This window comes from Cebidichthys violaceus, unplaced genomic scaffold (genome assembly GCF_023349555.1).
Source record: "Cebidichthys violaceus isolate CVI_PGR_0920_01 unplaced genomic scaffold, fCebVio1.0.p SCAF_4, whole genome shotgun sequence".
Classification (NCBI taxonomy): domain Eukaryota; kingdom Metazoa; phylum Chordata; class Actinopteri; order Perciformes; family Stichaeidae; genus Cebidichthys; species Cebidichthys violaceus.
The window spans coordinates 9,209,148-9,281,236 of NW_027176594.1; the positions used below are offsets into that span (position 1 = coordinate 9,209,148).

Sequence of the window (72,089 nt, forward strand, 5' to 3'; positions counted from 1 at the left end):
CCAACGCAGCAGCCTCCCCAAGGTCCTAGTGCCCGGGCTAATAGTACAGTATGATGATGGGCTGTTGGATTGTACTTTGAAGAGAAAACATACAAACCAGAACGCACGCACATATGTAGCATGTTAGAGTTATAAATAACTTGTCCATGTGAGAAACAATAGTTTAATTTAATGACATCACCAAAATATATATATATTTTTATTTATGTATTATTATTATTTTTTTTTAAAGCCAATAATGCCAAATTATTTGGGGGGCTGAAGAACATTTTAGGGGGGCTTCATAAAGAATTATAATACATTATTAGAAAAATGTATTTCTTTTTTTAATTGAATAAATGTAATGTTATATTCAAAATGTTTTATTTGTATTTGTATTAGCTCACATACTAGCTTATATTTATTGTGCATCTCATTTATACTTCGAATCTTATACGTTTACTGTCATGTATTTATGCTTTTATGTCTTATTATGCACACAAAACTGTTTCATTTCTGTAACCCACACAGTTAGGAATATCATCTTTATACATCCACGATTGCACTCGTGAACATACTGTTTTTGAATTCGTTATCAATAAAGTTGAAAAATTAAAAAAAGATAGAAGCCTGCTTCTTCCGCTTACTCATCGCTCGCAGTTGCGTCAAGTTTGCTGTTGCGTCAAGAACACAAAATCGGAAGTATACAAAGAGTAAAATATCTTAAGGACACTTAACACTTCCAATGAGTTGGATGCACTTTTCATTGCACCAGACTCTTTTGGATTGCTTTTCTAAAATAGTTATTTGAGAATCATGTTGAATGTTTCTTATCAGCCTGCTGAAAACATTAGTCACATAGGTGAGGAGCGATCCTCTCTTGGCCTGCGTGAATGTACACAATTAAAATATGATTTTGGAAGAGTGCATCGCTATATACAAAATTATTATCTTAAATTACCACCGAAGACTAAAACCCTTCATTCAAAATAAACGTGAAAATTGTTTTATTTTGAAATGCATGATAGGGAAGTACAGTTCATTCTGTGAAACGTGTCATTTCCTCTTTGTACACTAGCTAACAAACGCGCGCATCCTGTGCGGAACATCTCGTATTGAATTACTGTTATTTGTATCATTCCTATAGTCGTAACTGCTATTTAAAGATGAATACGGTTCTGTCGAGAGCTAACTCTTTGTTCGCCTTCTCCCTGAGCGTCATGGCGGCCTTAACATTTGGATGTTTCGTCACGACAGCTTTCAAAGACAGAGGAGTTCCTGTGGACATCCACGTCTCTAAAGTCATGCTGTAAGATTCGTTGTGGACTTTCATGTGTAACAGCTGTTAGCATTAGCGCTACGTGCTCTGTAGCTATGTAACATGTATTAATGATGCTGACGTTGTAATGCACAGCGACAATGAGCAGTGCAAAGACAGCCGGTGCTCGGTGCTTTTAGACGGTACTAGCGTCTAAAGACACAACGACCACGGCGTCCCGGTGGTGTTTGCTCACACTTCCAGTTTGATATCTAGCGTTACGTTTTCGGTTTGTTGAGTATACGTTGGATAACTGTTACTGACTTCAGCTTGTATCGGTTTGAAACTTCAACCAGACCAGCCAGAAGTGTGTATAGAGTATTGAATTGCTTTATTTATATGACGGACAGGTGGAAATACAGAAATCCAGCAAATATGGAAAACTGTCAAGCACTGATAATTGTCACTGAATGCTTGGTCCCATTCTTATTATTGATCCTGAATTAGATCAATGGATTGTTCATTTTACATAAATGTATGAATGGAAGCTTATATAAAGCGTTACATCGGGATAAATATGAAAAGCAAAGTAATTTAAACAATAGCTTATTTGATAAAAGGAATGAATTGATATTGGTACTAAATGTCACGTATCACCTTGGCATCAAACTTTTTCCAACAACACTCAACCGGATCAAACTATTTAATTAAATGAGCTATTTAATGTGATCAGAAAGATTTAGAAAATGTTTTAACGGAATGGAAACAGATCTATTAAAAAATAGATGTGATTCTTTACTTTTGTAGTAAATACAAGTAACAATACAATAATCTTATTCTAATATAGCTTGTGATTCATGATAATATTTACAAGAAGGTATATCAGACCTCTAGGGTGTAGATGTTAAAATAACAAAAATGCAATTCATGTTAACACCTGAACTGCATGTCTCAAAATACGTATGAACACAAGTTCATAGGACACCTGTAGATGCTAATTATTTATTTAACTCACAGGTTATGATTGGTGTTAATAAAGCATTTTAATTCAATATGTAATAGAGAAATCAAAGCTGCTTTATACCGGGACTCCAGTTAGAACTAATGTCATAAACACTAGTCATTTGCTTTCATTCTAGCATATCCAGAACCCTTCACCCTCAGTCTCATGTATTTTCATGAAGCTTCCAAAGGAGCTTCTTTTCTAAATGTATTCACCAACAGCTCTATAACCTTATTCTTCTTGCTCTTCCTGTTTCCTCCCATAATGTCTTCTCCTCCATCTCCCTTCTCTCTCTCTGTTCAACAGGAAGAACGTGGATGACTTTACAGGACCCAGAGAGCGCAGTGATCTGGGTTTTCTCACCTTTGACCTCTCGGCTGATATCCTTTAGAATACTGCTACTCAAAGTGAGATGTACATGTTTCACTGGTGAATGGGATCTCAGTTATGTAGTGCCGTTTAGTCTCATGACCACTCAAAGTGCTTTACACTACATGTAAACATTCACACGCATTTATTTCCTGATGGTAGAGGCTGCTACACTCACTCACACCGGTTGTACAAGCTTTGGGTTCAATATCATGCCCAAGGACACTTCGACATGCGGACTGAAGCAGTAGGGGATCTCTGTTGTTTGCCAGGTGACATCTCGACATGAAACAATTGGTTGTTGTGGTAGGGTTCAACACTAGGTCTTTGGTTGTGAAAGGTTTTAGGTATTAGGTTCAAGTCACATACTTGGAATAGTATATTTGAATGTCCTGAAATACAGTAAAAGGTATTCTTTTAATAACAGGGTTCTCTTGGGTGGAGAGAATCCTTTGTAATTGGAGTGCTGTCCATTTGAACAGATATGTCGGATATACTCTATGTAGTCCTCCAGCATGACAGAGATGGTGTTGCTTGCGTCGGTGTAGTCATTCAGACGTTTGGATCCTCATTGTTTTTAATACTTATCCTCAAAGTACGTACAAAGAACAATCCGTATCTGTGTTCAACATGTTCAGCAGTGAGCTTCGTTCAGTTCTTGAGTAAGTATTGGTTGATGATTTGGCACGCTTACCAACAAGTTGGATCTTCAGCAGTGGCAGCTCATGGAGAAGATTAAAGCACTTTAAAACACTTAGTGCCTGATGGCCAAATCGGTCAAATCTGACATGGCACATGCATGTATTTTACATGTTTTTTAATAGTCAGTGCGACTTATGCTCTCCCAGGAAATCATAGAAAGAAGACGCTGCAGAACTTGCCAGAGATTCCTTCTTTATCAAAGTAATCCAGTGATGGTTGTCTGTACATTATTTGAGTACACTGCAAACAGGAGCTGATCATAGATCATTCAGCACACTTTTGTTGGACTATTAACATGACAAACAAATATAGGCTAAAATATCAGGGCTCAAGTTGTAGCCCACAGCATAACTCACTGAATCATGACAACAGTAAACGTCCTGTTTACATCACCCAAGGCATTAAGGGAACTGTAGTTTCAAAGCTTCAAGCATACTTATCCCTCAAATAGCAGTAACACAAAGAATAAGAGGAGAGACCAGAAGTATTTTCATGTTGCACTATCCTATATTTTTGACATTACTAATACTGTGGAAAGAGAGACAAAAAGTCAAACAATTGTAAACAGGTTATCAGAGATATTACTGCATCCACCCCAATAGAGTGGAGATGAAGGAAATGTTACTTTTAATGTTTGATCCAAACATTATAATGGCATTTAATAAACTCAACAGCGACATGTTTCTATCAGTGCCCCTGTTAATCCACATATCTCACTGTGAATTTTCCCTTTGTATTTCATTAATATTATTATAATTATACTACAGAAGTCCCTTAGAAATAGACCCATCTATGTGTTCCATAAAAAGTTAAGTTTTTATTCTGTTGGTATGATGTTGACATGGTCCAGTGTAAGATAGAAGTAAACTCCAAGCTCTGGTTGCTGCCGGGTAAATGTCTCTTCTCTTGTTCCTTAACTTGTCCTACATTTGCAGCCAATTTTTGACTGGAACGTTAAACAGCTGTTTCTCTATCTGTCTGCTGAGTACACCACAAAGAGCAACGTGAGTCATAGTCAACACACAAATGTCATAGATACAAAATGATAGACACATATAAGTCTTACATATGAATCCACAATATCCAGTTTAAGATACCTGCATTGTACTGCAGATAAAAAATGCAAACATTCTAAAATGTAAAATCCCTATAGTAATACACTTAATTAGGTATACAATATAATAAACAATAGCTCTACCACATATTGTACCTTACAAAGCTCAAAATGGTAATGTTTCTGTCCATTTAATTTTGTGTGTGTGTGTGTCTGTCAGTCTCTAAACCAGGTGGTGCTGTGGGATAAGATTGTTCTTCGAGGTGAAAACACCAAACTGAACCTCAGAGACATGAAATCCAAATACTTCTTCTTCGATGACGGGAATGGACTTCGGTTAGACACACACACTTTTACTTTAACTTTTACATTTCATAGCAATCTGCCCATTAGGTTTTGATATTTCACATGTACGAGTAGCAATTTGAACTTACTTTCATTAGATGAAACGTCAAGGGTTACCAGAATCATATTGGTTAAATCTTTTGGCACCAACAATTTTGATGCACTTGTATTTGAATATTATTATATAATTTTTTTGCTATTTTATATATTTGTAGTTCACAACATTTTAGAGATAACAATGTTGTACATGATCAGTGTTCCAGTATTAGTATTCAGTAATAATAGAGACAACAAAACTTATAGTACTCTCTGAAAAGATTCATATTTACATCAGACACTTCCTCTTTCCTTTCTCTCTGTCTTCAGGACACAGATGCTAATAAGTGTGACCGTACAGCATTGGACTTCATTAATGCTCTGTTAATCACGGTTTCAGTCTCAGTCCGGTGTTGAATGGATAGATCCACACTATCAGTCCATTTACAGAAAATCAACTTCTTGGTAACAGCAAAAGCTACAGATTGTTGATTAGGCATTGGTCCTTTCATACCACATCAGGCTTTATAGAGACTTTTGTCACAACAACAGAATACATACAACCCATTCACTTAACATATTTTCAGCAGAATGGTCAACCCCACCTTATTTACTGGGATTGCAGTGACAGCGGTGTTAACATTTTGAGTTGCATTAGTCTCTTCTAGACTAGAGTCTAGACTTCCAAATTGTGCAATCTGTGGCATCAGTACGGACTGTGCAGCAGATTCTTTAGTAAAGCTATGTAGCCGCTTCCAAATAAAATAGACACGGGGTGAGGATGACCTGTGCCCTGATGTTTAATAAAAAGGAAATATTTTTACTTGATTGGATAAGACAAATTGGCGTTCAATATTGCAGCAGTATAGGCTGACTAGATCTGACTGACGATACAACCAAGAGGCTATTCCATTCAGACTATAATCATAGTTTGGAGTCATTTTGGACCTAAAAAAAACTGCTAAATGTACTGGACTAATCCAGCAATATAATATTCCATGAATGAAGGACCGAGAGGAGACCGAGAGTAGACTAATTAAAAAGAGAAAGGTCAAAATCAAAGCTACCGAGGCTGACATGTTCGTACTTTTAGCTCAACATGGGACAGTCTTCAAAAATAACGTAACCTACATTTAATATATAGAATCTTTTATTAGAGCTTTCCTGTCTGATAAATGCCCACTTCTCTTGTTTTATCTCAGACAAAAGCTCTTCCAGAGACACAGGACATTATAGCACTGTAAATGTTTTGTTATATGTAAATGTTTACACAAGCTTCTGATGAATACCATTATAAAATCTGAGTTTTAAATTTGAACATCTGTTATGTAATGTGACTGGCTGACTGTCACGTCTGTGTCGTCTCCAGGGCCAATAAGAACATCACTCTGTCGCTGTCATGGAACGTTGTTCCCAATGCTGGAGTCCTGCCTCTGGTGGCTGGAAGTGGACAAGTCAGCCTCCCTTTCCCCGATGCATACGAGACCACAAAGAGCTATTAGTCACACTCAAACACACATAATGATGACTCACACACACTGTATGCTGGTGTTTCTTCATAGATGTAAATTAATTTTTGGTTTGTAATAAAAGATGAGATTGGAACATCTGTGTGTTTGTAAGGATTTTTTAAAGCAAGTACACTGCTGATAAAGGGTCAGTCCACCCAATCACAAACAAATACATGTAGCCACTTATTGTATGTGCAGACATTAATGGTGTTGGTTTCATTTCCGAACATGAAGCGATAACAGCTCCTGAATATTCTCGTGAATGACAAAGAAGCTTTTATACTTTCTCAGTTAGAAAAGGTGACTTATCTAAAATGTGTGCCCATATTGTGTGTGCTGGTTGACTTTGAAATTGCTAATCCAGTTCAGAATTGGGTCTTTTCACTGGTTCTGATCCACTGTTTAACAGCGAATAGATTCAAGGTGTATATGAGACATATTTTTGGTGTGAAATAAGTGTCTCTTATATTTTGAGACAATGAGATACTGCTGAGAAGAAGAAAATGCTCTTAATAGGTGATGTCTGTCAGCTGTGTTGGTGAAGCAGCCCCCTCTGCTGCCCACAAACTAAACTGAAAAAGAGAACAGCACCTGCTTCTGCTTTAAGGTGTCCCCCCCACAGCCTCAAACCCTGAACCCTCAATGACTTACTGACGTCACCTGGTAAGTGGTTGAGTGTGAGAGACTGAGGGCTTGAAATGATAGAATTACGAATGGGACAGCACTTTGCTGCAACATATCACGTTACTATGACGACTATGTATAATTATGGGTATTTAATTTATACTTTGTACTCCCTGATTTGAAAGTCTTCTAGACTTTCCTCACAAGTTGAGATCATTTCATATAATATATTTACTCGTTTTTGTCAAAACCGCTTCAATAACTAAATCAAATATTTGATGAATAGATGAATACATTTTTGGTTCCATCTTTAACCCTTAATGTTTGAGTAAATTTAATATGACAGGCTGAACACACATGAGCCATACTCTTGGTTTACCTTTTATACGTCTCCATGCGTCTACTGGTTACCCTGTGTTTAACGTCACATTGCAATGATTTGTGGGCAATTCCCTTAGGCTAAGTCTGGATCTAATGCGGACTTACGGAAAGGGTTCATAAAGGGCTCATTGACAGTGGGACAGAACTAAACCCTCACGGACTTCGCTGGAGCGCGCCTCAAAGTCTGAGTCCGTAAGGGTGGACATTGGGATTCAGACTGACTCCCTTTCTCACATTCAGTGTGTAGAATACTTCATGTTTGTCTGTGGGAAACACATTGCTTTAGCTCTGGAACAAATGCCTACAAATAGAAAGTTCAAACCTTCACATTTATTAAGTTTTCACTGTTAGAAAAAAAAACCCATTTACAATTTCAATTGAGTAAATCTCAATGAAACATAAAATAAACATATATACACACACATGGAATTCACTGTGCACAATACAGAACACCACTCAGTTACACATGGAATCTGTTCCAGTTCAGTGAGCAAATTAGTTTCTGTATTTTTACTCCCAAAAATAATTGCGAGACCTCTTACAAGCAGTCATATCCTGCGTCAGCCTGTACACAGTAAAGGTGGTTTCATGTTCAGCCAGACTTCTGGTTAGACATTATGTGCATATTCCAGCAATGATAGAAGATATGAAGAGAATATCAACCTTCGAGAGGTCACAGAAATCTGGAGGCAAGACTCTTTAAAGAAGTATTCTGACATTTTGGAAAAAAAATTGTTTGTAGTCTTGCCAGATGAAAAGACTGATATCAATTTAAAGATAGCACCAGGATTTGAGTCAATGAGAAACTTCTGACCAGGCTCCATAAACAGTGAAAAAATACAACTGGAAGAGGGCATTTATATGTTGAATCAAAAGACATTGTGATTTTAGGAGCTTTGGAGTCACAGCTGTCAGTTTGGTCAGGTTTAATGTTTCTGACAGTTTGAAAAACAACCTACACAAAAGGTTGAGCATACACATTATTTTTGTTATTCTCTTCATTAACAGTTGCCCCTTTCACACAGCTTGTTCAAGGCGGGACTGTTGCCCCACTAGTCTGTATAAAAAAGACAGACACGAACTGGGTGGGGGCACAAAGTGTTTTTGTTAATCCAGGCGCTGGATGAGCTTCTCCTCCATCATACAGTAGAGGGCGACGTGGGACAGGTCAGCGATGAAGGCGTCACAGGCACGTCTGCTGATGCTTTTACAGCCTCTGAGGTCCAGCAGAGTCAGAGAGGAGAGACGCTTTAGGTAGGACAGACAGCCGTCTGTCAGCTCATTGCAACCTGGACACACACAGACAGACAGAAATGTTTTTATTGACAATTAAAGCTGCAAGCAGCATTGATCGGGCCCTCGCACCTTCACTCATGTCGAGGGTACTGGCAGGACTCTGGTGGATGCGACCATGCATTTCTTTGACCATCATACACTGCGTGCACAAGTTGAGTTAAACGGTATTTCCTGTGTCGACCAATGGCGTAGCCAGGTCATTTTGCCAGGTCTTAATCCTCGAATGTTTTGAGTGTACCTCCGAAAACAATCATAACTGTAAGCCTGTAAAAACCGACAAAAAAATGAATGTATGTGAATGCGCTTTAGTGTTAGTAACATAACAGTCGGTTTTGAGACCTGCATTTACTTTGACAGTCTGTTTGTTTGTGCAGGTGTCTCTGACAATCACTGCTGAGTGACTCAAAGCTGGAAGAGTCGAGGAGAAATAGGAGAATGTATAGTTCCATGTGGAAAAAAACCCATCTTTTTGTAAAGAATTAAGTTTAAGCCAAAAGGTGAGCCAATGTAGAATAATTTATCATATAAATTAGGCTGGGTGTAGTTTGATTTTATTTTTTTAAACTTTACGTTGCATGAAATTATTATTATTATATATTTTTTTGCAATATGTTGATTGTTTAATGGTTATTGTTATGCACCACCCGCCATGTCAAATTCCTTGTATGTGCAACATACCTTGGCAAATAAACAATTCCGATTCTGAATAACTTTACATTACAGCCTGGCTCTAAAACAAATAAAAACAATTCAATTTACTATTAATGAAAACTCCACGTTCAAGCGTGACTTGAAGCCTTTTGTATCCAATTTCTGCTCTCCAAACATCTTAGTTTGCACATATTTAGATCAGATAAGTCTTTTTCTGGTGGTGTGCCCACCAACGCTTTTAATAAGTTCAGTGTTTGGGCCGCTGTAAATATAGAATCCTGCTTACAGCCATGGTTATCAGTAGGTGGCGCTATGACTATGAGTTAATATTGGCATGCATGTCCTAATGTCATGACAGTCATCAAGCATGTCAAGTTTGGGACAAGTTTTGACAAAGTACAGTTGAATTACAACAGCTTAATGGATGATGGCGAACATGTAAAATGGCTGCCACACCACATCCACGTCGTTCGATGAAACCTCAAGCTTTTAGTAACTTTTAAAATCACTCAGGTCTTTAGATTGTTCTACCGAAATTCTAAGTTGATCAAATGAATTCTCTAGGAGGAGTTCGTTAAAGTACAGCACCTGGAAATGGCAAAAAAAACAACACAAGGAATTCATACAAAATTCAAAATGGCTGACTTTCGGTTGGGTTTAGAGCATGGACCTCGAAGACTTTCTTTTAAGTCTACATGTGATACGTCTGCTTACCAAATTTTAAACATTTAAGTGAAACGTACTGCGAGGGCTGCATTGTCGAAATTTTGTAGAGGGCGCTATCGAGCCGACTTGCCACTCTGAAGCATTAAAACAAAAGTTACAAATGTAACTACGGTTCTATGAATCCTGGATATCCAGTGTTTAACACTGGATATCTTCTGTCTCGCGCATGCGCAGGTCAGGTCTTTATATCAACAAAGTCACCTGTGACCTCGGATGACCCCCGTCGTCTATAAGTTCCGGTGACATCCTGAGATTAGTTACATTCGTAACTTTCGTTCTATTTCATCCTTACTGACCGCCAGAGGCAGTGTTTAACATTGGATGACTTATATCAACAGAGTCACGAGGAATCACAAGTACCTACCTTGTATAGCTCAGGCAGAGGAACTTGGCCAAAGAACCCTCCCCAGTGGGTGAGGGGTGGCAAAGTTGACTCTGTAGTGTTTGGTAAATGTGCTCGGAGATGCCCATGAGGCCGCAGCACATATATCCTCCACAGGCACACCTCTCATGGCTGTCCATGACGTGGAGACACTCCTGGTAGAGTGACCCTCCACTCCGGATGGGAGAGCACGGTTGCTCGCCTTGAATGCATAGGCAATGGCCTCCACTATCCAGTAGGACAGGCGCTGTTTTGAAACAGCCCTTCTTAGGCCCACCATAACAGAAAAAGAGCTGCTCCGACTGGCGTATGCACACGGTGGCTTCCACATAAGCTCTGAGGGCCTGCACTGGGCACAGCAGCCTTGACCTCTCCTCTCCTGATGGGGGGTCAAACTGCGCAAACTGGATAGGCTGGTTGATATGCGAGCGTGTCAGCACCTTTGGGAGAAACGCTGCAATAGGCCACAAAGTAATACCCGAGCCATCCGAGTTCCACTTCAGACAAGATTCACTCACCGACAGGGCATGCAGCTCGCCTACACGTTTAGCTGAAGTGATGGCAAGGAGAAAAAACGTTTTGATTGCCAGCCATCTCAGCTCCGCCTGTGCCAGGGGTTCAAAAGGCGGTGTGAGGAATTGTATGTATATTGAGTGTCTGTTAGGGGGGTTTGAGGAATGTGAGGTGTGAACCTGCCGAGGAAGAAAGTAGTTGACAGAGGTGTCTGCCCAGGACAATGGGTCAGGATCCAAGGGGGAGCTTATCAGATTTCAGCCAATCGTGGAGCTGATCGATAGGCTGAGGAATGTAACTTTGGGGGGACAAAAGGACTGTAAATCTGAGGAAAGATTCAGACCTCCTCCTGACCATGATGCAGATATGTCTCGTGGCAAGCATAGGGTGTCCAAAACCAAATGTAGGTCCCATGCAGGGGCCCTTCGGGCGTTCAGGGGACGCAATCGCAGAGCCCCTTTTAGGAAGAGGGACACCAGTCTGTGGCACCCCACTGTGTCATTGTTGACCATAGCATGTTGCCACGAAACAGCCGCCACGTATACCCTCAGGGTAGAGGGAGACCGGCCCTTATCTAGGAGGGACTGCAGAAAATCAAGTACAGCAGGCACGGGGTACTGTACTGGGTCCTTGTTCCGAACTGCACACCAGTCAGAAAACAGCCTCCACCTGTTTTCGTACAGCAGACGGGTAGATGGTGCCCTGGCATTCAGGATAGTTCTTCTGACTGGTTCAATGCAGCCAGTCAGCAGCCGGTCAGGCCCTCCAGCGGCCAGACCCATAGTTGGAGGCGGCTGGGATCGGGATGCCAAATCCGACCTCCTAGTTGCGACAGGAGGTCCTTCCTGTCGGGGAGGTGCCAGGGTGTCCTGCAGCAGAGTCTGTGCAGTAGGGAGAACCAAGTCCTGGCTGGCCACAGGGGGGCCACTAGCAAGAGTCTGTGGCCCTGTTGAAGAACTCTGAGAAGCGTTGGCAAGATCAGAGGGAATGGTGGAAAGGCATAAAGAAGCCCTTCTGGCCACGTATGAGCCAGGGCATCCTGACCCAGAGGACTGGTCCTCTCCGTCAGGGAGAACCAGTGGGGACAGTGGGTCGACGTCTCTGAGGCAAAGAGATCCACCTCTGCCCTGCCGAAGAGACCCCAGATGTTCTGTACCACGTCTGGATGAAGCCGCCACTCCCCCGGTGGAGGCTTGTGACAGGACAGGAAATCTGCGACCTGGTTCCGCTCTCCTGGCATGTACATTGCCCGAAGACTGGTAAGGCAAGGGGCAGCCCAAGTCAGAAGGGCACGGGATACCCGTAGTAACTCTAGGGATCTAGTACCCCCTTGATGGTTTATGTGGAACACAGCAGAGATGTTGTCCGACCGGACAAGCACATGCTTTCACCTCAAGTTTGGCAGAAAATGTTTGAGCGCTAAGTGCACGTAGCTCTAGAACATTGACATGCTCCATGCGGTCTTGAGCAGATCACTGCCCCCGAACAGTCCTGTTCTGCCACACTGCACCCCATCCTGAGAGGCAGGCATCTGTTGTGACCATGTGTGGTCACAACAGATGCCTGCCTCTCAGGATGGGGTGCATCTGTTGGGACCGAGCATCTGTTGGGACCGAGCCCATGGGGACACCGTTTGCAAGATATGCTCTCTCCCTCCATGGGGATAGAGCGAGTAGGCACTGTTTTGCTACTACTATTGCCCTGTGTCTGTGCCACTTGGCGTCCAAGTGAAGGCTGTTCAACCATCTCTGCAGGGGGCGCAGTGACAGCAAACCTAAGGGAACGACAGCTGAGGCAGCTGTCAGTTTGCCCAATAGGCGGAGAAAAAGAATGTAGGGCAACCGCCTACCCCCTCGGAAGGAGGAGAGACTGTGGAGGATGTCGTCCACATGCTGGGGTGACGGACAGGCACTCATAGTGGCTGCATCCAGGGCCACACCAATGAAGGTTATGCTCTGAAAAGGGGTCAGGGAGCTCTTCTCCATATTCACCCTGAGGCCCCACGGGGCCACGTGAGAGAGGAGGCGAGCAGTGTCCTGTGCTGCCTGAAGACGGGATGGTGCACAGATCAGCCAATCGTCCAAGTACGGCAGTATTTTCATGCCCTGTGATTGCAGGGGGGGAAGGGCAGCAGCAACGCACCTTGTGAACACCCATGACGTCCAAGTTCCCTCGACATGAGCGCAAACGCCTGTAGTGAAGAATCACTGAGGCTAGTAGCGGAAGCGTCGAAAGTAGCCTGCTGCAGAGAAGTTGAGAGGGCAAGCATGAGGTGGGAGAGGGAATTGCCGATACGGCCCATGCGCACTGCTGTGTCATAAGCCCTGGATAGCAGGTCATCTGTGACCCGACATTGGGGTCGAGGGCACCTGGCATCGGGCCTCAGGGTCCCCTCAGGGGAGACTACGAGGGCTGCAATAGTCGGCTCAACGGCTGGCATACGGGCAAGGCCAAATTTTGCCGCGTCCTGCATGGCCGCCAGGGTTCGTCTATCCGATGTAAGACGGGACAGAGTCCCGGTGTCTCTCCAGCATGCATGCAGCTCCTTCAGATATTCTTCGTAGGGAGGAACAGAGAAGGTGGTGGGGGCGGGAACGCCCCTGAAGAAGGCACTTGCAGGCGGAGGTTCCGGCTGCTGTGTATCTAGCGTGCTAGTGCCATGCGAATGACAGACCCCACGGAGCTATCGACTGCCCCTTCTGAAGAACTCTGAGCTGAGGAATGGGAGCCAGCCCCAGAAGCATGGGAGGGCTGCCCTTCACTGTACTCAGTAAAGAGATTGGCTGACGCGGCCAGTGAGATAACGTCCTCTTCTGGACCAAGCTCAGCCGTGGATGGATCTGGTGCTTCAGACCCCCCTGCACTAGGGTGGAGGGTCAGGAGAAGCGACTTCATTTGAGCAAGCTCAGCGGTCAGCAGATCCACTCTAGAAGACAGCATGCTGGGCTTCGCCCTCTTGGAGGGAGCCCCTGCGGCTTCTGTGGCTCAGCGTTTGGAATGGGTAGGTTGGGCTGGATAGGTTGGGCTGGATTCAGCTGCCCTGACAGGGGGAGGTCGCCCTCATCCATCAGGTGTTCCACCTTGGCTAGCCTAGCAGCCCTTACTACTCAAGGCACGATGCCACAGTTCACGCATGAGTTTTCCAAGAGGCCCTCCCTCAGATGCTCGAGGCCAAGGCAAGAGGGGCAGAGGTCATAGCCGTCCTCCGGCTGAAGAGGAGCGATACAGGTCCTACAGCCGGGAGAGTTAAACATGGCCGCAATTCTGGAGGAACCCTTGTCCCACTAGTTGGTGTGGGCTGCTAAGTCAGTTTGAGCGGGAGCGCTCTGCTGACGAGAACAGGCAGGGGACAGTCAGTGAGAGGGGGGTGAGGACACTTTCAACTAGGACAGTCGTCACGGATATTGGTGTCCCACCAGTTAGCCTGAGCGAGAGCACTCTGCTACTGGGAAAAAATAGGCCAAAAAAATAACAGTCCCTACAGTGAGAGGGGAGCAAGGACGCTCTGCTCACTGTGACAGCCGTAATGTGTCAAGTAATCAATGGACACAATGTCAATGCCGATCTAGTCTAACTAGCATCTCACCAAGTTAGCCTGAGGGGGAACACTCCGTTAACTGTGAAGGGCGGCCCGACAGCGTAACTCTACGCTCCCGCTAGCACGCCGCCACTGGATTAGCTAGAGCGGAAGCGCTCTGCCAACCGTGGAAAAAACGAATAATGATTATAGAAAACAATGTTAATCGATCTCACCGATTGTTGTCTTTGCGATTTAGGTGGCCCGTATCAGACTGAGTCCGGGGCTTGATGGTCCGAATACCGAAACGCGCCGCTCCCGGCGTGTTTTCGGTGACAGCTAGTCGCAGCCTTTGGAGGGCGAAGATCTGCAACTCCGACCAGTGGTCACAAGGCTACCGCGACAAACTCTAATACGTCTTGATCATAGACAAATAATTTTCACTTAAGCTTCTACTACCATGGTAGCTAGCCTGCGTAGCGAGATGATGAAAAAGGACTGATCTCAGGATGACACCGGAACTTATAGACGAAGGGGGTCATCCAAGGTCACAGGTGACTTTGTTAATATAAAAACTCGGCCTGCACATGCGCGAGACAGAAGATATCCAGTGTTAAACACTGCCTCTGGCGGTCAGTAAGGATGAAATAGAACAACCTCAGGCAACTACATTCAGGATTTTAAGTCTGTGTGCCAAGTTTGGTTATGTTTTGAGCATTTTTAGCCCCTCAAAAACACCTTTGTTTTTCACGGCAAAGACACCGTTGCCGTGACGAAACATCAAAAGCTTTATGAACTTCTTACATTTGTGTGGAACTAATTTGATGTTGATCTGATTTACCAACTAAGAGAAACAAGCCAAAGTATAGAGACTTTAACTTCCTGTTACCACTAGGTGGCGCTATGACTATGATTCTAAATCATCATATAGATGCGTTTCGGGTCAGGATGTTATGACATGAGAAATTTGGAGTCGATTAGACAATGTACGGCCAAGTTACAACAACTTCCTGTTTTATGGCGAATGGTGGGTTTTTTGCCGCCACGAATACATAGTTCGCTAACTTTTTGATCTTTTGGTAACTTTAGCGTTTTAGCATACTGACCAAATCTGAAGTCAATTAGGTCAAATATCTAGAAGGAGTTCATTAAAGTATGACAGCTTGAAATGGTAAAAAAAACGTCATAAAATTAAAAATGGCCGACTTCCTGTTTGGTTTAGTGAATAACTTCAAGAGGATTTTTTTGTATGTCCATCACGCTACACATACCTACCAAATTTCATACAGCTAGGCGAAACCCAATGTTGGGGCTACTCAATAGGGGGCGCCACTATCAAACCAATATGTCATACCACAGCTGGACACCCCAATCAGACTGCAATTTTCACCATGACTGGCTTGCGTGCCAAATTTCTAAATCTTACCAGTATCCCAAGCACCTCCTTTTGGCGATGAAACCCGTACGACAATAATAATAAACATTAGAAGAACAATAGGTCCTCCGCTCCGACTATGTCGGTGCTCGGGCCCTAATGAAAGGCCATGTATTCAATCAGTGGGAGTGTGCCTTTGCTCAAATACCCACCTGCCAGTGTGAGTTCAGTGAGACTGTTGCGGGTGTGAGTCCCGGCTGCTGCCAGCAGGGCTATAGACGAGTCTGTTATGTCCTTGCAGTGAGCCAGGTCCAGTCTCTCCAGCTGGGGCATGTGGCGCTGAAGCAGCCTCAAAGTGGACTCACTGACGTCCAAACCAGAAAGACGCAGCGTCACCATGTTCCTCAGCCTGCTGCGAGATGACTCTGAACCTGCAGGAACAGACAGAGATGAAGGAAACGTCACTTGAGCTGGATAGATCTATACTGGAGATATGGGATTCATTTTAGTGAACCCAGTGGCACGGTGCAGCTCGCCCTGCCCATTACCACTACAAGTTGCATTTAGTTGTGCAACCTCGTTTTGCAATAAAAGGACATCAAACTTATAACACGTTTGATCGCTGTGGTTAGTTTACAACAGTCTGGTGCTAGTTGTGCAGAACTTAACCAGTGGTTCTGCTGTGTGTAATTGTGGTTTGACAGTGATATCATCACTCCAGTTAGAGACAGCAGGAACAGAGACCAGCTGCCTTCAGACAGATAAACAGAAGGACCAGTAAAGGAAAAGGCCTTCAGTATAGACTACTAACTGTTGTGGATCAGAGAGCTCATGAATCTTTTTTCAGCCTCTCATAATGGGAATATAGTCACTGAGCTTTGATGCCGCTCATTTCTGCTGCTACTGACCAGGCGGGATGATGATCTCTTTAATCTGGGCATCTTTAAGACCTTCACACCAGCGCAGGTCCAGCAGCCGCAGGTAGGGCAGAGTGGGAGAGACCATCGCTGACAGACAGGACCAGGACAGACCAGTTATCCTCAACTCCCTCAGACCTGAAGACAAAGACAGAGATAGGGGGTGTAATGAGACATGCAGGGACAGGAAAATCTGTGTGTGTGCGTGCGTGCGTGTTTCTACCTGGGAGCCTTGTGAGCAGACAGTTAAGCTGTCTCTTGGCCAGGGGGGTCCAAGACAGGTCCAGAGAGGTGGGCTGGCGTTTAATGATGCCAGCCAGAGCCTGGTTACTGAGCGGGCTGCACCGACTCACGTCCACGTGGCTCCACAGACGCTTGTCACAACTCCTGCACATGACATCGAGACACGAATGTTTTTTTCATAAGCTGTGTGGGAGCACTGCTTCCTGTTCACCAGCTAAGCACAAGACTCAAACAAAAACTGTATGTTTAGTGTGGGTATTTTTTGTTGCTTAAAAGAGGGCGACGTACCACTTGTACCAGGCCTTACAGACGGTCATACAGGCCAGCATCTCGGCTCTGTTCAAGTACCTGAACACAGACACCCACACCTCCTTCTCCCCTCCTCTCTCGTTGCCCACGTCCTTAAAGGACGGCAGGGACAGCAGGGAAGGCGGCGACAGGGAGGAGGGAGCAGGAGGAGCAGCGGCTTCCTCTTCCTCAGAAGAAGTCACAGAGTGATCTCTAGGGCCTCTGTCACCATGGTTACCCCGCAGACGTGGCCTATCAGATCAAAAATATCAAATGTTTTTTGTTTTAATGATGTTGCATGCATGAAGTGAACAGGGGAATGTCACAGACATGTAAATTAGTGGTTTTGATTGGTTGCCAGTCTCTAATGTGAGCCTGCCAAAGGGCTCAGGAAAGAGAGCAAGAGTAGAGATAACTAGAAAATTTCGCAAGAAATTTTTGACAGTGTGGCTTCTACTGCCCGAAGACGTCGCAATATATACACACACGCTGATGTTACCGGTAGTATCGTTGAGGTTCGATTGAGATAATGCTTCTCTCTTTTCTGCATTTTAGATTCATGCTCTTGGAAAAGTTAAACCAAGTTAAAGCTGACGCTTTTATTTTGAAAACTTACCGGATGCTCTATCCCTTATCGGTGTCTGACTTCCTGCCTGGGTCGATCTGCTCTGTGTTAATTGACGCAATAAACCCGAGCCTTGGGCTCTCGCACGCCCCCTTCATTGAGGCAGAGTAGTGTTTGCCTCCCCTTAATGTCAGATCAGCAACACTAAATATGTTCTACACAGACGTGAAATACAGTACCTATTATATGGAAAGAAAGGACATATAATAAAAGTGTCTACAAATATTACACTGTGTGCAGGAATGAGACAGCAAAAGGCACGCGCTCAACACAGTTAGTGAGGGATTCACAGTCTGAGGTGAGGAACAGCTGGTCACTGCCTCACCTCACTGTCTCCTCTTTGTTTGAACAGGACATGCGCTAATTCAGAAATTTTGATTATAAAAATGTTTGGAATAATACAGAAATTACATTTATAGCGCAGATCAGTAGAGAAATATTAATATGTATTTTATTTTAGCATTATTTGTTTTTTACATTTCATCATCACACCCTGACCGCACGTCCCTGCGTAGAGCTCTGGGTGAACACAGACGGCTACAGTTTGTACTTCCTGATTCAACAACAACAGGACGTCAGTGATGACAGGAGGAACATCGCGCCAACCGCGTCGCTTCAAACGCGTCGCTTCAAACGCGTCGCCCCAAACGCGTCGCCCCAAACGCGTCGCTCCAAACGCCTCAAACGCGACGCCCCAAACGCGTCGCTCCAAACGCCTCAAACGCGACGCCTCAAACGCGTCGCCTCAAACGCATCGCCCCAAATGCGCCGCCCCAAACGCGCCGCGCAAAATTCGCATCACTGCAGTCTCATCGCGTCTGTGCAAAGACTTTGTATGTAATCTCATCGCGCGAATAATTCGCCCTGCGTTCGGTGTGAACACAGCTGGCAGCCTCGTGGGGAGGGGAGGGGGGAGCTGCGCTCATGTGATTGGTTGAAAATGAGGCTGACATCTGATTGGCTACAGATCGGTCCATGTTAAAAAAAACGTATTTGTGAATCCGGCCAGGCAGGGGAGTCTCAAAAAAACCCACCAACAAATGTGAAGAGCTCCACAAACAAATCCACACAAATCCACAAACAAATAGAAAACATCCACACACAAATACATACAAATGCAGAAATATATTTGTTCTGCGTGCATTTGTGAGTCACATTTATTTGTAAATCCTTCTGTGTAGAGACAGGCAGACAGACAGAGAGAGAGAGAGAGCGCGTGCGTGCGTGTCACTGGTTGCCATGGTGACGACGCAGGGCCTGGAGAGTCTGTGAGTCTGTTTGTTTATAAACATCAGTAATTAGCTGAATTAAGAACACCTGTGAGCTTGGCAGACTTTTCATGAGAAAACACTGGAAAACACTTGTCAAACAAATGCACTTTATACCAAAACCATGGGTCCAATCAATAAAATAAGTGCACCGTGAGAGAGATAAGACTCTGCCGAACGCCCTGGTATGTTTTTTATGTTTATAGTGTTATAAATGTGAGCGCCAGCGCAAGTTACAAAACTGGTACCGTCTGCTTTCTTTGACAAATTTCTTTTCTGATTTAACATGGAGTCAAATGGAGCAGTCGGTTGGAGTTCAAGTCGCTCCACGGCTGTTTGAGCCAAATGTGTAAGTCCGTTGGATTCCATAGACACTTTGTTGCGACCAGCACAAGATTTCCAAGCTTGTTGGCCAAAAATGGTGTATAAAGAGTAAAAATTGTGGGAATGGGAGCAATTTGTTTGGAAAAATCACAGAACATTTTCCTGCTCTGCTTCACTCTGACCGTGATGTCATCACTCTAGCACTTAACGAGCTGCGCAATACACACCCATTATAAAATCTCAAACAGACCCAAAGTTTTGCTGAAACTAAATCGGTGACTTCATGAAAACTATGCTAGCTAGCAAAATGTCCATTTGGCTCAATAACGTCCATCAATTTGTCTACGTTTTAAACTTTGAATCATGTTTCTACGTTAAAGTATGGCTGGTCAATATGGGTCCAAAGTTAAGTGTTTTTTTTGCTTTCTTCACGCCGAAATCCCATTCAAGTCAATGGGCCGATTTTTCATCGTAGATCGCGATTTTCGGGGAAACCGCTGGACGAATTTCTTATAAAAGTCATAGCTCACGATTCCCGATCAAGCCGCACGTGTTGAATTACTTTTTGAGCAGGTGTTGGCAACGCTGTGGGACTAGTTTCGCGGCAAACTCTGATGTGGAAGATGGAGAATAAGAATAACTAGAAAATGCATTTCCTGCTGAAAATGCTGAAAGCTGAAAGCTGAAATTAATTGCAAAAACATTGCTGAAAATACAGAAATGAGAGACTACCGGTCTGAAAAATGTTGAAGCTCGAAAGCATTTAAACGGCACTGCTCAAAACCCTTCTAGTTGAAACGTCTAACTATGGTGTCTGTAGCTGAAAGTATGAGAAAGAAGGCTTTGAAAGTTGAAGAAGTTTAACAGGATTTGAAGATTTTCTCCATAGATATCCCATTCAAAACAAATTGCAAAAAGCTTAATAATTCAAAAAGTTTAAAGATTACAAATATGAAAAATATCACCCCTCTCCTGAAAAAGCTGAATATTTTTATATTCAAACAGCTTCTGTGGCTTAAAAAATGTCAGCAGTAGTGATATTTGTAGTAGTAGAAGTTGTAGTTGTAGTAGAAGTATTATTAGTAGTGGAAGTATTTGTAATTAGAAGAAGCAGTATAAGTAGTAGTATCAGTAGTCGTAGTAATAGCTGTAGTAGTGGTCGTAGTATTTAATATAACAGTAGTAGTAGTAGAAGAAGTAGTAATAGTAATGGCAGTATTTGAAGTGATAGCAGTAGTATTAGTACTAGTAGCAATCGTACTAATAGCTGTAGTAGTATTGGTAATGGTAGTAGCATGAATAGCAGCAGTAGTGGTAGCAGAGAGAGAGCCAGAGGGAGAGAGGGAGAGACAGAAAGAAAGACAGAGAGAGAAACACAGAATGACAGGAAGACAGAGATAGAGAGACTGAATGAATGAGTGTGAGAGAGTGAGAAAGGCAGACAGACAGTTATTTGTACTGAGTGAGTGAGACAGGCAGACAGATAGTTATTTGTACTGAGTGAGTGAGACAGGCAGACAGACAGTTATATGTACTGAGTGAGTGAGTGAGTGAGACAGGAGGACAGACAGCCATCTGGATTGAGTGAGAAGAGCAGACAGACAGTTATATGTACTGAGTGAGTGGGAGAGAGAGACAGGCAGACAGACAGTCAGATGGACTGAGTGTGTGGGAGAGAGAGACAGGCAGACAGACAGTTATATGAACTGAGTGAGTGAGTGAGACAGGCAAACAGACAGTTATATGAACTGAGTGAGTGAGACAGGCAGACAGTTATATGTACTGAGTGAGTGAGAGAGACAGGTGGACAGACAGTCATCTGGATTGAGTGAGAAGAGCAGACAGACAGTTATATGTACTGAGTGAGTGGGAGAGAGAGACAGGCAGACAGACAGTTACATTGACTGAGTGATTTGGAGAGAGAGACAGGCAGACAGACAGTTACATTGACTGCGTGATTTGGAGAGAGAGACAGGCAGACAGACAGTCAGATGGACTGAGTGTTTGGGAGAAAGAGACAGGCAGACAGACAGTCAGATGGACTGAGTGAGTGAGTGAGTGAGACAGGTAAACAGACAGTTATATGAACTGAGTGAGTGAGTGAGACAGGCAGACAGACAGTTATATGAACTGAGTGAGTGAGTGAGACAGGCACACAGACAGTTATATGAACTGAGTGAGTGAGACAGGCAGACAGACAGTTATATGTACTGAGTGAGTGAGTGAGACAGGTGGACAGACAGTCATCTGGATTGAGTGAGAAGAGCAGACAGACAGTTATATGTACTGAGTGAGTGGGAGAGAGAGACAGGCAGACAGACAGTCAGATGGACTGACTGTGTGGGAGAGACAGGCAGACAGACAGTTATATGGAGTGAGTGAGTGAGACAGGCAGACAGACAGTTATATGTACTGAGTGAGTGAGTGAGGCAGACAGACAGTTATATGTACTGAGTGTATAGAGAGAGACAGACAGAGAGACAGACAGAGAAAGAGAGAAAGTGTGTGTGTGTGTTTGTGTGTGTGTGTCATTGGTTCCCATGGTGACGACGCAGCAGTTGGAGAGTCTGTGAGTCTGTGTTTATAAACATTAGTAATTAGCTCAAGCACGAACACCTGTGAGCCTGCCGCCTTTTCATGAGAAAAAAAACAGGAAAACACCTGTCAAACAAAACCACAAAACCCCCATAACCATAGCCCCTATTGCTCCGATATTAAAACTGAAGTGCAAGGATGACTTGAAGAACAGATCATGCGAATATTGGATCTGTAAAAAAAAAAAAGTGGCTTCAATGGCGATTTAGAAATGGGGTACGTTTGTCTGTGCAAGACTTTTTTGAAGTACGTTTTAACATTGGGGTCTATGGAGGAGAAAGTTGGTTTTCCTCTCAAGTAAAGGCTCTTGAGCCAAATGTGTAAACCTGTGGGATTCCAAAGTCATATGTCTACGACAAGGACAAGATTAGCTACGTTTCCATCCAAAAATTATGCATGTAGAGTGAAAATTGAGGAGTCAGTCGCAAAAGACAAATATTTTTTTCACAGGAATCTCAGGCTTCTCTTCACTCTAGCGATGACATCACGCACTCTAAGCTGCGCAATACACTCATTATAAAAGCAGAAAAGGACTGAAAAACACATGAAAGCAAAAATGCTACTATTCAAAAAGTGTAAAAGATATCAAAATGATTATAACATACAATCATTGGTCAGGGTTTTCTCAACATTTGAAAGTTTAAATGGTGTCTGTAGCTGAAAGTATGAGGAAGTAGAAGGATCTGAAAGTTGAACAAGTTTAAGAGGATTTAAAAATATTCTCCATAGACATCCCATTCAAAAAATAAGTTGCAAAAAGCTTAATAATTCAAAAAGTTGAAAGATTAGAAAAATGATGAGAAATAGCACCCCTCTCCTGAAAAAGCTGAACATTTATATAGTTGAATGGTTTCTGTAGCTTAAGAAATGTGGAAGTTATTAAGTGCCAAAATACGTACGGAAGAAATAGTTGAATAAAGATTCGAAGAACAATACTTGGAATGCTGAATCAGCATTCCAACAATAAAGATTCGAAGAACAATACTTGGAATGCTGAATCAGCATTCCAACAATAAAGACTAGAAAATGCATTTCCTGCTGAAAATGCGTTGGAATGCTGAAAGCTGGAATGAATTGCAAAAACATTGCTGAAAATACAGAAATGAGAGACTACCGGTCTGAAAATTGTTGAAGCTCGAAAGCATTTAAACTGCACTGCTGAAAACCCTTCTAGTTGAAACGTCTAACTATGGTGTCAGTAGCTGAAAGTATGAGAAAGAAGGCTTTGAAAGTTGAAGAAGTTTAACAGGATTTGAAGATTTTCTCCATAGATATCCCATTCAAAACAAATTGCAAAAAGCTTAATAATTCAAAAAGTTTAAAGATTACAAATATGAAAAATATCACCCCTCTCCTGAAAAAGCTGAATATTTTGATATTCGAACAGCTTCTGTGGCTTAAAAAATTTCAGCAGTAGTGATATTTGTAGTAATAGAAGTTGTAGTTGTAGTAGAAGTATTATTAGTAGTAGAAGTATTAGTAATTAGAAGAAGCAGTATAAGTAATAGTATCAGTAGTCGTAGTAATAGCTGTAGTAGTGGTCGTAGTATTTAATATAACAGTAGTAGTAGTAGAAGAAGTAGTAATAGTAATGGCAGTATTTGAAGTGATAGCAGTAGTATTAGTACTAGTAGCAATCTGTAAGCTGTAGCAGTATTGGTACTGGTAATAGCATGAATAGCAGCAGTAGTGGTAGCGGAGAGAGAGCCAGAGGGAGAGAGGGAGAAACAGAAAGAAAGACAGAGAGAGAAACACAGAATGACAGGAAGACAGAGATAGAGAGACTGAATAAATGAGTGTGAGAGTGAGAAAGGCAGACAGACAGTTATTTGTACTGAGTGAGTGAGTGAGACAGGCAGACAGACAGACAGTTATATGTACTGAGTGAGTGAGGGAGACGGGAGGACAGACAGTCATCTGGATTGAGTGAGAAGAGCAGACAGACAGTTATATGTACTGAGTGAGTGGGAGAGAGAGACAGGCAGACAGACAGTTAGATGGACTGAGTGTGTGGGAGAGAGAGACAGACAGACAGTTAGATGAACTGAGTGTGTGGGAAAGAGAGACAGGCAGACAGTAAATTAGATGGACTGAGTGATTTGGAGAGAGAGACAGGCAGACAGACAGTCAGATGGACTGAGTGTGTGGGAGAGAGAGAGACAGGCAATACTTGGAATGCTGAATCAGCATTCCAACAATAAGCCCGCAGGATTACAGTCAGTGTGCTTTGGCACAGGCAGTATTACTGCCTTGTGCCACAAAGCCACACTGAATAAGCCCGCAGGACTACAGTCAGTGTGCTTTGGCACAGGCAGTATTACTGCCTGTGCCAAAGCATTTCATTCTCTTTATTCTCTTCATTAGCCAATGAGAACTTCATTCTCATTGGCTAAAGTCAATTCTGGCATCAAATCAATTGAGATTCTATGACATGAACTGAAAAGAATAATAAACTCCCACCCAATGTGGAGTTGTGATCAACACATGCAGGAAACGTTTGGTTGAGGTCATAATAAGGTTTAACTAGTAACTAAAGCATATACACCTAACATTACATATATCCTTTAGCTTTCTTTCATGTACCAAAAACATAATGACCTTTACATTACGGTCATTTTAGCAGACGCTTGTATCCAAAGCGACTTACAATTCAGTATCTATCTACACACCGTAGACGCAGCTACGGGGTTAAGTGTCTTGCTCAAGGACACAATGACATGAGACTAGTAGAGCAGGAGCCGGGGATCGAACCACCAACCCTCTGATTGAAAGGCGGCCCTGCTCTCCACTTAGCCACGGTCACCCGGTGACCTGTGATCAAAAACACAGTACTCTACATATACAACCTGGGATTTAGTAGTTATAAACCTCTAACAATAAAAATACTTCAAACAGATAGCCGTGACATAGAGGGTGTGACAATTTAACATTACCCAGATAATCTCATGCTCCCAACTCCTGCTGTGAGCCATTTGTTGGCTACTTTGGTCTTAAAGTAAATGTGTATGCGAGTTTAGGAGGTTTTACATTTTATATCATGAGTAGTAGTAGTAGCAGTAGTCATGTATTAAAGCACAGGTGTCAAACTCAAGGCCCGCGGGCCGAATCGGCCCGCAACGTAATTTTATGTGGCCCGCGAATCCGCCAGCAAAAAACACAACAGTCATAGAAGCAGCTCTTCATAGGTTACCCTACATTTGACATAGAAATTAATTGAGAGTACATTGAAGACTTTAAACATGGCTTAACAACAGATGAAATCTATGGGTAAATGGGTGCATTTTTGAAGCAGTGCATGCTAAAGGTATGTGAGCAGGTGTGCTCCGACCAGATACAGACTTTTAAAAATGTCAGTTTGTGAACAAACACCATCGCAGACCGAGTTCAGGAACTAGCAGGCAATCTGACAACACAGCTAGCCGAAGAGACGAGCAGTTACTTGTCTTTTTCATTAGCTGTTGATGAAAGCACAGACAACACGGATACGCATCTATCAAGGTTTATAAGAGGCTGAAGGCAGACTTGACCGTCAATGAGGAGCTCTTGGATGTAGCTGCATGAACGTGACGACGACGGGGAGGGACATTAGTGATGCAGAGAGTGACAAAAATAGCTTTGAACAAAGTCAATGTAATAACTTGTGTTTGATGATATTTGTCTTTGTTATTTTCTTTAAAAGTTAGATTTTTGATAGAGTAATGTGGGTTTTTTAATCCTAAATTAAAAGGATTGATGTTATAATAACAGAAATGTGCTTAAATATATTTTTACATTTATATAACCGCATGTACAATATTGTTACACTTGAATAAACAATAATCAAATGCAGAGACAGTTATTTAACAATAAGTTAGGGAGTAGTTACATTTATACAGTCTCACAGTTACAACCGGCCCTTTGCGGGCAACCATGATGCTGATGTGGCCCAGAGTGAAAATGAGTTTGACACCCCTGTATTAAAGCAATTTGATCGTGTGTTGAGCTGTACCTGCCAGGTCCTCTCGGGGTTACGCTGTCAGCTGTGGTGTCAGTGCTCCTGAGTCGTGACGCTTTGGACAGAGCAGTCTTTCTCTGGATGAAGCCCTGCAGACCACCAGCACCCATCACTGCTGTCCTCAGACCCATGGCTGCTTCTAGTTTTGGAACTATGGAGCCTGAGGAGACCACAACATGTCTCTGTTGGAGTAGAACTCGTTCCTGTTTTACTTTGCAGTTCAATTATGGAAAGACACATATACAGTACGCACGCACGCACGCACACACACACACACACACACACACACACACACACACACACACACACAGGGTTAGGTAAAAGCAAAGAGCTCTCTCAAGACCGTCGCAACCTTATTGTATGAAGGCAAACCACTGTCAAAATCCGAGAGCGCGAATGAGATCCGTGTGTGCAAATTAAGCAGCCGCTTGCGTATTTTACTTTGACGAGCACTTTTACATCACTCCACGAGCAAAATTCCTGCTCGCGAGCGAGTCTTTTACCTTTAGTTTTTCTTTTTGACAGTAAGTGCACGGACCCAGTCTCTATTGTATCTCTACATCTAATTGGTTACAATCCTCGTCTTTGGATAGACCAGATATCACTCTGACACAGATGCTAGGGGGAGATTTTCAGATTGCACTACAGGTCAGGGGCAAATAATGTACATTTTAGTTTTGAATGCAGGTATTTTTACTCGTAGTGGATTGTTTCATCAGTATGGTATTAGTACGTTTACTGCAGTGAAGGATCTGAATCATTTTCCATCCACTAATTACTTGTCAGTGATTTAAGTTTGGCAAACAGTTAATATACAAACAGTGGTCCCTAATCTTGGCAACAGCTTCTTGAGCAGGTCCAAATTGTTGCTCATAGTATATACAACTACATTATATCTCTTCTGTAAACACAACAGTATGATTAAATATGATAACATCACGTTTTAAAACAATTATGATCAAAGAGTTTCTTTGAGCTGTTTGTCACCAGAGGTTTGACTATCGAACACATTTTATGTAATAGAATGATGAGTGAATTTAAATAAATCTGAGCAACTTGACTCCATTTACAAGAGAAACACATTTTAAATTTTTGTATTTCAAAATTCCATTAACATAATTTGTACAAAACCTGTCAGAGAATTGTAGAACATTCTGAGATGTAGTGGAGTAGGGTTTAGTGGCGGATTGAAAACCATCTCTGACAGACCTGGCGTCTGTGTCAGAGTGATATCCGGTCTATCCAAAAGACGAGGATTGTAACCAATTAGATGTATTACATCACATTACAGTCATTTAGCAGACGCTTTTATCCAAAGCGACTTACAATTCAGTTGCAAGTTTTGTGGCCCTCTCCTTTTCATACAACTCGTGTATTCTTCTCGTGATGGTGCGTCTTGAGGGAGGCTCATACGTGCCGTCATTCGTTGCGATCCTAAGAACGTTCCTCAGACCGACATCTTCCACAATACTAATCGGCCTGCAGTTTGTAGCTATCCACTTTGCTGTGCTATTTGTTAGCTTGACTTGCTTTTGTTTATCTATACTTCTCCCACACGCTGCATCCAACGTAGTCTGCCGAAGCCTCTCTCCACTATTTGTTTGGGTGATTTGCTGGCATCAACTATATTATATTGCATTTTTTTTTTTAAACTGTGTTAATGCGCGATAAAGTAATTGTCGGCGTTAATTAATTAATACGTTAACGCGATAATAACGTATTAAGTTGCCTAGCAATAATATACACATATATAACAATCTTGGTTTCATCGGTCCAAAGAATCTTGTTCCCAAACTGGTCAGTCTTTTTCAGACGTTTTCTGGCAAAGTCAAATCGAGCCTTCCTGTTCTTCAGTGTTACCAGTGGTTTGCACCTTGTTGTAAACCCTCTGTATTTAGATTGACTTTAACAATGATGCGCCTACCTCCTCCTGAGTGTTCTTGACTTCAGTTGATGTTATGAAGGGATTTTTCTTCACCACGGTAAGAATTCTGAGATCATCCACTTTAGATGTCTTCTGTGGTCTTCTGGGTCTTTTGGTGTTGGTGAGCTTGCCAGTGCATTCCTTCTTTTTAAGAATGTACTAAATTGTTGATTTGGCCAATCCTAATGTTTCTGCTGTCTGACTGATTTTTTAACATTGTTAAATGTTTTCAGCCTAATAATGGCCTGCTTCACTTGCATTGACAACCTTTTTGGTCCGCATGCTGAGAGTTCCATGGACCAGCTACCAACTGCAAATATAAATTTTGAATCCTATTATCTGCATCATTTTTCATGAAATGGTGACAGAACAGTCCACATCTGGCCATGTAACCATTTGTCAGACAATTGTCCAATTACTTTTGAGCCTCTGAAAATGTGGGGTAGTGTATTGAATTAAAGCTGAAAGTCTACACTTCAACCACATATTGACTGATTAGTTAGGGTTCATATAGACCAGCATCGGAAATACACGAGGGCAAAGGGCAAAACTGCCCCTAAGAAATATAATTTTGCCCCTGATATCACCAGGAGAGGGGCAAAAAATGCCCCCATAATTTCCTCTAAAAATAATGATAATATAATGAACTTGTCAAAAACATCGTAGCCTATATAACCCGGTCAAGTTGCCATAGAATGTTTTAGATTTTCGCCTTGACTGATGTTTTACATTTACTGATGTTAACGTTCTAAAAAAATAAATGGAGCGCTTCTTAATCAGACCTGTGACTGCAAGTGTGAGGAGAAATGAGGATCAGCAAACAGTCTCCGTCACCATCTCAGATTCCAAAGATAAAATTCACACACCCAGCGACCATCGAAAAATGGAAGCTAGATCGGCTTGGGGTGGAGGAAGACGACAACGGAAAAAAGACCAGAATTTTTTGCAAGGCATGTCAAACTTGTGGACAACGAGTTGCAAAGTCGTTGTCAATCCAGCACAGGCGAATTCTTCTGCTGACTTCATCAAGGGGAGCGAAAACAAAGAAATACGTGGCCTTTCGTCACCAGGCGACCAAGCAACATGCCATCGCCTACGGTGAGTGATAACTAGTAATAATTATTTTGACATTATTTAGTTCACTTTAGCTAGTTTAACGTTAGTTAGTTAACGTTAGCTAGCTCTGCAAACTAGCTAACGTTAGACAGAGGTTTTTACCTAGTACCTCGCGGAACAAATACAGCTTGAGGTTAGCAAGCAAGTATTGGCTTCCAGATATATCAGTGTCCTTGTTGATGGGAGCACAGACAGATCAACAACGGAGAAAGAGGTCTTTTATGTGAAATTCCTGCATAAAGGTGTCCCTCGCATGGCATTTCTAGGGTAATTATCTATGATCAATGATCTCTTATCAATTATATATTGCTCAAGTTTATGGTTTATCAATTCATCTAAAGGTTACTTGCACACATACAGTACAAGGATTTCTATAAAGTGGCTCACTTGTGTTTTGTTTAGTTTTTTTTACATGTGTTTTTATCATCCTAATAGCTGATGGCATCCTGTATTGCATTTGGTCACTGCTAATCTCCAAGGGCATCCCTAACTGGACCAATCATCTTGTTGGATTCGGAGCAGATGGAGCCAGCGTTAACTTTGGATGCAGGCAGGGCATCTACACAAAGCTAAAGAATGACATGCCATGGCTAATGGGCATTCATTGTTTAGCTCTTCGTTTAGAGCTAGCCTGCAAGAATGCCTTCCAGGGAACTTATTTCAATCAAGAGGTTTGTGTGATATTTTAACTTTTGATATAAAAACATATTATAAAAAACATAGTATTTATTAACATTGCTGGAGCCTAAAGCAAACAGTATAAACAATGTAGGACTTTGATTCTCAACGCCTTGTTTGTGTTTTTCTTTTCATTTTTCAGATTGATGGGTTCCTGTCTTTCTATACATCATTTTATCGAGGGTCAGGGAAAAGATGACGGGAGCTTGACCAGTTGGCTGAACTGCTAGACGAGTCTGTCCTGACACCCACTAGAGTAGATGGGACCAGATGGGTTGATCACCGCAGAAGAACCCTTAAAGCACTTGAGACAAACATCCCTGCAGTCATCGATCATCTAAGTGAGGTGGGAAGTGATCAGCGGCAAGATATAAAGAAAGCAGATGCTGCAAGAGTGAGAGGATGGCTCAAGAAGGCTAGGTCCAATTAATTCATCCTCCATACAGGTCTTTACATGGAAGTTTTGGGTGAGTTGTCCCATCTATCTCTCCAATTCCAGAAGGACGGCATCTCTTTTCCCACAGCTGTGGAGGCTATTGAGACTTCCAAAGAGGTGCTGAAAGACATGGCGAAAGGTGATGGCCCAAAGCTGAGAGCAGTGAAGGTGGAGTGTAGGTGTGGTAGCTACAGAGGCGTAGAGCTTTCTGACACTTATGCAGATGCTGAGGAGAGATTGAAGAGTTCCAGAGAGCCACTCATCCATGACATTGTGGCCTGCCTTGATGAAAGGCATCAAACAGACACAATCCTCATGGCCATGTGTAAACTGTACCCTAAGCACTGGCCTGAAGATCTGACTGAGTATGGTACAGAGGAGGTCTTGCTGCTCCTAGATCATTTCAAGGAGATCCTGACGAAAAACGGCTGCGATGTAGAAAGCGTAATGGCAGAGAGGACCGTCTTAAGAAGGTCGTCAACAGGAATTACAGAGGTCTAAAGTGGGAGGAGCTATGGGCAAATATTCTAAGGGTGTGGTCTGAGGAGTTCCCCAACATACTCCACATAATTGAAATAATTCAAGTCATGCCGATGTCCACCTCCAAGGTAGAGAGGGCGTTTTCTCTTCTGAATAGAGTCAAAACTGACTGGCGGATCAATCTCAACACAGCCACAGTGGAAGACCTAATGATTATCTCACTGGAGGGACCAAAAGAAGAAGATGCAGCTGCTGCAGCATGCACAGAATCTGCTGTGAAAAAATGGTTCCGCAGTGGGAAGAATGCAAGGTGGCCCCACATAAAACCCTTGGGGAAAAGGCAGCAGGTCATTTCAGCAACTTCTCCAATGGCTGACAGTGACACAGATGACGACGATGATGAACTGGTGCTATTTGACAAATAAGCCACTCATGTATGTATACGTATATATTTATGATTTTTCTCCACTGTACATATAACTTAATATGTACTTTTTAATTTTCTGAAATTACATTTTCCTCTCAGCTCTGCTGAGCTTTTTGTTTGTAAATTGAATTGAATTAATCTGTGTATAGCCCTTTTATTGTGTTTTGTTTTTGTTCTTTGTTTTGTCTGTCCTATCTGTATTTCCTGTACTAGGTAGGTACAACATGATTAAAGGTAAGAAAAAAATAAAATAAATAAAAATAAAAATAAAAAAAATAAAAAATAATATATATATATATATATATATATATATATATATATATATATATATATATATATAATAAGTTATAATTATTAAAAAAAGAGAAAAAAAGTTATAATTGTTAATAGTTGTTTAAATGTAATAATAACAATAAATAACCACAAAGAAATAAGAATAAAATTGAATATGATTGTCTGATTTCTGTTTTCTGTTTGTTTTTTGTTCAAAAAAAATCTAAGAAAACACTTTGAATCTGTAGACTACTGCCTAATAGTCTTATTATGGCCATTTAATGACAATTGCTCATATACTGTATTTAAATGACCCTGGATTTCAGTCAGTGGGGGTCAAATCAGTGGGGGTCAAATTGCCCCCTAAAAATATGGGAATTGCCTACCCCGATATAGAAAACACACACACACACACACACACACACACACACACACACACACACACACACACACACACACACACACACACACACACACACACACACTTTATAATTTAATATTTTTTCATAAATACATGTATTCTAAATATTCCCCCCCCCCCCCCATTAGATTATTATCTCAATGCACAGCTACTGTCTTCCTCTGTTGCTCTGCTTCCAGCGTAGCTTGTTTTAAGTAGAGCTTTTATCCAATCAGATTTCGCTCCTATGCTGTCTCTAGGTAAATAAATCTGCCCCGAGGCCCTGAAGTGAATCCCTTTGCAGTTTAAGTAAATGGGGACGATATTGTTGATCGTCATAGTCTTCAACCAATCAGATCTTTAGTTTGACATGTTGGGAGTATTCTTTGACATGTCAGAGCATCCTAACTGGCCTATAAGTATGTCAGCACTAACGTGATTGGTCAGTGGGCTTGCGTGACTGTTGTGAAGTTAGCTAGCAGAACTTTGTAGCAGTAAGAGTTTTTTTTAACCTAACACTCAATGGCTGAAGGAGGAGGAGAAACGGATTTGGGAGTTAAGTAAGAAAGGGTCAGCCAACCCCACAGCTAGCAGCCCTGACCCAGCCAGGAAAAGGATTTGTACGAACGGTATTTCTAGCTAACAGCGTTGGAGAAGCGTTGCACATTTTATGGCTGGAAATGCGTTTTATTTGCGACTGAGCGTCTTGGTGTTTGGAGCTACGCTGGATTTGCTAACCTGAGTTGGCTAATCAAGGCAGCAACAAGATACCATAGCACGACAGGACACTTACAAGCAATGGTGCTTTTGAAAACTTTTGCTGAGACCCGAGTGGATCTACAACTCAACGAACACGTTTGCAGGAGGACCTATGTCTGGAACTGAACCGCACCGATGTTCTGTACAACCGTGGTATTAAACTCTTTGTAAACAAAGAAAGGAGGATGGACTTTGTCTTTAAGTGAACAGCAGCTTTGGTAAGTAAAGTGCTTTTGTTTTTACATCTGCAGTAGCGTTACTACTGTAAATTTGTCTATGGTGTGGTTTTTAGGATATGGTTAATATTGTTCTAGGGCTGCAACTAACGATTATTTTAATAATCGATTAATCTGTTGATTATTTTTTTCGATTAATCAATGAATCGGCAGGGAAAAGACGAGTGTATAAAAATGTGTCTTTAGTCTTGCAAACTATACCACCCTTGCTTTACTACTGTTATGAACGAGCTAACGCTAACTTGTCATGCTTGTCAAGCTGGATAATGAGTAAATACCAGCACCAGAAGAGCTACTGCAGGGACGTTACGTTCCTCACTTCAAAACGGAACAAAAGTAGGATTCTGTAGTGACTTGCCCTGCTGTTGAACTCCCTTCCTCCTCATCAAGGACTCCAACATGTTTACGTTTTAGGTGCTGAATCATCACCGCGGTGCTCCCGTGCCATGCCATGTCGCTTTTGCATATCTTGCAATTAACACACTTTTTCGATTTAGTTAGTGTGAAATGCTCCCACACCTTGGATGACTTAGGTCGTACTGATTTCTCTGCCTCCGCCATGTGTTTCAGAACAACGTTACGGGTCTCTCCGATGGTCTTTCCTCTACCTCCGCTCTGCTCCGCACTCAACTCAACTTTTTTTTTTATACTCAAACATCTCCGCGACTTATTGAGTGCCGTGATAATCGCGCGACACAACAAATCGATAATGAAATTCGTTGGAAACGCTTTTTATAATCAATTTTATCGATTCGTTGTTGCGGCCCTATATTGTTCCCTCTGATGTGAATAATATTTGAATGGTGCTCAAGTGAGTGTGTGTGTGTACACGCACGCGCGCACACTTACCAGAGTGTCTCTTGGCCTTGTGGGGGCGCTGTAGAGTGACAGTCAGATAGGAGCCACTCAGCAGGTCATCATTCAGATCAGACACCAGGAGGACTGGAGGTTCTGGGTCTGAATCCCAGCGCCCTTCCTCCTCCACCTCCTCTTCTTCATATTCCAGCATGTCCATCTCCTCCTCTTCAAGGTCAAACTCATGCCCCTCACTGTCGTCGTCATCATCATCATCATCAGTCCTGCGCCTCCTCCTACGCCGGCGATGCAGTCGTTCTTTGTCTCCATCTTCACTGTCCTCTTCTTCCTCCTCATCATCATCATCGTCATCGTCGTCGTCGTCTTCGTCGTCGTCATCGTCATCTTCATCGTCGTCGTCGTCCGACTCCTCTGATTCGTCTCCTCTTCGCTGCATCCTGGAGCCTCCCCTCAGTCTCACCCCACGTCCCCTCCGTCCACCCTCCCTCATGCCCATCCCTCGCTTTAGCTTGAGGACGGAGGAAGAGCCAGAAGACATGAGCCCTCCTCTACTTCCTCTGTGGGCCGAACCTCCTCTCAGAAGGCCTCTCCTGTTGGCACTGAAGCCCCTCCTGGAAGAGTGGCTCCCCCCTCGAGAATGGAGCGCTATCTTTCTTCTCTGACAGGCTGCAGAGATGGACGGATGGAGGGGACAAGTGATCAGGTCAGAAGAGAGTGATCACAATCACACCAAAAGATGAAATTCAAGCACTTTGTTTTTGGAAAAACATTTTAGACAGCTTTTTTGTGATTAATCACTAACAAAGTAACTGGTGGGCAGTAGGCAGTAAAAATGTTGTCTTTTTCACAGAGACAAACCTTCATCATCATCTTCATCATCATCACCACTGGCAGAGTCGTCTCCATCGCGGCTATGTCTCTGTCGTCGGTAAATCTTAGCCATGCGAGCATCCAGCAGGGTGGAAGACTTCCGCTTCTGGACATGCAGGGATAGAAGGAAGAGGAGGGAGGAATGGAAAGAAGGAAGGGTAGAAAGAACAATGAAAAGAAGGAAGGGTAGAAAGAACAATGAAAAGAGGCACAGATTGACAAAGAAAATGAGGACAGTATGGGGAAAGAAAGGTAGAGAGAAAAACAAACTTTAAAAAAAAAATTAATATAAATGAAGAGAGTATTTAGAAATAAACAAAGTCAAAGTAGGGATCCAACAACAAACACTCACCGCTGGAAGGCCTTCACCTTTCTCTCCTTTAGACTGCTAGAGGAAAAAGGAAAAACATCTCACTATCAGAAGTGACTGAAGAAACTGACAGAAGAAGAGTGTCAAAGAATCTCTTTTTTGAGATTTAGCTGACACTTTTGGCTTTACATTACTAGAGGCTGGTAACATTTTTGGACAGAAGCTGCCATTATGTGCTGATCTTCAATAACTCATTTTGATAATTTCCCAGTCTGTAAATTATCTGTAATCCGAAGGGGGAAAAAAGTGTGTTGCCAATATTGTGTCTTGGCAAAATATTTAGTTGTGACTCATTGAAGGAAGAATTTACCCAGAACTGAAGCTCTTGCCATCATATACTCGCACTCAGTCAGTCATAGTATAGTTAGATAAACATAATAAAATTAAGGTGGTATAGAACATCACAAAACAACATGAAGTAATGTAGTGTATGCTTTGCAGCCACTAAATATCAGAATACATCATCATGCTCATACAATGTACTAAACCACCCCCTGAAAAACAGATCATCTTATACAGAGCATCTTTGGTGCAACTGTTAACCACTAACAGATAACAATATTTATATGCTTAACATCAGATTTTGAAAGTCATCACACAGTGAAGTACTTTTTACTTATAAATAGCCACATGGACACTGAAACAAAAGCTTTTTGGTGAGCAGCAATGTTGTACACCTTGAACTTATAATAGAGCTACAATGTCACAGTGAAGAGAATATCCCATCATTTCTGTTATTGATATTTCAACATGTTTGTGTGTGGCACAAGAGAATGAATTTAATATCTGAAACAAGCATTTTGTTCAAGAGCGATGAGGTCAGTATTAGACCGTTTTGGACTTTTTGCTTATGAACTTGGTTGTCATCAGAGAAAATCCTCTAAATTTACATTTTGATATTTGAGAAGACGCAAGATCACAACACCATTTCCCTGTTAAAGGATCTCTATACAATATTCAGAGCATTAATATAGCAGCAAACGACTATTTGCCATGTAAAGATAGAAGAGCAGAGTGTGTTGTAATCAGAGCTTCCCCGTGTTTGGTTTACATAGAGCGCTGGCAAGCCCGTGCCTTTTTAATGCATGTTAGTGTATGCGAGCTTTCCCCAAAGGCTTGCTCAAAGCCGCTGTTCTGCACTGTGGTTTCCACTAATGGTTCGGATCACCCCTCACGGTTCGGATCACCCCTCACGGTTCGGCACACTTGTGAACAGATTGAGAGAGTATTCTTTTATTTTTTTTTACAGTTTAATCATCATACTGTGTAATAAAGTTCTACTGCTGCCGTTCCTTTTCAAGTAACAAGACCCTGAATATCAATGCAAAGTTGCAGTGAACAGATATAAAGCAGTAGTGTGTTCACGTGAACGGAGCGTGTTAAAAGGCATTTAACAGTGAAAGTCATGGCGAGCGGAGAAGCGGAGAAACTTGAGAAACCGCCGGCGTCATTGAAGTTGCAAGTTTGGGAGCATTTTGGCTTCCCTGTAACTTTGAATGATGGGATAAGGGTAGTGGACAAAAGCGTTACGGTATGTAGGCGTTGTTTAAAGAGAAAGACATATGACAACACATCGGGCATGTCCACACATATGAAGTGCCACCATCCCGGTTTGTCAGCGACGGGGGACAGTCCGTTGTGGAAAACAAAAGGATTTCAAAATCTGGTTAAAGTGCTTGAGCCACGCTGTATTGTAGTTTTCATTGAAGACTATAGCCCAAAGTTCTTTGCTTTCAGTGTTCTTGAAGTTCTTTAATTAATAAATGGTCACGAACCGTGTCTCAAAAACCATGGTACGATCCAAACTGTGAGGTTTGTGATCTGTTGCGTTGCACCCCCAGTTTCCACTGATAACGTCATCCCGACAGACGGCAACGTCATGCAAACATTGCACCCTGCCACCGAATCCCCCTGAGGTAAACACTGTTAGCTCTGGTCAGCACTGCTGCCCTTGTTGGCACCGTTAGCTGAAGCCACGAGATCAACTGTCCCAATGTTGAGAGCCATGTGGAGGCAATCCCTCAATCATAAATATGCTCAGAGTTTTGTATTGAGCACCTTAAACTACTGACAGAAAGTCATTCAAACAGTCAGTTAGGGCGATGGGAAAAAACCTAAACAATCACCTGGGCAGTCAAGTTCAAAGTTGAGTAAACAGGTCCACTGAACAACATCAGCTCCTTTAACATCCTTTTTGACATTGACGAAGTGGAAGCTGATGTGTCCAATAACTCACTGATAAGGCTTACAATCTTAGTAAACATAATACATTTATAAAAGCCCTGAAAACCGATTATTTAAAGTTAAACTGACAAACTGTAACAAATGTGTCCAGGCTACACATTGTCCGTCATGATAAGCCATGAGAAGAATCATTTTGAAAGTATGGAAAAAGGAAAACAGTACAGAAACCAATCTGCGCTGAAGAAAAACAAACTAAAATGAAAACAGATAAGTCAGAAAAGAGGCACTACTCTTGTATGAACTATGAAAATTCTTAAACAGGAAATCATTTTGTCAGCAACAAGATCATCCAAACAGTAACATTTACAACAAGAGTTGTGTCTGTTCTCTTCAAAGGTGGAATGAAAAAAAGGGGTGTGGTGCACTTGACAGACAGGTGGATGTACTCAGAGTAGGCGGCACCTCTCACCAGTCTCGAGCTGATTGGCTGAGAAGGCAGAGGGGCCGCCACCAATAGAAGTGACGCTGAGGAGGAGGAAGAGCAGGAAGGAAGAGGAGGAGGAGGGAAGAAACCACAGCGGACCACCTCCCCATCCTGCTGGGTGCCCACTGGACCCCCTAAGGTAGCAGAGGGCCCGGGGCCCAGTCTGAGAACCAGGGGGCCATGGGGACGGATGAGCTGCTGGTGGCCGGCAGCCAACGATTCATCGCTGCCTGATGACTGACGGAGTTAAATCAAACTCAAACAAAACGGAAATAAAGCAAACAAAACATAACAAAAAAATAAAATAAATAATGAAGACAGGAGACACACAATACCCATTAGCGTTGACACACTGCAACCAAGTGTGTGTGAACGGCGGGTTAACAGACTGAGTGCAAGAGAGAGCCCAAGCGTTTGCAAAGATACTCGGACGTCTGTGTTCACAGTGGACTACATACACATACAAGAAGTAGGAAACCCTGAGACTGTGTGTGTGTGTTTGTTGATGAGAGTTTGTGTACCTCAGGGTCAGTAATCCCTTGGACACACTTTGGACACTCCCAGCAACTAGGCAGGTCTTTATTCACCACTCCTTCACCCTGAACCTGCAGAGGCAGAAGCAGACATATTATTAGTCAAATGGATGAACTGAAGGAAGAAGAGAAGTAATAAATGAAAATGTATGAATAAACAATCCTAGAACCCTGTGTATACCTAGCTACATAGCATTTGTCTAGATGGTGACAGAGAGGGCACTCATATTTAATATCTGTGTAATATGACCCATACATGCTACTGTATGTGCTACAGTATTAGAGGTGTGGAAGTGTCTCGATTCTAAGATGCATCGTGATGCAGACGTGAATGATTCTGCATCGATGCAGCCACGGATCATTATTAGGAAGCTGGTTTCATTTCAGTGTGTGAGTGTGAGTGTGAGTGTGTGTGTGTGTGTGTGTGTGTGTGTGTGTGTGTGTGTGTGTGTGTGTGTGTGTGTGTGTGTGTTTACTGCATTTAGCTGGCATCTACTGAGCTGTTACGCATTCCTGGGCCCTGTACTATGAAGAGAGTTCCAACATAACAAGGGTATCATTTAGCGGACACAACTTGTTTTGCTCCATAGTGGGAATTTTTGAGGGCACAGTACAGCACATTCGGAATTAGCAGTAAATATAGTGTACTGTGAAGTAAACCGGGAGAGTGTACCGTGAGGCAGGCAGGATGGACTATCTGCGCACAGTTAGAACATTCCATCAGAGTGAGGGAGGGGTCTCCGGTTTCCTCCTGATTCGGCTCCTTGCAGATCTCACATACTGCAGACAGAGGAAGGCCCGGCTGGAGGAGATGGAGAGGAAAATTATGAAACATATCCAACATATATAAATAAACAAACTATAAAAAGTTACCTACAGAAAGACACTGTCGGAGCACACAGGTCTGCTTGAGTTTCCCTGGTCCTCCAAACTTCTTCATGTCTCTGCAGAAGTTACAGTCTCCACACTCTGGTCTCATACAAGCTTCACAGCGCTTACACCTACAAAGAAGGAAAACATCACAGTAAATGAATGATCGCTGAAGACAGCTGAATCATATACTTGCACAATTACATTATAAAAGGTTTAAAATGGTAGAACATTGGCTCAAAATAACTGTTTTTTGCTGGGCTTAATTGAGAAGGCCTACTACAAACAACTGAAAACCAGTTTGTGTGACCAAAACAACATTCCAGCCAATCTTTATTTGACATGACAAAATGTGTTTCTCACACATGCTTCGTTACCTGACCCTGCGCCGCCTCAGCACTGACATGGAGGAGGCTGGTTTCTGTGGTCGTGGGATGATGGGAGTGGAGGAGAACTTAGGACGAGGAGGAGGTGGTGGTGGAGGAGGAGGCTGGTACCATGAGGGCTGGTGGAGAGGAGCAGAAAAGTTAAGAAGGGACAACAGCTGAGGTAACAAGAGGAAAAATAGGAAAAAAAAAAAAAAAAAAAAAAAAAAAAAAAAGAAGAAAACACTACAGCCACCAGCATTTGTTATGAACACTGGGTCCCAAATATTGACAATATTGTATAAATGATGAAGCGGCATTTTCACACCAGTATTGATTGAGAAATGTCATTTTTCATATGGTATTTGCTAATATCCATGAGGGGACTCATGAGGAACAGTCAATTGAAACAAAATGATAAAACTTATTTTAATCATGATCATTCTGATCAATTAGCAAACATTTGACAAATCAAGACTCGCATAAACAAACACTTCTTCCAAGTATTACTTACAGTCAGGGCCGTAAGTATTTGGACTATGACACAATTTTTCAAATTTTGTCTCTTTACACAACTCCAATGATTTGAAAGGAATCAGTCAATATGTGGTTGAAGTGTAGACTTTCAGCTTTAATTCAATAGATAAACCAAAAATATTACATGAATCGTTATGGAATTATGGCCATTTGAATACACTCCCCCACATTTTCAGAGGCTCAAAAGTAATTGGACAATTGTCTGACAAATGGTTACATGGCCAGATGTAGCCTGTTCTGTCACCATTTCATGAAAAATTATGCAGATAATAGGATTCAAAATGTTATATTTGCAGTTGGTAGCTGGTCCATGGAACTCTCAGCATGCGGACCAAAAAGGTGGTCAATGCAAGTGAAGCAGGCCATTATTAGGCTGAAAACACTTAACAAACCTATCAGTCAGACAGCAGAAACATTAGGATTGGCCAAATGAACAATTTACTACATTCTTAAAAAGAAGGAATGCACTGGCAAGCTCACCAACACCAAAAGACCCAGAAGACCACGGAAGACATCTAAAGTGGATGATCGCAGAATTCTTACAGAATTCTTACCTTGGTGAAGAAAAACCACCAATCACTGCCGTCACCAGTAGGTTAGCGCGAGCATTAGCATTACGCCATGGGGATCTGTAGCATATACATACGGCGATAGTTTAACCCAAGACATGTCAAACTCAAGGCCACGTCATTTTATGTGGCCCGCGAATCCCCCAGCAAAAAAATAAAAAAATTGAAAGTTAGACTTGAAAATAAAAATATCCCCATGGTCGAAATTATGAGATAGCATGTTGTCTGTGTGCTGACATTAAAACTATCACAACAGTTGGACAAGAGAGGCAACAGCACGTAAAGTGGTTTGCCAACAAGTGATTGAGTTGAAAATGATCAACAAATAATCCCAAAATGTCCACGGAGAGAAAAATTGATGCAGAGGGAAGAAAATGTTATGAAAGATGGGAAATCGAATACATGTTTGTGCTTCAAGCCGGTCTGTCTTCTGTGCTATGAGGCAGTGTCTGTGATGAAGGAATACAATTTACGTCGGCATTTTGACACCAAACACAGAGCTAAATTTAGCCTCCAAGAAAAACATAAAATTGTCCAAGAATTAAAAGGCAGACTGCAATTGCAGCAGAATATATTTACAAAAGTTACAGCCCAGTGCATGCTAAAGGTATGTGAGCAGGTGTGCTCCGACCAGATACAGAGTTTTACAAATGTCAGTTTGTGAAGAAACACCATCGCAGACCGAGTTCAGGAACTAGCAGGCAATCTGACAACACAGCTAGCCGAAGAGACGAGCAGTTACTTGTCTTTTTCATTAGCTGTTGATGAAAGCACAGACAACACGGATACATCATACATCTATCAGTGTTTATAAGAGGCTGAAGGCAGACTTGACCGTCAGTGAGGAGCTCTTGGATGTAGCTGCTTGAATGGGACGACGACGGGGAGGAACATTAGTGATGCAGAGAGGTGACAAAAATACCTTTGAACTAACTTAATGTAATAACTTGTGTTTGATGATATTTGTCTTTGTTACTTTCTTTAAAAGTTTGATCTTTGACAGAGTAATGTGGGTTTCTTAACCCTAAATTAAAATGATTTATGTTATAATAACAGAAATGTGTTTAAATATAATTTTACATTTATATAACTGCATGTAAAATCTTTTTACACTTGAATAAACAATAATCAAATGCAGAGACAGTTATTTAACAATATGTTAGGGAGTAGTTACAGTTACACAGTCTTACAGTTACAACCGGCCCTTTGAGGGCAACCATGATGTTGATGTGGCCCAGAGTAAAAATTAGTTTGACACCCTTGGTTTAACCCTTTGTTGTACAATATCATTGTTTGTTAATGATCGATTGTCCGGTAATGTTTTCTATCTGTTGTAAATCATATGATGGTGGAAGCACGGTAAATGGTGATAGTTTATGAGTTTAATTGTTTGCTGATGGTATAATAAGAACATCCTGGTTCAGTTTTGATCACTAATTGTGCTGAAATATTACATATATATTACCTGGTGTTAAGTTATGGCAGCAGTGAAAATTAGGTCTATGTGCATGTGCATATACATGCACATGTATCCAAAATGCGCCTTTTGTGTATAATCCCGACACAATTTCTGTGGGATTAGGATTTAGTAGAAGGACAAACTGATTGTCCTTAACATGGACAATCAGAACATGTTGGACCCGTAAGATTTATTTTTAAGTCTACATGTGATACATCTGCTTACCAAATTGTATACATCTAGGTGAAACGTACTGCGAGGGCTGCATCGTCGAAATATTGTAGGGGGCGCTATCGAGCCGACTTGCAACTCTGAAGCATTAAAATCACATCAGATAACTACATTCAGGATTTTAAATGTGTGTGACAAGTTTGATTATGTTTTGAGTATTTTTAGCCCCTCAAAAACACCTTAGTTTTTCATGGCAAAGACTGCGTCACCACGGCAACGGCCTTTCACAAAACAACAACAACCTTTGAGTAACTTTTAATCACAAAGGTCTTTAGATTGTTCTGACCAAATTCTAAGTTGATCTGATTAATTCCCTAGGAGGAGTTTGTTAAAGTAGAGCGCCTGGAAATTGCCAAAATGAAACTAGAAATTCATACAAACTTAAAAATGGCTAACTTACAGTTGGGTTTAGGGCATGGCCCCAAGAGACTTTTATTTAAGTGCACATGTGATACATGTGCCTACCAAATTTTGTTAATCTATGTGAAACGTACTGCGAGGGCTGCTTCGTCGAAATTTTGTAGTAGGCGCTATTGAGCTGATTTGCTACTCTGAACGAATAAAATCATTTTGGGCTTTAAGTCCGTGTGCCAAGTTTGCTTATGTTTCAAGCCTCTCAAAATTACCTTTGTTTTTCACGGCGAAGACTGCGTGGCATTATGAACGGCTTACATTTGTGTGGAACTAATTTGATGTTGATCTGATTTACCTACTAAGAGAAACAAGCCAAAGTATAGACTTTAACTTTCTGTTACCAGTAGGTGGCGCTATGACTATGATTCAAAATTGGCCTGCAGATGTCTTCAGACCTGCAGTCTAACCAAACATGTGAAATCTGGTAAAGATCTGATGATGTGGAGTTGAGTTGCATCAGTTTATTCGTTCATGGCGAAGGATCAAAATTCGCCGAGCCGCCACGTCGCCGCCCTTCAACAACTTCTTACAATCTTCACAATTAAGCATTATCAAGGTCTTAAGACTTTTCTGACAACATTTGAGAGGAATCTGATTAATCTGTGAGTAGCAGGATGTCAAAGTACAAAGCTTACAACTTCCAGTTGCCACTAGGAGGTGCTATTACTATGATTCTAAATTGTCATATAGATGTGTACAGGGTCAGGATGTTATGACATATGAGAAATTTGGAGCAGATTAGACAATGCACGGCCGAGTTACAACAACTTCCTTTTTCATGGCGAATGGTGTTTTTTTGCCGCCACGGATACATAGTTCTCGGGCTGCAACTAACGATTATTTTAATAATCGATTAATCTGTCGATTATTTTTTCGATTAATCGGCGGGGAAAAGGCGAGTGAATAAAAATGTGTCTTTAGTCTTGCAAACTATACCACCCCTGCTTTACTACTGTTAACGAGCTAACGCTAACTTGTCATGCTTGTCAAGCTGGATCACGAGTAAACAGCAGCACCAGAAGAGCTACTGGAGGGACGTTACGTTCCTCACTTCAAAACGGAACAAAAGTAGGATTCTGTAGTGACTTACCCTGCTGTTGAACTACCTTCCTCCTCATCAAGGACTCCAACATGTTTACGTTTTAGGTGCTGAATCATCACCGTGGTGCTCCCGTGCCATGCCATGCCATGCCATGTCGCTTTTGCATATCTTGCAATTAACACACTTTTTCGATTTATTTAGCGTGAAATGCTCCAACACCTTGGATAACTTAGGTTGTACTGATTTCTCTGCCTCCACCATGTGTTTCAGAACAACGTTACGGGTCTCTCCGATGGTCTTTCCTCTATCTCTGCTCAACTCAACTTTTTTTTTTTTTAATACTCAAACATCTCCGCAACTTATTGAGTGGCGTAATAATCGTGTGACACAACGAATCAATAATGAAATTTGTTGCCAACGCTTTTAATAATCGATTCTAATCAATTTTATCGATTCGTTGTTGCAGCCCTAAATAGTTCGATAACTTTTTGATCTTTGAGTAACTTTTCACTGCCAAGGTCTCAAGAGCATACTGACCAAATCTGAAGTCAATCAGGTTAAATCTCTAGGAGGAGTTCATTAAAATATGGCGCCTTGAAATGGTCCAAAAACGTCATAAAATTCAAAATGGCCAACTTCCTGTTTGGTTTAGGATATACCTCCTTTTGACTTTTTTGTACGTCCCATCACGTTCCACATACCTACAAAATTTCATACAGCCAGGTGAAACCCAAAGTTGGGGCTACTCTATAGGGGGTGCTATCGAGCCAATATGTCATACCCCAATCAGACTGGAATTTTCACCACGACTGAATTTCATGCCAAATTTAAAAAAATTCCAAGTATCCCAAGCACCTCCTTTTTGCGATGGAACTGGTACAATAATAATAATAAACATTAGAATAACAATAGGTCCTCCGCTCCGACTACGTCGGTGCTCGGGCCCTATTTATGTTTGTCCAATTACTTTTGACCCTCTGAAAATGTGGGGGACGGTCTAAAAATGGCTGTAATTCCTAAACGGTTAATGTGATATTTTTGTTATATCTGTTGAATTAAAGCTGAAAGTCTACACTTCAACCACATATTGACTGATTAGTTTAAAATCCACTGGAGTCGTGTAAAGAGGCAAAATTTTAAAAATTTGTGTCAGTCCAAATACTTACCCTGAGAAATAGTTAGAGACTTATTTATTACTATTATGTATTTATTACTATCATTCTGTAAAGATAGTAAGTCATCCATCCAATCTGCTGTGTGTCTAAAAGTGAAGACTGCTTACTCTCTTTGGCCACTTGACAATGGGTTTTCCTGTGTAGGACAGTTTTGGATTGTCATTGGCATGTTCCTTCAGTAGAGCCTGCAGGGCAGAAGAGACAAAAGTGGTGGGAGAGAAAGCATTTGACAGGACAAACACTGTCAACAGGACAGCATTAATATCAGTAGTTTTAGTTTTTATTCATCCCACCAGCAAAATAACTGATGCACGCAAAAACCAGTCATACCTTGATGTGTGTGATGAGTGCCGGGGCGTTGTGTATGCCTGCTGGGACACACTTCTTGTTGGTGGGCAGAGCCTCCAGTTTACCCAGCAGGTTCCACATTCCCTCCAGCTCAAGGGGAGTCAAATGAACTTTTACTGCAGGCTTGTCAGACTGCTGCTCTGAGGCCTCTTCTTCACTGTCACCCTCCTCCTCCTCCTCCTCCTCCTCCTCCTCCTCCTCCTCCTCCTCCTCCTCCTCCTCCTTCACCTGCTCACTGGCTGGATCTGAGTCAGACGGCTTCTTCAGACCTGACAGAAGGAATGAGACACACATTCTATTTACAACCAATCCACACAAAAAAACCCCTTCATGAAAACTCTTCATACGTACATCTACCCCTCCTGTTTGCCTGTGTTCATACCAATGCCCAGCGTGTGCTTCTGAAATTCTGGTGTGAGGTAGGAGGTCTTTGTCATACTGAAGACGTAGCGCTCCAACACGTACCAGCACATCTCGTAGTAGAAGGGGTAACGAAACTTCAAAGGAACCTGCGGTTGAGGTGAAAGAGGCACTTTACCATTACTCAATCCACCACTTCCTGTTATTTACACCTTACAAGATAGCTTGTTTTCCCTACCCGTGTTCTGTCTTCTATGTTACAGATGTTAAGTTGCATGGGGATGTTGAAGCTGTGCAGAAAGTTTCCTCCAAACACCATAGAGTCCGTAGGGGTGTAGACTGCATGAATCCAACCTGAGTATAATAATACATTTTATTTATAGAGCGCCTTTCAAGATACTCAAAGACACATTACAAACATTAAAATCATCATAAAAAGCTATACACTAAAAACGTAGAACACACAACATTTATCACGCAAAAAGCAGTTCTGAAAAGGTGAGTTGTGATTTGAACATGGAAAGATCGGTGCAGTCTCGGATGTGTTTGGGGAAAGAGTTCCAGAGGGAGGGGGCAGCTATGGAGAAGGCTCTGTCGCCCCATGTCCGGTGCTTGAGTGGAAGGGACAGGAGGCTGGCATCAGAGGAGCGGAGTCGATGGGATGGAGTGTGGTGGTGGGGCAGGTTGGTGAGGTAGGTGGGGGCCTGATTATGGAGGGCTTTGTGAGTGAGGAGAAGGACTTTGTATTGGATTCGTTGTGGGAAGGGGAGCCAGTGGAGATTCTGGGGAACAGGGGTGATGTGATCACGGGAGCGGGTGAGCAGCAGAGTTCTGGATGTACTGGAGTTTAGTTAGGATTTGGGATGATGTGCCATGAACAATACTGTTGCAGTAGTCGATTCTGGAAGTGATGAAGGCGTTTGATCAAAGTTTCAGCAGCAGATAAAGAGAGTGATGGGCAGAGACTGGCTATGTCTTTTTTAAGTGGAAAAAGGCAGTTCTGGTGATTTGGTTGACGTGGTGTTCAAAGGAGAGGTTGCTGTCAAACATGTGTGGGGAGGGAGACAGAGTGGACTTGTCGATGGTGAGGCAGAAGTTGTGACTGGTTTTAGTGAGGGATTTGGGACCGATGATGATCATGTCAGATTTATCACAGTTGAGTTTGAGGTGGTTGTCCCTGGGTTTAAGAAGCTTGTTTATTGTGGAGAAGAAAGCCTTTGGGTTAGAGGAGCCAGAGTGTATGAAGGTGTGTAGTAGGTAGTGGTGTAACGGATCACGGATCGATCCGTGATTGGTTCGGTTCACCCCTCCCGGTTTTGATCACTCCTGAACTGCAGATTAAGTGAGTATTTTTAATTTTTTTCTTACAGTACATCATACTGCGTAATAAAGTTCTACTGCTGCTGTTCCTTTTCAAGTAACAAGTCCTCGACTATCAATGCAAAGTTGCAGTGAACAGATATAAAGCAGTGTGTTCACATGAACGGTGAAAGTCACGGCGAGCAGAGGAACTTGAGAAGCCCCCGGCGTCATTTAAGTTGCAAGTTTGGGAGCATTTTGTCTTCCCTGTAACTTCTAATGATGGGATAAGGGTGGTGGACAAAAGCGTTATGGTATGTAGGCGTTGTTTAAAGAGAAAGACATACGACAACATAAAAAAAATAAAAATCGGACATGTCCACACATATGAAGCAAATATGGGTGACCGTTGCTAATCAGAGGGTCGGTGGTTCGATCCCCAGCTCCTACTCTGCTCATGTCAATGTGTCCTTGAGCAAGACACTTGACCCCAAAATTGTTCCCGTAGCTGTGCCTACAGTGTATAGATAGATAATGAATTGTAAGTCGCTTTGGATAAAAGCGTCTGCTAAACGTAATGTAATGAAGCCCCATTATCCCGGTCTGTCAGCGACGGGGGACACTCTGTTGTGGAAAACAAAGGATTTCAAAATCTGGTTAAAGTGCTTGAGTCACGCTACAAAATCCCCTTACGCACACACTTCATTGAGAAGATCATTCCTCTATGAAGAGGAAAAGACTGACAGCTCATCACGGCGGAGTGGAGATTTAAAGTCCGGTACTGCAGACACGCCCCCTCTGAGAGAGTCACACACCTAGCACAGGTGCTGGCAGAAGCAGTAGAGTGGAAGCTAGACAGACCCAATAGCAATATCCCAGTCACCACAGAAAGGTCTACCCTCTCCCCAGACAATGTAGATATTCTCTTCGTTTTGAAAAAGACCATTTCACAGTAATGGTAAACATTATTGCAGTGTATATGAATAACATAACCTGACAGGAAGTAAACATAGACCCAAGTTGTTGCCTAGCAGTTCAGTTCAGTTCAGTTGAAACAGTGGAAGCTAGCTCTGGTCTGCTTTCTCTCTTTTTTGATGCTGTAGACACTGGCTGTTTTTTCTTTCAATATTGATCAAAGGAAGAGGGGATCAACATACCTCATGTTGCACTTAAACTTAACAGAATTGAGTATTCTTGAATGTTTTATTTGTATTCGTTATTTATTTCATTTTGTTTCACATTGGACATCTTCAATATTTTTGGTTTTATGTAAGACTATAGCCCAAAGTTCTTGGCTTTAAGTGTTCTTGAATTAATAAATGGTAAGCAAAGTTATATTTATCTCGGATGTCTGATCCGAAAAATTATCAAAACCGTGACTCAAAAACCGTGATCCGAACCGAAACGTGAGGTTTGTGATCCGTTGCACCCCTAGTAGTAGCTGGACCGGGCTGAGATGAGACGTCTTTGTATTGTTGAAGGTAGTCGGAGAGGGCTTGGATATGGACTCTTCTTGGAGAGTCTTTCAAGCTGGCGCTTACGGGATTTCATATGGTGGAGTTCAGGAGTATACCAGGGAGCTGAGTGTATGAATGAGACAGTTTGGGTTTTAATGGGAGCCAGCTGATCAAGACAGGAGGAGAGCGTGTTATTGTAGAAGTTTACAAGATCCGAGGGATTATCAGACAGTGGGGGAGGGGAGGCAGACATGGTACTGGCAAGAGAGGCTGAAAGAGTTGTGGGGAGATAGATTAAAAGATTTCTGAAATATATATTGCACTTGGCTTTTGAGATGGGGATAGGGATGTCAATGTCCATGGTGATAGCCAGGTGGTCAGAGATATTGAGGTTGAGGCTAGAGAGTTGAGGTATTGTGAGACCAGTGGAGCAGACCAAATACAGGATGTGACCTCGGCTGTGAGTGGGGAAGTTGATATGTTGTGTGAAGTTGAAACATTGTAGCAGTTCCAGAAATTCTGTGGCAGATTTACAGTCAGTGTTATCAATGTGGATGTTAAAATCACCTAGGAAGAGAACGGAAGGTGAGATGGCACATACACCGCGTTCCAAATTATTATGCAAATTATATTTTTCTCAGATTTTCCTAAATAGTCAATGCAAATGAAAGTCAGAATAATTTTCAAGTCATCAACCGTTAGAGTACAATTCAAATTTTATTGAACAAACCTCCCAATGATAACAGTATTTTTTTCAACAAAAAAAAAAAAACTCAAGATGCACTGTTCCAAATTATTATGCACAACAGAGTTTAAAAACATTTTATAGATTCTAAAGAACTAAAAATGCTAATTTGTTGAATTTGCAGCATTAGGGGGTCATATTTACTGAAATCAAAAGCTATTTCAATCAAAAACATCTTAACAGGCCAAGTTACATGTTAACATAGGACCCCTTCTTTGAAATCACCTTCATAATTCTTGCATCCATTGAACTTGTGAGTTTTTGGAGAGTTTCTGCTTGAATTTCTTTGCAGGATGTCAGAATAGCCTCCCAGAGTTGCTGTTTTGATGTGAACTGCCTCCCACCCTTATAGATCTTCTGCTTGAGGATGCTCCAAAGGTTCTCAATAGGGTTGAGGTCAGGGGAAGATGGGGGCCACACCATGAGATTCTCTCCTTTTATGCCCATAGCAGCCAATGATTCAGAGGTATTCTTTGCAGCATGAGATGGTGCATTGTCATGCATGAAGATGATTTTGCTATGGAAGGCACGGTTCTTCTTTTTGTACCATGGAAGAAAGTGGTCAGTCAGAAACTCTACATACTTTGCCAAGGTCATTTTCACACCGTCAGGGATCCTAAAGGGGCCTACCAGCTCTCTCCCCATGATTCCGGCCCAAAGCATAACTCCGCCACCTCCTTGCTGACGTCGCAGCCTTGTCGGGACATGGTGGCCATCCACCAACCATCCACTACTCCATCCATCTGGACCATCCAGGGTTGCACGGCACTCATCAGTAAACAAGACTGTTTGAAAATTAGTCTTCATGTATTTCTGAGCCCACTGCAACCGTTTCTGCTTGTGAGCATTGTTTAGGGGTGGCCGAATAATAGCTTTATGCACAACTGCAAACCTCTGGAGGATCCTACACCTTGAGGTTTGTGGGACTCCAGAGGCACCAGCGGCTTCAAATACCCGTTTGCTGCTTTGTAATGGCATTTTAGCAGCTGCTCTCCGAATCCGACGAATTTGTTTGGCAGAAACCTTCCTCATTGTCCCTTTATCTGCACGAACCCGTCTGTGCTCTGAATCAGCCACAAATCTCTTCACAGTACGATGATCACGCTTAAGTTTTCGTGAAATATCTAATGTTATCATACCTTGGCCAAGGTATTGCACTATTTCACGCTTTTCGGCAGCAGAGAGATCCTTTTTCTTTCCCATATTGCTTGAAACCTGTGGCCTGCTTAATAATGTGGAACATCCTTCTTAAGCAGTTTTCCTTTGATTGGGCTCACCTGGCAAACTAATTATCACAGGTGTCTGAGATTGATTTCAATGATCTAAAGAGCCCTGAGACACAATATCATCCATGAGTTTAATTGAAAAACAAAAAATGTAATGTTTATGACACTTAAATCCAATTTACATAATAATTTGGAACGCGGTGTAGCTGGGTCAGAAAATCTGAAAATTCAGAGAGAAAGGAGGGGTTTGGCTTGGGGTGGCAGTAGATAACAGTAGTTACCAAAGGAGTGGGACCAGAGAGGTTGAAGGCAAGATGTTCAAAAGAATGAGCGGCAGGAATGGGAATGGTGGTTGTTTTAATGTCCTTCCTGTAAACAGCAGCAACACCACCACCACCACCACCACCACCACCACCCCAGTATAACACACAATAATATTCTATTTTTGTCACATCTCTAAACAATATAGTGAGTTTGTGTGCGCGTGTGAGAGAGAATGAAAAGTATACCTGAAGGTATGATGAAGGTGCAGCCCTGCTTCAGCTCAATCCTCTGGCAGTCAGATGCTCTGTCTCCAAGGAAAATGTCTCCCTGTTTCCCCGACAGCACCCAGTTCTCATACAGCTCCAGGTTCTGAGGGGTGGGGGGGATCAGCCAGAACACCTAAAAACACACAATTGCAATTCAAACCACACCACATGTAAACATGTTAGGTCACTTTCTTGTTGTTTATAGAGTAAAACAGAAATGATATAAGTCCTATTGGGGACTTTACAATTTCAAATCATTTATTCAACATAATTAGTTCGACAACACATTTAAGAAGATCATTCATGTTTTTAGTAGTGCTCGGCAACGATTAAAAATGTTAAATCGCAAAATTCAAAAGTAGTATATTGCGCACTTTTATTTTAAAAGTACTGCTATATGAACAAAAGTGCAATAACATTTGGTTTGCAAACACTTTAAACAAATAAGGTGCTTTTTAACAGCAGTATTCCATTCACACACTGTGACAGAACGCTGGAGACAGTGTAAGAAATATGATCGCTGCTGCGAGACATCTGCCACGATCATATTTCTTGCACTATCTGTGCTAACTTTATTTGAAATGTTCCACTGCTGTGCAACATGAATAAAATGTTCTGTGCACGTTTCAGCAAAATGTCTGTCTTCTGTTTTCATTACAGTCAGAGCATGTGAATGCAGCTCCCACTGTTCATCAGCGATAACGCTTTAACTTGCCCAGCACTAGTTTTAAGTTAAAAATCCACCCTTTTAATGACCCTGAATCAGAAACTATGGAGGCCATTGGCTGAACCCCCTCTGGCCCCACCTTGCCTCCTCGGAGTATGTGGTACCACACAGAGGTCCCTCCAAAGTCAATGTGAAAGTCTGTGTAGCAGCCCTCGACACTCATCAGACAGTATCTGCAGAGACACGCAAACATCAGCAATGTTTATATTCACATGTCAATTTAATGTATTTTATCCAACTAACTTTATCAAAATAAAAAGTAATTTTTGCTCTCTTAAAGATTTCACTTTTTTTTTTTTTTTTTTTTAAGAAAAGCGAACATGGGGGACTTACTTCTGAACTTTGGGGTATTGCATGTCAGTGATGGAGTTGGTTGAGTCTCTCTGTCTCTCCTTCAGGTGACGAGGCCACATGTTGTCCACCCAGTCTATTAGATCTACCTACAGACACAAATACAAGACAGACACCATAGATGAGACAGACAGACGCTTAATTTACTGCAACAGACAGACAAAAATACTACCATTTTGAGAGTTTCACTGTAGCTGCTGAAATGCTTTTGTTTGCATGGGATTTGTATAATACACACAAACATGACCCTTTCGTTAAGTGTGTGTACGTACCGTGGCAGGTCTCTGGACCAGGTTCTCCAGCTTAGTGTGGCTGAACTCCAGGCTGATGACATTATAGAGCTTCTCTCTCTGAGACGGTGGAGTCTCGTAGTAACGTGTCCACTGGGCCATGGACATCTCTGTCCCCTTCTGAGTGCTCACATCCATCACATCTATCATACGTCTGCTGCCTGAGCAGTTTTTTTGGCAATGGTTAATCACAGCATGACAAAAGAAATATGGTCAAAACAGCAGCTCGATACAGGATACAGTTGCAAGACCAATTAAATACCTAAAGTAAACAAATATTTTTGTGTAAAATACAAAGGACATTACATCAAAAGCATTGTTTTAACTCTCCTAATTAAAAAGGTGGACATGAGCTAGTACACATTGGAATTTACAGGTATTTTAGCCCAATTCATATTTTTTTCTTTTAAATAAACATTTGTGTGCTATTTTTCTTGCCTTACTTTTAAGTGGGACACACGTGTTAATTAAAAAAGGCAGAATAAGTAGGATTTCCCTAAAAAACGACGTACAGAAGACTCATGCAAAATATTCCCTCTCAATAATGACTATGTCCTTATGTATCTGCAGAGACCCTGCCCTCTGCCTAGATCTTGCCATGTTTGGGACGTAGCAACCAGGTGCCAGGTCATAAGCCGCAACCAAGAGGAGGTTACAAAAAATGGTAAATGGACTGTACTTGTATAGCGCTTTTCTAGTCTTTCCGACCACTCAAAGCACTTTAACACTACTTGTCATCATTCACCCATTCACACACACTGATGGCAGGGGCTAAGTGACACCTACCTATCAGAATCTATCACATTCACACACACCGTGGGCACAGCTATGGGAGCAATTTTGGGGTTAAGTGTCTTGCTCAAGGACACATCGACATAATACTAGCGGAGCCGTGGATCGAACCGCCGATTCCTCTGATTGAAGGACGAGCCTGCTTTACACTAAGCCACAGTCGCCCCAGTGTGTAAAAGAGGCATACACAGCAGCGAAAAAAAATAATATCAAAACGCAAAGCAGACAGAGCTCGTTCTAACACGAGAGTGAATCTGGGGTTGGCTTTCTCCACTGGCGAGCACCCTCACCCTAACCACGATCAGGGGGCGTGGCTTCTGGTGTCGTTGAGGGGAGGAGGGGCCAACTTTGTGTGGGATCATGGGAGTTGTTGTCTTCACCATCATTGCCGACAATGCAGTCAACAGTTGTTTTTAAACATTTTAAAGCGAAAAAGGTACATATTATAGCTTTTAAGTGAATTGTTGACTGACAAAGACAATTTCGATGATCAATGTATACTTTAGTAATTTATCAAGTAAAAATATAAAACATTAGCTGGCTCCAGATTCTTGAATGTGCGATGTAGTTAATGTCATTTCATTGCAAATTAAACACGTCATGGTTTTTGACTTATTGATGATTAGTAAAAAAAAAAAAAAAAAAAAGTAATTTTAAATATTTCATCGACTTAATTATTTCTAAAAAAATGATTCTATAAAATAATTGAAATTTCAATTCCAGTGTGTCCCCTACCATTATATTAGGGGGGAACCCCGTCCCCCCTTGAAGGTCGAGTTAATTTGGTTTAATTTAAGATCACAACAGAAGTCATTTAAGGTTACCTTTCCTATAAAACAGGTCTACAGTCTTCTTTTATTAAACAGACTAAATAGCTGTTATTTATATTATTTACACAACGGCATGTCATTTCTGTCTCTACATTACAATTCTCCTCTGCATAGCACACGGCGGGAGACACACACACACACACACACACACACACACACACACACACACACACACACACACACACACACACACACACACACACACACACACACACTAAACTGTTATATTTTAAAGAGCAGTTGTCTGTGATTACTTTGTGCATGTGTATTGTGATAATAGCTGGATATGTGGTCTGTGCTTGTACTCAACACCTTCACTGTTAACTCTGAATGTAGAACAGAACAGTACGTTGACTATTGACATTGTGAGTGCATACTATTTATGAGACTTAGTTTATAGTTTGGTTATTGGTCCCTGTTCTCAGGGTGGTGCCCCTTTGTTTTTATTAATCTTACTGCTTAGCGGCATCAATTAATTGATTAAGGATGAAAAAAATCTTACCAACAAACATCTTGACATCATTGACACTGAAGTCAGGATCAGGCATCCTACAGAACAACGTGAGATTACTCAACATATGTTAACAAAAGAATGGAGTAAAGTAGATGTAGAGAATAAAAGAAGGAAGAGAAAAAGAAAGAGGGTACCCACTTGATTCCCAGTCCATCAGGCTTCTCAAAGATAATTGGGTCCCTCAGGCCGCCTCTCTGGATGAACTCACATGTTAAGTCTAAGAAATCCAAGAGAAATATTTAAAAGCCTTTTCATCTGGTTTATTTTGAGTTTTCTATCATTCACTGCTGGTTGTTTCATTTTTCAAGATCCCTGATTCCTGGCTGGCAGTGGTGGTTACGACAGACCACCCGACATGATAAAACTGTCACGGTGACCTGTTTGTCAGCATTCAGAAGGCAAGACACAGTGAGGTCAAACAGTCTTAAAGTAGATTTAAGATTGTCATTAAAATAAATATCTGTTTATACACTATCACCTAAGGAGACAACACAATGGTGAACGAGCCTCTGGCCCACTGATGAAAGTATTGCAATATTTATATTTTTGCAGTATTATAAATTGGAAATCTGTGGCAACAGTGCCGTGAAGAAATGCTGTATCGAGTTACTGCTAAAGCAACCTGAACATTTCTGACTGCTGCAGCTTCACATTTAAAGCAGATAACTGGCGAACCACGCGATGACTGGTATTATGAAGTAGTCACAGGAAATGCAACGTGTTCGTCAGTGAGCTTGACACTGACCGCCCTCGCTCCTCAAAAATGTATTTAAAAAAAACATGCAATCTTTCTTCTATGACATCATTGAGTTTGTAGCGGATCAATATGGCAGGGAGTAAACAGAACAGGCCTGGATGCTGCTGCTGGATACCCAGCGCTACTGTATGTGACTTAATCAACTATAGTTACTGTGATCTGAACAAAAAACAGCAGGTCTGGAGGCAAATTAATGCTGCACTTGAGATTTCAAGTGAGTTGTTCTCATTAATTTAAATTAACCTACAATGCATTTTTGGGAGCGAAAAGTTCACACACTTTGTGTTAAGCTAACTGTCCAAGCAACAGAAAAGGCAGTTGGATGAGCTCCAACTTCATTATTAAATGATTTATAGTTTGTTTTGCTTTCCCCAGTATTCTGGGACATGTGGTATTAAACCGCATTCGCTGTTACCTCTAGTGAATAGAGTTTCAAATGAGACTGAAATCTTGAAGGGGAACTACGCCCATTTTCAAAATGTATTTGTTATTTCTATGGTCTAAGACGGTTAAAAAACCATTAATAACCATGAAAAACTCTGCCAAATTCAAAAAACTAGAGTGCTGAAACTAAAATTTGTGATGTCATCAAGCATAAAGTCTGGAACTGCTCCATAGACAATGAATTGAGAGAGATGTTTTAGATGACATTGAAAGATCCCAGGGGAATATTCTGAGTTAAGGGAAGAATTTCTGTTTCATTACCAAGAACACTTCAATAAAAATAAATAAATAAATAAATAAAGCGAAAGAAATAGAGAACTGTGCTCGCCTACCTCTTCCCTCCATGCGCAGGATCCGGTTAGAGCTGAACCTCTGACTGTGGACTTTCTCGTCCAGGTCAAACATTCTCCTTCCATCAATCTCCTCATCTGAGATGCCGTCGTCATGGTAACGTCGCCGGGTACCGGCCCGCTAGGGGGATGGAAGGAAGGGAGGATGGGTAAAAAAATATAACAATTAGGCACAGGTGACAGAGAAAGGACAATTGATCGAAGGAAGAGACAACCGAACCAGTACCGGAACCATCAAATGAAACCCTTTCTATTCCCTAAACAACAGATTTGAAGACAAACTACAGTCTGTAAAATGAGATTAAAGCTCTACCAAGAGTCGCTAAAAATTTTAAGACAGCAAATATTTCTTAATAGTCACTTAAATAACAATATACGGTGAAATGGGAAACCCCATAAGTACTGAATAGCATGAACTCAACTACGACAAACTTGAGAAAATCCACAGTTGAAAATAGTCTCAGTGGAGACCAAACCAGGACACACAGATGGATGGAAGCACCCATCAGGTACAAGTAGTGACTTATTTTACATTAAAAATGTGCTCCTCTTCAAACAGACTAACCACATTTCTTAACATTGCTTTCAAACAGTGGTTCTATTTATTTAAGTGAAAATACTGGTTCGGGTGGTCCCAGGTCATGACAGATGACACAAGGATAATCCCAGGCTGAGCCCCCCACCCTCCTGTACTCCATAATCTCTCCAACCTCTTCACTGGTGTCTTCATTCAACTATGCAATCATGTTGGGTTAATACAGTGCTCTCTTAATGCACTGATGGCATATAAACCCTTGTGAACTTCAGAGTCATCTTGGATTAATTTCAACTGCCATGATGCATTGAGATACCAGGTCTCATCAAATCAAATGTTAAATTATCAAGTTTAAATAATGCCAAACATCAAAAGTGGTTTAGGGAATGAATACATTTTACATGTATTGTCTACAGGGGCCAAGAGGCAAGACTTCAGACTTAAACATTATATAACTACACTAAACTTTGTATATTAAATGTAATACATTTAAGACATTTTTGAGGAAGCTAAATGCTTTTTAATACTTTAACCTGCAGATATCTTCTCTCCTGATGATGTCATTGTTCACCTTGTATCCCTGGTACCACTCAAAGCTCAGACAATTTTTTAAATGGTTTCTCCCACTGATGGATATCATTAGCTACAGCTGTTAAAAACTGCCAACAAACAGATCAGTTAAGCTGGTGAAGAGATAATACCTGGATATAAAAGGAGAAACCTGAAAGACAGTTTTCCAGAATGTTAAATACCATTTCCAACTAAACCTCAGCTGTTCAGTATGCGTCGTTGCAATACACACTACAGCAAGCAATCAATTACCAGTTTTATTACGTATTGCATAACAAGTTACAGAAAAACTACATCACTGATTTTTTTAATATGTCATGTAACTAAATTATACTGAATGGAGCATCTCAGTCCATTTCTTCATCTGTCATCCAATCAGTGTGAAGCCATTACACTGGTATACATACACATCACCTGCCAACCATGTTAGCTGATGATGGGACTAGGGCCGAACTAAAAAGTCAAAGTACACGTCAAATAATATTTCTTCTTAAAGCCTACCCAGCTTTACCATCTATTTGACTATAAATGGACCATAATTTACTAAATGAACATCATGCTGTATTGAAGAAGACTTGAAACTAGAGATTGAGACCATAAACTCATGTTAACTGAGGTAATAAATCAAGAGAGAAGTAGAGTCATTTTCTCATAGACTTCTATACAACCAGACTTCTCTTAGCAATGAGAGGAGTCGCCCCCCTGATGGCCAGTAGAGAGAAAATGCAAGTTTAAGACACCAGGTATTTAAGGTATTCAAGAGAACTACTAGTCACCAGAAGTCATAAGTGCATCTCCTTTTTTAAACAAGCATCTAAGAGCATAAACCAGAGCAAAAGTACAGTGCAGAAATAAACTAAAACGAATGTTTTTCAAACAGGAGGTTGCCGGTTGGAACTAACCAGTGGGACACGCTCACATGCACACACGAAAATGCATTGAAAGCACGTATGGCCGCCCGTTACGTCAACAAAGCACAGAGAAGATCAGGTAACAACACGCACGGTGTGAGAGCATTCTCTGCTCAGGCAGACATTACTCCACTTTATCTTTACACAACAAATAGATAGATAGATAGATAGTAACTTTATTGATCTCGCGAGGGGAAATTATTTTGTTGCAAGCAGCAATAGGTTACAGAGCAGCAATAGGTTACAGTAAAAATCTTAATATAATATAAAACATGTCAATACACAATATATTAAATTATAATAACAGAGTAAAGATATTAGATAAAGAATGCACACTATATACACAATGAAATAAAATAACAGAATAATATTAAATCAACTAAATAAACAGTAGTGCAATGATTTAACCAACAGTGAATGATATGGCCGGAGGTGATTTGTTATACAGTCTGATTGCGGTAGGCAGGAATGTTCTCCTGTACCTGTACTAGTCGTAATATTAATGTTCATAATGTTAAAATTACTTCCTTTATAATATTTTGTTTCGGAATTTGTACCAAAAAATTTACAGTTGAAAAATAAACGTTGTACTACTCTGGTGGACAAACAAAACATACATTTAGCATTTCAGTGCTTCAATTTCTTGTCATTTATCGACCAACAAACATGTTTATACAAACATAATGAACACAATGGGAGATATTTTTTAAAAGCCATTTCCTTCTGGGTAGACACAGGACAGCATGTAAATAAAAATCCCAACTTAACAATAAAACCAAAAACATTAGGCAAGGGTCTGAACTTTGGGGAAATGTGATTTTTTTTATACCAGACAGTATCATTGTTTTTGTTGCTGCCATATCTAACTAATATACCAATATATACATGAAACATGAAAGCAAACACACACAGCACCCATTTATTGTATGTGACATTACATTAGATGGTAAATTAACAACTGAAAGTTGTGTTCACAAGGGAGAAAATAAGGACCAATGTAACCAAATATATTTTAAACTTACCAGCCTTTTGCTGTGCCTTGGCTTGGAATCATCCATTATCACTGGAAAACCGACCTTTGCCACCAAACGCAGGTAGATTAACGGTATTTAACGACGCATAGTACTACGGAGCCTTGATTTACACTTGACTGTATTCCAGCGAACAGTAAACAAGCAGCTACAACGCGTGTTTACAATAGTAGCTTTACTTGTTAGCTAACTTTGCTTAAGTTATAACAAAAGAGTTGAGTCTCAGTCGTCTGACTAATTGAGATGACAATAAGCGACGTTTATTGTAGTCTTTGAAAAGCTCTTAAACTCACTAACGCTCATTGTTCCATGAGTTCACACAGGTTCGGTGGGAAGCTTTAAACCTGGAGCCCGACTCATCTTAAGAGGCCAATTACTGCACTACACTGAATGGAACTTTTTGCATAAAATCACCATTATCATAAAAGTAAAACTGTCTAAATACTCGAGCTTTGTTTCTTGCCTTCACCATTCCAAGTCGTGTCCAGCTAATGTTACCTTTTAGGAACGCGTCCTGCTTGTATCAAATAGAAAACTCAACATAAGCTGAAGTCGTATTAAATAGCAGGATGCAGATATTTACAATGTCCACAGTTAAATGAATTACATGGTTGCTGTTGTTATTCCTAGTATGGTATAAAGTTAATGCGGTTTCCGAACAGCCGCCATTTTCCATCCCATCACAAAACATCCCCATATCCCGCCCACAACAGTACATTGGGCCAATCACAGCTATCCCGGCGAGGCATTCATTGGACTACAGCAGTGTCACTCACGCAAATGTATTCGTAAACTGTGATTGGACAAGTATAACCAATAGCCATATAAAGCAGCTGGCAAGCAGCCAATAACAGCACAATTCGAAAACGGCCTCATATTTCATTGGTTAATATATCCCAATAACGTTACTGACTGGACAAACACACAATCCGTCAAGAGAAGAAGCCAATCACGCGATGATACAAACGCACTGACCGCCACACCACTATCCAATATAACTAGTCATCACTCATAAATAACGATAATTGCCTTATAAAGAATGCGTTTGACAATGCTTACCCCCATATCCACACAGGTCCGTCAATTTACAAACGCCTTCAGTAATCTGAGACGTGTGACGTCTTCTGTGTCCGGTGTTTTAGCTTCCAAAGGCTCGCATCGGAGAGACACGTTTTGTAGCATTCACCTCAACGAGGAAGTGCTTACAGGTCCATAAATGGAAGTGTACTTTACACGCGCCATCAACGATTGGCTAAAAAATGTTGCATCGCTCTTGTGATTGGTGGCAGTGACTTGTCGCTCAAACGCGTCCAGCTTTGGTACGGCGAGCGAGGGGAACATGCCAAATGCGCAATACGAATGTAACACAATGTAAATAATCAGTTATACGCTAAATAAATAACAGTTTAATTTTATTATTAGTCAACAATGGACAAAACTACAAAAAAACAATTGAACAATGATCTCATAAATTGCTACAAACTGACGGGGCTAAAATAATGCAAGCAGGAAAGGAAGCACGCACAAAATCACGTAACGTTACATGTTACAAGTGTCACACGAGCTAACAATAAAGGTGAACAGAATGGCTGATGTGTCAACTGAACCATGGTTAACTATTAGTCTTTCCTAATGTCCTACCTGTCCCCTTGTATCCACATTTGAGACAATGGAATATTACTTTTAAGTAGTATCCAGTATCCAATTTAACTATCAAGGTTACATTTGTGAGAAATACCTTCTTTGAACCTGGCTACGGAAGTGGGGTCCCCCTGCTGTCATGTGGACATCCACAACTGGTGACCCTGAATTCAAGTCAGAAAACATATTTACAGATAAAATAAGTGGAAAGTCCAAGTTACCCAGATGTCATGTTATCTTATTGTTGGGATATACATTTTATCCATTTAATTTTGACCACACAAATGAATGAATGCCTCTAGTATTAAAGCCTTCTTTGTAAATGTTGGATGTCGGATAGAGCTTACAAAGGGCACTTGATGGCAGCATGAGCCAGTGAAGAAAGAGGTAGACATACAGTGTGACATCCACAGGGATTTTTTGGCAGGTGCTCCTGTTGTAGCTTGACACTTAGAAGTACAAGAAAACACCACTGCTTGTATCGCTCCAAAAAACATTTCCTCACAATATCTCAACAAAAGTGACATTTTCTTTAGCTGATCTTTGCATGAGCCAGTGACCAAATCTAGTCTCAAATCGCAAAAAGATAAAATTCATTGATAAAGAGTAGGCGTACATTACAAGAGTGCAGTGTATCCGACTGCATATGTGGATCTAAAGCAAAGAGAAAAGATGCAAATGGCCAAAACCAACCAGAGTAAAACCATGGCATGGAACAAGAACAACCATGGGCCTTCAAAAAAGAGGGGGAAACATACATACACATAATTTAAAGTTAAAATTAAAGCAGTCTTTGAAATACATATACAAACAACAAAGACATGAAGCAGTAAAACACCTCCAAGGCAGTGTCAGTGTAATATAATAAAGCAGGGCTGTATTTATTCCCATTTCTAATCCAACACCTTCAGAAATTCCTTCTATTTTCAAATCATAGAACATCAACCATCAATCATCTTTTAATCAGTTCAACATCAAAACTCCAATATATGAATTCTTTAAGGAAAGTGACAATCCTCCTTCATTGAATTGAAAATTATTTGAATAAAGGCCCACTATGGAGTCATAGCAGTTGCGGGTATCATTAGATGCAGTCAATATCATAAGCACAGTAGTATGGTTTCCAAACAAATAACAGAAATGTCCAAAAGAATAACAGCGGCCTCAATAGTTATGATACTGACTGCATATATATGCACCATGCTGTTGGGCAGTGAGGTGGTCATGCAGTCATGTTACAGGGATATCGGTCTGAGGTCTGTTCACTTTCACTTCATTCAAATGTTAATAGCCACTGCTGTTCATTCCTTAGTCATCAACAAATAATTTCAGTTGTTTCTTGGGGATATGACAACATTGCTATCTTGTTAGTTTTTCACTGTTTCGATGTATTAAGAAGGCAGATCCTGACAACTATTTAGTGTCTTAATGAGTGTTTGAATAATCTGAGAAAGTAATTTATGGGGCAATAAAACTCTTATAGCTCACTTGAAGAAACTCTTATAGGTTTGACAGCGTCGTAAGGAATCTTTTCCTCGCAGTGAAAGAGAGAATCAGAAGTAGAAACCTACTTTTCTCACACATAATAAGTGGACAAAGATGTAAATAAATGCAAATGAGATACCCTGCTAGGACAGGATAGCCTCAAGATTGACATGAATTGTAAATATTTTTGTGACCCCCTTGACCTTTCATCTAGTGCCGCCATCTGGTCGTCTTTTCTACTTTTCCAGCTGATCTAAACTCAACAGTCCTGAAAAGTCCTACACATATACAACATCATTTACTGATAAATCCTGCACATAATACCATATAAATTCATATTAATACTGCAACAGTAACTATAGTCACTTCTCATAGCCAAAGATAAAAAAAACAACATATTTCCCAAAATGGGACTTGTGTCCTTATGAATGGAACATTTTCTTTCTACAGTGTGTAAGGGAGATACACTGATATACAGCGCATTAGGCATTGCTTTACAATACATCTCACATTTATCAAGACATTAATATTCAGATTTGTGGTTCAACTATGGCTGAGGTCATTTTGTGGTAGTTGTGTATTGGATGTAATGTCATGCAGTTATTGAAAGGTGTCTCTACCCAGCTAAGATCATTTGGCTCTCAATGAGTTTTGCAGCTAACATGACTGCTGATCTAAATCTGTAAGAGACAGATCAATTCAATCTAAATGCACTGGAGTCCTTTTAAGGTTTCTTCTTAGGTCAGAGTTCCATTCAGATTATCTTTAATTTAATGAATTAAATACGGGGCACCATGAGAAGGTTTAGGAAGTTGTCATAACAGATTTAGATATAACTGAGACTGAATGCAAATATTTGCAGCCTCTATTTCTATTGTGAATTAGTTGAAATGACAGTAAACTGAGCCCAGGCTCTATTTTGTGACCATCTGACAGCAATGCTGCTCTGCCTCATCCTCCTATACTGTGTGGACTCAGCTGGTGGGTGGCCTCATTCTGGTGTTCTATTTGAAGAAGCTGAAGACAAACGAACCCAGTATCAAGGCCAAGATCACACAGCAGCAGAAGATCATCATTTGTTTCTAGAGAACAGGAGGGTAGAGACAGAGAGGAAGATGGTGTTACATTCCTTATTTGGGTCATTTCATTCCAACTTTGTGTATAGAATATAAAATCCAAAATGAATATGCTTGACCAAAGTTGGTTTCCTGAGAAAGACCCATCATCGACAATGGTCAAGAGACATGTTTTTGAATGAGAAAACAATGATGACAATGAAAACAAGGACTTCTTTATAAATGCCTCTAGTCAACTGTGGAGATATTCATTCTACAAGAGACAACCAAAAAGCAAACAAAATGAACATTTTCAAAATGGCCTCCAGAAGTAATTCTCATATCACAGGTAAATGCACCTCCTGGCTTTATCTTGGGTTTGTGGTTAAATGGCAAATGGACTGTACTTGTATAGCGCTTTTCTAGTCTGTCCGACCACTCAAAGCACTTTCACACTACTTGTCATCATTCATCCATTCACACACTGATGGCAGGGGCTACCATGCCTACCATCAGGACTAAGTAACATTCACACACAGACACTGCTACGGGAGCAATTTTGGGGTTAAGTGTCTTGGAGTTAAGTGTCAAGGACACATCGACATGCAACCAGCAGAGCTGGGGATCGAACCGCCGATCCTTTGATTGAAGGACTATTGAAGGACCCTGCTCTCCACTAAGCCACAGTCAATGGTTGCCATTGTTACGTGACTGTTACAACTTTAAAAAGGTCATTACATCAATGTTACTGCTGAATCGGTCTCAACTTACCCTGCGTGCCTCTTGCTGAAATTTGGCTGCCTTTTTGGTGTCGGCCACTGCTCTCTCTACAAAGCCCACTGACTGGTCCATGTTGCCCTCAATTCTGTCAATCATGCCACCCTGGAAGAGGGCAGGTCAAGATGGAATAATGCCAGAGAAGAGAACAACTGTTGTTTGTCATATTGACCATATGCATTTGAGCAGCAAGAAAGTGCTCTAACTCCTTTGTTTTGTCTTATGACTTATATGGGCTTGTGTCGTGTTGTGTAGGTGGGCATCTGCTGCTTGTGGTCAAGCAAGCAGCAGAATGTTATCAAACAGCTGGAACAAATAAACAGGCCACATGAGGTCAATGTTGATTTGACTTTTAACTGTGTTCAGTCCAGACTTCCTGAAGCCTTAAAGATCCTATCAAGTGGATTTGATATCAACACCAGTATTCTACATGATTAATGATAGTGACTGGGAAAATTAAAGCTATTTTCAGCTGGACAGCAAATGCCACAACTTGTATTATGCTACTGTATGTAGTAGTGGATAAACTTTATTTGCACATTTCCAAAAAGTGGATGATAGGGCTTTCTTTTAGAAGAAGGAAAACAATCAAAGGCCGCAATCATCTCTTTATTTCAAATTTGGAAACCCATATAGTTCCAAACTTGTGTAAAGCAATAGCCCTAAAAAGACGGTATAGCTACTGTTTATGCAGCCCTGTTAATAATAAATGTATTACAGGGAGAGAGTTGTCTTAAAATCTTTGTTTGAATCAGATTTTTCTTTCACAGTTTACCTTTGCAGTTTCAAAACAGTACATTTGAATCTCCATAATGAGCCGTTGTTGTTGTTGTTGTGTGTGTGTGTGTGTGTGTGTGTGTGTGTGTGTGTGTGTGTGTGTGTGTGTGTGTGAGTGTGTGTACCTGATTCTCAACCAGCATGGCGATATCAACAAACATGTCATGGAGCTCTTTGATGCTGCTTTCCAGCCTCATGATGTCTTTGTGACGAGCCTCAATCTCATTCAGGGCCTGCTGGTTGATCTTAGAGTCCATGATCTGTGGAGGGAAGGGGTGTGTGGTGAATCAAACACAGAGAAAATTAAGTCAGCGGAAGAATGAAAATACATTAAAAGGATAAATAAAAGATCAGAGGCAGATCCTCAGAGAACAAATTACTATCATGGCAATGATACAGTCACTCACATAATCAAACACCTAAGGAAATATCTGGTCAAGCTCAACAGGGGGCTGACTCAATAGAAGTAAGGTTTACACAGTAAATAATTCAAATGTCTTGTTTTGGAGAAGAAAATGTGTTGGCCCTGTATGTGTGTGCAAGGACGTCTTGTGTTTGCTGTGATTCCCTCTGTTTGAAAAACATATTTTATTGACTGTTATATACCGTCTTTCACTGCTGACTCCTCACTCCTGTTAACCGGCCAGTAGGGGCCACAAGTGATTAACAACTGCTTCAGTTTGGGATATTGTTTCCATTAGGGATTAGGAAGTGTTCAATTAATTGTTTCAGCTCTGGTTGTGCTATTTCCATGCATGTATTTAAAAAGGCAGATCCACACTGTCATTCTCACCCCGGCAGTGAAGACAGCTGAGTTGCCTCCCTCCAGCATCTCTTCTAGTTCCTCGTCAGTCGTTGCTTTCCCCGCTGTGATTAAAAGAAAGACCAGTTATACACGTGTTTTAGATAAATACCTGTTAACAGTTGACAGGTCTGGTTAATTCAGACGGTAAAGACAGACTGACTGAGAAAATAGGCTGCCAGTGCTTTGAGTTGTGAGAAGAATTGACATTTTACACTGAAGCATGGCATGTTAAGTATAATTCAATTCAATTCAATTTATTTCTGTATAGCCCAAAATCACAAATCACAAATTTGCCTCAGACGGCTTTTACAATCTGTTCACATACGACATCCTCTGTCCCAGGACCCTCACATCGGAACAGGAAGAACTACCCCAAAAAACCCTTTAACGGGGAGAAAAGAAGAAGAGACCTTAGAAAGAGCAACAGAAGAGGGATCCCTCTATCAGGATGGACAGAAGTGCAATAGATGTCATGTGTACAGAATGAACAACACAACAGACAGTAAAGCCAATATGCCTGTGTATAATCAAATTAAAGTTACAATAATGATAACAGCATTAGACAAAAATAGCAAGTTTGAGGAAAGTATGACAGCTTTGAATATTGTTGAATATTTCTCAGCCCTAGTATATCTGTGATATTATTAGTATCACATCCATGCAACATGTAAATCACAGCATCATGAACTGAAGTGACGTCAGTCAACAAAAAGAAAATAATTAAGAAGATAATAACTGCCACGACTTTGATCTGTTTTGAAAAATATATATTTATCACCGGTAGCATTGACCAGAAGAAGTGGTGTGTAATATGAGAATAAATTAAATATAAACAAAACATTCAAATATAGCATGCTTCAGCCACTTGGGGGTGGGGGTTTCAGCACCCCCAACACCCCTACTTCCCATGGCTGTGCAACACCAAAATATGTGTCCTTTTCATTGTTACTGTTATGTAATAATGTAACTTACTGATCTCCAGCTGTCGGGCAATTCGTCCTTTGCTCTTATCTCTAAAGTCAACCTGAGCCTCGTTGTATTTGGTCATCACCTCTACAAACTTCTTGGCCAGGATAGCATGCTGGAAGAAATGACAATGCAGTCCTGTTAATTGACTAAAAAGTAAGTAAATATAATGAGTTTTGAATTGATTACTGTTTTGGCGCTATATTTTGGTAATATACCAACAGAATGTAACACTCAGTGCAAGTTCATTCTTAAAGTATTACTTGTAGGTTAGCAAAAAATCAATAACTAAGAACAACAAAAGGAGAGTGGATAGTGATTGTAAAGGAACTGATCTTTTCTCTAAGACTCTGTATCGATACAGTATATAAGTATTGGTCCAAATAGTTAATACATATGGATATTACACAGAACGAAAGGAATGCTTGGTATTGTGGTCTTGCTGCTGGTGTCTCTCAGCCTTCTACAAGGGGGAGGAGGGCTGGGAACTTCCACCTTACACTCATGTGTAAACTAAACTTCCTTTAACTTTGAGCACCAGTTCTATTTACTGTAGAATATAGGTCAAGTAAACTTAATTTAATGTTTTTGTCTAATATTGTCTGACCTGTGATTTGCGTATCCTGAGGTCAGCGGAGGCCCTCTCATCTGTGTTTGACTCAAGCTGGCGCTCAATACCTAATGCACACACACACACACACACACACACACACACACACACACACACACACACACACACACACACACACACACAGATAAATACTTATGGATTATAATTAGTATTTGTATACTGTATGCCTACTCAAACATAATGAGTTCGCCAGGGAGCAGTGGCAGACTGCTGACTTATTCTCACACATCACATCATTCTTATGCAATGTATGTACACGTTTAGCATTTAAGTGCCACCAGAATATAATGGAATTGAGTGAAATTTTCTTGACTCGAATAACGCTTGGAAAAACTCTTCTACCCATCCATTGTTTGTACCAACTTTATGCTGTTTAAACTGGGAACTACTTTCTTCCAAGGTTAAAAAACAACAAAACCACTTTCTTCCAAGGTTAAAAAACAACAAAACCGTGTAGGTAGGCGTGTAAAGAACAAATACTGACTCTTAAGTTTGTTTCTTGCATTGTTGGCTGACTTCTTGATCTCATTGGTGAGGGCTTCAACGTCATCTTGTGTTTCTGAATAAGAGAGTGAGAGCAGAGGGAGATTTTAAAACAGTAACAAGTAACTGAAAGTAATATAGTTGAAGCTCAATATGTGTGTTTGTTACTCTGTTCAGATGTGGGGGCCGACAAGACGGTGGAGTAGAGTTTTTTTATATCTGTAACGCTCTCGTCAATCTTGTCAATGCTGCTGCGGATATCTTCGGCCTGATAGACACGTAGGCACGCACGCACGCACGCACACACACACACACACACACACACACACACACACACACACTTTCACCAGTAGGCAAGAAATACATTTTCTTATGGAAATGTGAGGAATAGACCAACTGACATAAATAGAACACCTGATTAAAGAAATCATCCATGAAAGCTTCGTTCTCCACAGGAATCTCAATGTCATCGCCTCCAGCATCACTCTTCTGTTAAACACACACGCACATTTAAAGAAGGTCAATACTGAACTTGAGGATGAAATATACACAGGTAGCTCAGAATAACTAGAAGATTTAGTAAGTACTTCCAATAGCTTTCAAATACAGAAAGCAAACAATACAACATCTTCTTTTTAAAATGGGGTCCCAAAGTAATATTCTTATTCGGCTTGGGGACACACTGGGGCCCACTGTTCCTTTTTAAAAGGGCTGTAAGAAATATAAAAAAATCTATATACCAACAAATGGCTTGAGCATATTTTGAAATTATCTCTGTCAGGGACTAGAAATTAAGAATCTTTGTGTTTATGTTACCTTAGAGAAGCAGATATGGACATACTTTTTGTAAATAAACTGCTATTGTTGTTATGTCAAACGATAATTGTTTAGTAGTGTTTTAATTATTCTTTAAAATCTTTTTATTCTTCGAATTCCCATAGGGTTTCCTGGTCTAGAAACACTGATTTTCTTTGAGCATAACTGACTACACATTCACAATTTTTTGGCCCGTGATTCCCCATATTTTTCTGTATATGGCTCACAATAAAAAAAGTTTGGCCATCCTTGTTCTAGATCCAAGCTACATATTGTATCTCTGGGATATGATAACAACATGGGCATCTGTCCATACTGAATTGTGTTTTCCCTAAGATCCCAGTCATTCAACATGATATAATGGAGATTTGAAAGATGGCTGACCCTACTCACGGTGGTTCAGTTTATGTGCAGCTACATGCGTGCCACTGTGACGTGAGGGTAAGTGCGGGTTAACGTTCCATGAATGCTTAACTCGCACGCGCTACTGCCTGCACGTCTGAAACTAAACAGTGAATTAATCTTATTTAACTACTCAGCCTTATATAATATAACCAGGTTTTACTTAATATTAAAGTTGACATATGCTTTATGACTATAAACCTTTCTCCTTTAAAACATAGTAGTAGTGATATAATAATGATTATATTCATAAGATATGTTTGGTGAAATATGCTATTGTTTGATGATATAAGGTAATTGGCTAAATGTGGAACAGTAGCAAGCTGTTCTTTAACTGTCATTAAAAACATTGGCCTTTTCCAGACTGAGCAACAGGGCCTCCACACATACAGTAACGTTACATTCATATTACAGGCTTGTAGCAGTTACAGTAGAGCCTGTGCTAGCAACAAGTGCTCCTCAGGGAAAATATGACAATGAGTAAACAAACAAATTCTGCCTACCTCTTTCAGCTGTGCCAGTCGGTCCTTCATCTTGAGGAGTCTGTGATGTTTTCCAGCCCACGACAGCTACTAAAATGTCCTCCAAATTAGCCCAGTGGAAATGACTAGCTAATTCAAATAATCCTGGAGATTTGAAGGGGAGAGAGTTGTCAGAGCCAGAGAAGATGACATAAATAGCTTTATATATATAAAAAAAACTCTACATAAATAGAAGGTCTTGGCTGTTTGGATGTTTCTCTCTGAGGCAATAGTTGTGGTCAACCTAACCTGAGGTCCCACTAAGCCTCTATCCTCTAAGAACGGATTAGGACAACAGCGTTGAGGACGATAAACCTGCCTCCCCCCCTCACCCCTCCCACGTCTCCCAACACTGTATGTGTGTGCCTTTAGGTTTTCCTAGTCTATTGGTCTATAAATTGCAAATTGAAATGGACACTGATTGCCCAAAGATATTATTATATTATTAATACTATTTTATGTCTTACTATTTACTGTATAAAGCTTTTTAAGTCGGGATGCTATTGTGGAAATAACAAACAGTATTTTGAGCATGCTATACAATTCAATACTATACAAATTTCAAGTAAAAAGGCAGAACAATTAATTTATGCTATTTTGAATGACTACTGTAGTGATCAATATAATTGTGTTTTCTGAAAACAAGTTAACTTAATTTGTATACAATTCACTGTTTTTTGACAATACAAAGGTTTTTTACGTCAACAAATACTAGTCTAAGATATACAAGTATCAAGTATGTTGTGTTGTATCTGCTTTTTATTATTGTTTGACTGGTCACCATTTCATGTTCTGCTCAGGAGAAATGGTTGGTACTGTTGCTTTCGATCAGGTTAACAAATTTCCCCCTGGGGATAAATAAAGTATCTATCTATCTATCTATCTATCTATCTATCTATCTATTTCATGTAAGGAGCTTCGTGGCCTCTAGGGGGTGCTAGTATGGTGTATAAAGAGTTTAAAGAGAGCAAAGGTTACAATATTGTAACCCTAGTTCTATAAGCACAGTTAGATCCCTCTACTGGACTCTATGGGTAAAACTCTCCTCCAATCAGGAGCACAGATTCACACACTGAAAACGTTCATAAACATAACTGGCCAATCAGGATGTGCCTACCCATATTCGAGTGGAGCCCACAGTATATAAGGCAGCACACCCCACTGCCAAGCTATCTAACCCCTCTTCAGCAAACGATGTAGAAGTGGCAGGGCCACCTTGGATTAGGGCTCTGCCTGTATTTACAGATCTTGGATTACAATATTGTAACCTAAATTGTAATTCACTATGTTCCCCCCTCTACTGGATTCTATGGGTAAAGTGGGTGGATGCACATCCTGCTGGGACAGAACATCGCCCCAACCACACTGATCCTGACTGACTAAAGGTTAGTTGCTGTAGCTTACCTACTTCTTTATAAGTAGGGGGCCCCAGCCAACCCAGGTGGTACATAGGTGGTAATATTTGATCAATCCATGTCGTTTGAACCCAATGTTAAACAGCTGTCTAGATCTTGTTTCTTCCACCTAAGAAATATCAGTAAACTGAGATCTGTAGTATCCACAGCTGAACTAGAGATGATCATAAACACCTTTATCTATTCACGCATTGATTATTGTAACTCACTTTTCTCCTCACTGAGACTGACTGTCTGCTTTTAACCGTTTTCAGGTAATCCAGAATGCTACCGCCAGATTACTCACTAGGACAAATAGACGGTCTCACATCCCCCCATACTCCGATCTATTCACTGGCTCCCTGTAGCGTATAGGATCCACTTTAAAATTCTCATTCTCACTTACAGAGCACTACACGGTCAGACTCCTGCATATGTGACTGAACTACTACACCCTTATTCACCATGCTCTCAGGTCAAACGTGTTAAAATATCTGTCTGTCTCACTCACTTGCCTTAAGACCCGTGGAGACCAAGCTTTTGAGGTAATAGCACCAAGGTTGTGGAATGCTCTGCCTGCACCCTTACGGTTTGCTGATTCTGTGAATTTGTTTAAAAATCAGCTCAAGACACACCTGTTTAGACTGCCGTTTGGCTCTAGGCCTGCTTTTAAACTATGTTTTAATTGTGTACTTTCTGTTTATTGTGCCTTCTTGAATACGTTCTATGTTTTACAATCTGTTCTTGTAAATGATTAGCCCTTGTATGGTCACATTATGTTATTTATGTTCGAAATTCCACTCCTGTTAAGCACTTTGTGACTTCTAGCTGTGAAAAGCGCTTCATAAATAAATCATACTTACTTTACTTACTTACTTAAATAACTGAACAGGGTAGAGCCATGGCCTGACTACAGGGGTAAAATAAGCAGTAGGCACCCTGCACACCACATTATCCCGATCATCAAGGAGCAGGGTGCGATGTAGGTGTATCAAGCTCAAAGGTGGGGTCAGGTGAAACACAACCGACACACATCCACCCTTTTCCCCAGTCCTGAGTCTTCCAGCGAGCACAGACCCTGAAAAGGACCCTGACATGTCAAAGTGATAGAACCGTATGAACTGACAAAGCATCTACCACTTCGCCGCCATACATATGTCCTCGAAACTCGCCCCATTGAACAATGAAGCCGACACTGCTACGCTGTGTGTGCGAACCGCAGACTTCCTGCCTGCTTAAGGACTTGGCAGAGCCCCCCCAGAACTGGGCATGGGTCCAGTGCAGGGGTATCATAACCTGAGTAACTTCTGAGCGCCAACCCGAGGCTACCAGAATGACCGACAGCTGCTCCCGCCTCACTCTCTCCAACGAGGAGGCATGAGATGGCGCAGCTTTCTTGGCTCTGGCACATGTGCAAAGGCATCCATTCTCAGGATTGTCCTGCCATGCCAGGAAGAACCCTAGTGGACATTGGGCGTTGCATCAGTTGGCAAACATATCCACTTCCGCTTCCCTGACCTGGGAATGTGGAGAGCCTTCAGACACAACAGGTGCTCTGAGGCCCACAACCACAGTCTCTAGCAGGGACGTGCGGTCAGGGGAGGCAGGTGAAAAGTAAAAAACAAATTAAAGCTGCGAGCAGCGA

General features: G+C 41.4%; 3 protein-coding genes across 8 annotated transcripts; 1 reads left to right on the plus strand and 2 right to left on the minus strand.

Moving 5' to 3' along the window:
• The first annotated feature begins 1,037 nt into the window (after positions 1-1,037).
• spcs3 (signal peptidase complex subunit 3) lies at positions 1,038-6,351 on the plus strand. The gene is made up of 5 exons (XM_068727650.1): positions 1,038-1,288; positions 2,547-2,620; positions 4,239-4,315; positions 4,586-4,701; positions 6,116-6,351. Exons 1-5 carry the CDS (start codon positions 1,146-1,148, stop codon positions 6,246-6,248), a joined length of 543 nt encoding a protein of 180 aa, XP_068583751.1. The 5' UTR covers positions 1,038-1,145; the 3' UTR covers positions 6,249-6,351.
• Positions 6,352-7,572: 1,221 nt separating this feature from the next.
• kdm2aa (lysine (K)-specific demethylase 2Aa) lies at positions 7,573-59,359 on the minus strand. Of its 6 annotated transcripts, none has more exons than XM_068726613.1 (26): positions 58,683-59,359; positions 55,627-55,765; positions 54,232-54,310; positions 54,082-54,128; positions 51,940-52,118; positions 51,650-51,756; positions 51,396-51,489; positions 50,569-50,722; positions 45,571-45,686; positions 45,355-45,481; positions 44,955-45,241; positions 44,732-44,809; positions 39,210-39,337; positions 38,840-38,963; positions 38,636-38,764; positions 37,951-38,034; positions 37,415-37,666; positions 34,744-34,776; positions 34,380-34,497; positions 33,555-34,187; positions 25,971-26,187; positions 17,171-17,422; positions 16,863-17,026; positions 16,631-16,777; positions 15,935-16,153; positions 7,573-8,551 (listed from the first exon to the last, which is right to left on the minus strand). In XM_068726613.1, the coding sequence occupies exons 1-26, from the start codon at positions 58,716-58,718 to the stop codon at positions 8,370-8,372; spliced, it is 4,125 nt and encodes a 1,374-aa protein (XP_068582714.1). In that variant the 5' UTR covers positions 58,719-59,359; the 3' UTR covers positions 7,573-8,369. The 6 variants fall into 6 exon arrangements, with proteins under 6 accessions (XP_068582714.1, XP_068582715.1, XP_068582713.1 ...); XM_068726614.1 differs by having other exon boundaries at positions 25,971-26,136; positions 34,744-34,779; XM_068726612.1 differs by having other exon boundaries at positions 34,744-34,779.
• Positions 59,360-62,821: 3,462 nt separating this feature from the next.
• stx3a (syntaxin 3a) lies at positions 62,822-69,062 on the minus strand. Its single transcript, XM_068727079.1, has 10 exons — positions 69,033-69,062; positions 67,726-67,800; positions 67,480-67,579; positions 67,313-67,387; positions 66,805-66,875; positions 66,204-66,312; positions 65,220-65,293; positions 64,552-64,686; positions 63,644-63,754; positions 62,822-62,899 (listed from the first exon to the last, which is right to left on the minus strand). Exons 1-10 carry the CDS (start codon positions 69,060-69,062, stop codon positions 62,822-62,824), a joined length of 858 nt encoding a protein of 285 aa, XP_068583180.1.
• Positions 69,063-72,089: the final 3,027 nt, after the last annotated feature.

What these genes read in the sequence shown, in the direction of transcription:
- stx3a (XM_068727079.1), bottom strand. Translation starts at nt 69,062, where the DNA reads ATGAAGGACCGACTGGCACAGCTGAAAGAG. An exon ending in GACTGGCACAGCTGAAAGAG is followed by an intron (nt 67,801 to 69,032) that starts GTAGGCAGAATT and finishes TGTGTTTAACAG; the next exon opens with AAGAGTGATGCTGGAGGCGA. An exon ending in GGCCCCCACATCTGAACAGA is followed by an intron (nt 67,388 to 67,479) that starts GTAACAAACACA and finishes TCTCTTATTCAG; the next exon opens with AAACACAAGATGACGTTGAA.
- spcs3 (XM_068727650.1), top strand. Translation starts at nt 1,146, where the DNA reads ATGAATACGGTTCTGTCGAGAGCTAACTCTTTGTTCGCCTTCTCCCTG. An exon ending in AGTACACCACAAAGAGCAAC is followed by an intron (nt 4,316 to 4,585) that starts GTGAGTCATAGT and finishes TGTGTCTGTCAG; the next exon opens with TCTCTAAACCAGGTGGTGCT. An exon ending in GATGACGGGAATGGACTTCG is followed by an intron (nt 4,702 to 6,115) that starts GTTAGACACACA and finishes TGTCGTCTCCAG; the next exon opens with GGCCAATAAGAACATCACTC.
- kdm2aa (XM_068726612.1), bottom strand. Translation starts at nt 58,718, where the DNA reads ATGGATGATTCCAAGCCAAGGCACAGCAAAAGGCTG. An exon ending in CCTGATGGACTGGGAATCAA is followed by an intron (nt 54,129 to 54,231) that starts GTGGGTACCCTC and finishes GTTGTTCTGTAG; the next exon opens with GATGCCTGATCCTGACTTCA. An exon ending in AAGGGATTACTGACCCTGAG is followed by an intron (nt 37,667 to 37,950) that starts GTACACAAACTC and finishes TAACTCCGTCAG; the next exon opens with TCATCAGGCAGCGATGAATC.